Source organism: Asterias rubens, chromosome 3, assembly GCF_902459465.1.
Source record: "Asterias rubens chromosome 3, eAstRub1.3, whole genome shotgun sequence".
In the NCBI taxonomy this organism is placed as follows: domain Eukaryota; kingdom Metazoa; phylum Echinodermata; class Asteroidea; order Forcipulatida; family Asteriidae; genus Asterias; species Asterias rubens.
In genome coordinates this window covers 13,464,030-13,533,072 of record NC_047064.1, presented here as the reverse complement: position 1 = coordinate 13,533,072, position 69,043 = coordinate 13,464,030, and the positions used below count along the sequence as shown (strand labels likewise).

General features: G+C 39.3%; 3 protein-coding genes across 7 annotated transcripts; all 3 read left to right on the top strand.

Moving 5' to 3' along the window:
* Positions 1 to 47: 47 nt before the first annotated feature.
* Positions 48 to 10,112, top strand: LOC117288261 (high mobility group protein 20A-like; the record flags this gene model as incomplete). 2 transcript variants are annotated; one of them, XM_033769047.1, is given in 9 exon segments in its annotated part: positions 48 to 176; positions 677 to 762; positions 1,739 to 1,794; positions 2,861 to 3,073; positions 4,823 to 4,990; positions 5,793 to 5,877; positions 6,888 to 7,103; positions 8,399 to 8,540; positions 9,702 to 10,112. In XM_033769047.1, coding segments are annotated over 9 exon segments (1,110 nt in total). In that variant the 3' UTR covers positions 9,718 to 10,112.
* Positions 10,113 to 14,258: 4,146 nt separating this feature from the next.
* Positions 14,259 to 52,170, top strand: LOC117287951 (inactive tyrosine-protein kinase PEAK1-like). 4 transcript variants are annotated; one of them, XM_033768608.1, is made up of 5 exons: positions 14,259 to 14,461; positions 33,812 to 33,886; positions 44,866 to 48,241; positions 48,634 to 49,358; positions 50,687 to 52,170. In XM_033768608.1, exons 3-5 carry the CDS (start codon positions 44,950 to 44,952, stop codon positions 51,683 to 51,685), a joined length of 5,016 nt encoding a protein of 1,671 aa, XP_033624499.1. In that variant the 5' UTR covers positions 14,259 to 14,461; positions 33,812 to 33,886; positions 44,866 to 44,949; the 3' UTR covers positions 51,686 to 52,170. The 4 variants fall into 4 exon arrangements, with proteins under 4 accessions (XP_033624499.1, XP_033624500.1, XP_033624501.1 ...); XM_033768609.1 differs by lacking the exon at positions 14,259 to 14,461 and adding an exon at positions 23,282 to 23,778; XM_033768610.1 differs by lacking the exon at positions 14,259 to 14,461 and adding an exon at positions 29,760 to 29,827.
* Positions 52,171 to 63,016: 10,846 nt separating this feature from the next.
* Positions 63,017 to 68,380, top strand: LOC117288447 (talin rod domain-containing protein 1-like). Its single transcript, XM_033769314.1, has 2 exons — positions 63,017 to 63,425; positions 65,344 to 68,380. Exon 2 carries the CDS (start codon positions 65,634 to 65,636, stop codon positions 66,708 to 66,710), a length of 1,077 nt encoding a protein of 358 aa, XP_033625205.1. The 5' UTR covers positions 63,017 to 63,425; positions 65,344 to 65,633; the 3' UTR covers positions 66,711 to 68,380.
* The last annotated feature ends 663 nt before the right edge of the window (positions 68,381 to 69,043 follow it).

Below are 69,043 nucleotides of genomic sequence, written 5' to 3'. Positions count from 1 at the left end.
TTTAAATTCCCTTTTGATGCTAGTTTGTGATTCTTTTTGTAAAGCAGCATGGATCTTGGTGATAGTAGCTCAAACCACTCTTTAATGCCCCCTTCGACGGGCTCCTCTGGTCTCTTCAACTACTCTGGATTTGAAGATGACGTCAAAGAGACATCACATCTGTCTGTGGATGCAAGGTAGATATTACACTACAGCTGGCCTCAAAATAACCCATGGCACCCACAGCAGTTGCGTACTAAAAAATAATCATAAACAATTTCAGGAGAAACCATATGTAATGCTCCAACCTGCACAGTTATGACTTGATTAACACCTCGTAGAAATAATTTCAAAGACCTTGGATTAATTGGCTTGGTTTAAAAATAAACATTTTTAGGAATCCTGCTGCTGATTTCACAAAACTTTACACAGCTGCGTTAGTCCACTAATGCCATACTGATGCGCAAGTGGACTTACGTAGTTGCGTAAAATTTTGTCTCCAGAATGCCCCCATAGGTTTGAAAAATCTTAAGGCAAACCCTGCGTTGAGAAGCACATCGATGATAAAGTAAGATGGTCAACTTTAACATGGTAGCCAAACAACGCTTATGCGCCTCTGTTTTTCATAAAAGAATGCTTTGTACACATAAAACCAACATAATCATTGTTTTTCATAAAAATTTGTTGTTTTTTCTAGTTTTCCATCGAACAATGGACCCAGCATGAGCGGCAGTCTGACTCAACCAATGACCAACCCAGAGATTATTGCTAATATCTCACAAGGTAAGTAGTGTTATCCAGGCATCTGATTTCTCAGTGTTTTTCCTGCTTCCAGGATTTTCTCAAAATTTTCTCACAGAGCGTAAACAGCTACTTGAGTAATATGTTTTGAACGGATATGCTATTTTAACTTGTTTATGAAGCGTTTGTTTACCATTTAAATGTAAGTTTGATATGCGTACACTTCTGAATTTATCAGAATTATCGATTAAAAAATCAGGCCTCATCCTCAGGGTTTTGAAAAACTAAAAACACTTCTGCCATTGACGGCGCGCGTTAAAATGAAAGTGCTTTGACGTCATGTCTAGGAGTTTGCTTTGTTATGCCTTAACGCTGCAACAAAGCTGCTACACAAATTGGAGATCCCAACTATGACGTAACATGAGTGATTACGTAACAAAGATTTTCGTGAATCTTTCAGAAAAGGGCTGGATAAGGGTATTCGTAATGATTGATTCTTTTAAACAATTAAAATGTATTTATAGTCATATGACTCGATTTCCTTATTGATTGAAAACATTTTAAATGTACCCAAACCTATTGGATGCACCAACTAGGCCATTGAATCAGTACATAACTAAAATTGTAAAGCTGTGGACGGAAGCTTTGAAACTTTATGAAATTGTAGGCTTTGACAAATATTGTATTGCCATGTAAAAATGAAAAGAAATGGGAAAAAAACTTAAAGGGGCTTTGCACACAAGGTGTCAGTTGAGCATGTTGGTGATGAATCATTCTATAAAAAAAATGCTTCCCTAAATCAAGATTCATTTGTACAATTTTACTGATTTGTCTGAATACTCTTTTTTATCATTTTGTTGTCATTATACAGTTGAAGAGAGAATTGTACAGTTGTACTGATTTCTCTGCATTCTCTCATTTGTATTTTTGTTGTCATTATACAGTTGAACAGACAATTGTACTGATTTGTCTGAATTCTCTGAATTCTCTCATTTGTAATTTTGTTGTCATTATACAGTTGAGATTATGATGCAGGATAACTCACAGGATATTCCTGATGCCAGTAAAGAGGAGGTAAGTCTAACAACAGGACGCACATTTTATATCCACCAACAAATTTATATGGTGATGAAAACACTATTTGCCAAGGTTTCAACAGCAGGGTCAATTCAAAAAGTGTTTGCTCGCAGCAATTTTTAACTCATCGGCTTTTGGCATGTCGTAGCTGAGCAGTCTAGTTTGCTAGACCCAAGCTCTGGTGATGTCAGCAGCAGAAGGTGGGTTTAGATCCCGGTCATGACACCTGTCCTATTTAGCAAGACACTGAACCATAAGTGCCATGTAATAAAGTTGGGGAGGTAGTGCATCCTGCTCTACCAGCCATGCTCGTAGTGGGTGATACCCATACCTACATCATGACGGGCTATGAAGGGGGTAATCCTGTTGCAGCCCAAGAAGTAGGTGGCAACATGCCCCTGGTGGCAGTTGATTTGGGTGGACAGCCCAAATCAGTCAAGTGTGGCCCTCAACTTGAAGTGGCCGTATGTGCAATCTCTCATAACGAAAACAATTTTAAAAGGAGAATGCTCGTTCAGATAAGTGGTCATGTCCTCGGAAAAAGGACATAACAAAAGCTACCATAGAGAAGGTGTACGTAAGAAATTAATTTGCCAAATTGTGCTTCAACAACACTGGGTGCAATAGTTTGATCTTTGGTGTGCCATTCGTACATGAATGTCATTTTCGGAATGGTAAATTCTGCATGGGAATGGGAACACAAATCTTTTGGGGGTAATTTTGGCTTTAAGTCCCATCTGAAGGGCAAAGCAACGGCTAAGTGTCTTGCTTATGGAAACAGGTGTCAAGACTGAGTGTTGAACCCACACTCTGCTAATCAGAAACACCAGAGGTTTAGTCTAGTGCACTTGACTGCTCTGATCTCACTTAAGTATTGGTATCAATAATATTTCAAAAATAAACTTTCTGACAATAAGATCTGTTCATATAAATGAAATCTGCTGATTTTTTTTTGTGGTAAAGTTGCTCGTTGATTATTCTGTTTGTCTTCAGATTTTACATGTAGGTTTTGATTATTAGAACTGTTTTGAGTCGATGTTTCTTTCCTCTGTCTGTTTTGTAGCCTGCAAAAAGCTCTAAGATTGGTTGGCCTAAGGGGAAGAAGCGTCGTAGACTGAAGGACGTCAACGCCCCGAGAGCTCCACTCACTGGTTACGTACGATTCCTGAACGACAGACGGGACAAAGCAAGGGCTGACAATCCGAACATGTCGTTTGCGGAGATTACCCGTATGCTTGGCAAGGAATGGACCACACTCTCACAGAATGAAAAACAGGTAGAGTAGTATTTTAGTCCCCGGGCTCATTCCATCACTACATGGCCCAATTTTATAGATCTGCTCGAGCAGAAAATATTGCTTAAAACTTTTCAAGCAGGATGCCAGTTATAAATTGTACATGTGTCAAGGCAGTTTGACTGGTAACCTTATTCTGGTAAGCAACACTTTATTGTGCTTAGCTACTTTTTGTGTTTGCAGCTCTATGAAATTGGGCCCAGAGCTCTTGACTTGCCATTCTGGGTGGCATTGGTGGCTTGTGCGTAAAGCTCTTGCCTCTCACCCCTGTGGCCCTGGTTCGATTCCCAGCTAGAGTAATATGTGAGTAGAGTTGTGCATTGGTTCTCTCCTGTACCACATGGGTTTTTTTTGCCGGACCTCCAGTTTTTTTCCACACTTTAGATCTAAGGCTGTGCTCCAAGGTCATATATTAATAAGATTGATAATAAATAAACTGTTCTTTTAAAGCGCATTACACACAAAGTCCCAATGCGCTGTACAAAGTCAAAAGAGATAAAAACAAACAAAACTAGTTAGAGATTAACAAGTGAGTTTTGAGAAGGCGTTTGAAATTGAATTGATCCAGAGTTTGTGCCTCTTTGATGTTGCGGGGGAGTTTGTTCCAAAGAGTAGGAGAAGAGGTAGAAAATGCATGTTGGCACTGTAGTTCAAGCTAAATGGGCCCTTGCATGGCTGTGGCGCCGCCATGTTGCAGCTGCATCCTTTAGTTCAAGCTAAATGGGCCCTTGCATGGCTGTGGCGCCACCATGTTGCAGCTGCATCCTGTAGTTCAAGCTAAATGGGCCCTTGCATGGCTGTGGCGCCGCCATGTTGCAGCTGCATCCTTTAGGTCAAGCTAAATGGGCCCTTGCATGGCTGTGGCGCCACCATGTTGCAGCTGCATCCTTTAGTTCAAGCTTAATGGGCCCTTGCATGGCTGTGGCGCCGCCATGTTGCAGCTGCATCCTTTAGTTCATGCTAAATGGGCCCTTGCATGGCTGTGGCGCCACCATGTTGCAGCTGCATCCTTTAGTTCAAGCTTAATGGGCCCTTGCATGGCTGTGGCGTCGCCATGTTGCAGCTGCATCCTTTAGTTCAAGCTAAATGGGCCCTTGCATGACTGTGGCGCCGCCATGTTGCAGCTGCATCCTTTAGTTCAAGCTAAATGGGCCCTTGCATGGCTGTGGCACCGCCATGTTGCAGTTGCATCCTTTAGTTCAAGCTAAATGGGCCCTTGCATGGCTGTGGCGCCACCATGTTGCAGCTGCATCCTTTAGTTCAAGCTAAATGGGCCCTTGCATGGCTGTGGCGCCACCATGTTGCAGCTGCATCCTTTAGTTCAAGCTAAATGGGCCCTTGCATGGCTGTGGCGCCACCATGTTGCAGCTGCATCCTTTGTAATTCAGTTTGTCAATTGCAGGTAAGTATGATATGCCTCCCAAATTATTGTTATTATTATTCTTTATTAGACTCTTTGAGATCTTGAGATAACTAATTTTGAATGATTCCTAAAAGACAGCTTCCCGATATAAAGTTTGTTTGAAGGGAGTGACTACATCCCAATATAATTTACATGGGGAAGCCGCCATCTTACTCTCATGGTAATCTTTTCCTGGGAAGTTAACATTTTTGATGTAGGATGGTTGTCTTAGGACATCCTTAATGTTATTATCTTGCTAGGATCTTGTCAAGTTGGGTGGAAGTCCTAGAGCCAAAGAGATAAACATTCCATTTTTTTTTATGTCTTAGTGCTACCTGGATGAAGCCGATCGCGATAAGGAGCGATACGTCAAGGAGCTGGAGAACTACCAGCAGACGGAGGCCTACAAGGTGTTTGCCAAGAAGCAACAAGAGAGAAAGAAAAAGGTTGAGGCCGGAGAGGAAAACGACACACAAACAAATGGAACCGGACTAGAGGTGAGTGTGTACTCGGCATACTGGTGGAGGTATGGGAATATCTAAATTATGTTGTTTGATGCATTTCATAGTAGAGAGTTCTCTGTTGAGATTTCTTCAGCCCCAGTAGATCCCTGTTCGTCTCCTACGTTGTCGCCTATACATCAATTGTTTGTTTGAAGCCGCTGTGCGGTGAGCCTTTCCAGCTGTCTGTTGTCCTGTTTGTGTCTGTCTTGTGTTCGATGTGTCTTTTCGTAATCATTGTACCATTATAGGAGTGGAGGCATTGCATGGTGAGGTATTAATATATATTTAAGAACTGACTCCGCGGCAGTACAGTTAAATCACGCTCCTACAGGCTAAAGTAGTAGTCCCAGCCTATTTTTTATACCATCCGCCCAGGTAATAGTTTAAAAAGCAGGACAGTTTTTTTCAGAACTGAGAAGTCTCCCGAACCCCCGAACATCTACTCCGCGGCAGTAGAATAAAGCAAGAGAGTTCTCTAAGAACAAACTCTACCTGGCAAGTAGATACACAGATGGTGTTACCGCGAACCAAATATACATTGTACCATTATAGACCTACTATACCTTACTCAGTAATTCCGTAACCCACTTAAAATAATATTGGGGGTCTCCACCAAACAAGCTTGCTTGTAGGAGACTCCCAACACTTACTCGTTACATTATATATAAAGTACCATAATGTTTTCATTTTTTGTAAGCTAACTGATTGAGTGGAAATAAACTGAACTGATTAATTCACATGGATTAATTCACTGATTAATAAATTCTATTGATGGTTTTATCGTCGTTTCCTCCAGTACACCGATGAGATTCGTCTTGATGATGAGTTACCAGGGTTTGACGTTCCTATCTTTACAGAAGAGTTCCTCAATTACAACAAATGTAAGTTAACCCCCTGTTATAACTCAATAACTGATAACTGTGACGGAATTAAACACCTTTCCGTATAGTGCCAATGCTTTTTTAACTCATTTTTACAAAGAGGGATATCTCATTGAGGTAAATTGATACTATATTGTTTCATATCAAATAAAAAAGTAATGGCACCATACAGAAACTTTTCCATGGAATTGTTTTCTGTTAACCTTCTATTTACTTCACAACAACCAAGATGGATGCCATCCACTCCAACAGATGGATTAGACACCATGTTGGTGGTCAATAGGCTTACGTGTAAACGCCGCGCCACCTAAAAATGCTCACTTCACTGAATAACACACGTTGACATTAACCACCAAAATGGCGCATCCAAGATTATTCTGATGATGACGTCAGGTGAAATGGGTCAATAGAGGGCGCAATAATATATTTCACACTGCAATTTATCACACCCCTAGTCTGAATAAGTAATACAGCAAGAAAGACATCATGGTTGAACACAAATTGTCACCCTGGAAATCTGTAGACAAATCCAAGTCACACTACTTTGCCACCTTTTCTGGGTAGGCCACCTTTGATGACTATCAATGACAATGTTCACGCATGTATGTGCTTTGCACGACTCTCATCCAATGATAGCCTTTTACGCATTCTTTATTTTATCAACCACCACTACTCACCACTACTGCACTATGGTGTTACCGCAAACCTTATATGGCCTTTGGGTCACCAGAATACCAAAAGTATGGGTTGGGGAGGTAGTGCTTTCTGCTCTACCAGCCAGGCTTCTGATGGATGATACCCAAGCCTACATCTGTATGGACTGTAAAGGGGGTATCCCTGTTTCAGCTCAAGGAGTAGGTGGCAGCGACCCCTGGAAAAATAGTTGAATGTAGCCCACACCTTGAAGTGGCCTTTAGGCCTTGTCATGTTGCAATATAACATTTTTAAAATAAATTAAAAGAATGACTTATGCCACCACAAAGTAATGGTTTTTTTTCTTTCTCCTCCAGCTCGTGAGAATGAGCTCCGCCAGCTCCGGAAATCCACCACGGAGTACGAAGAGCAGAACGCCATCCTTCAGAAGCACATCGACAACATGAAGACAGCCATCTCAAAGCTAGAGACAGAAGCAGTGCAACAGCGGAACACCAACGTGACGTTACAGCAGCACCTGCAGACACTCAGGGTATCGCTCACGACAAGCTTTGCCGGCGTCACTCTACCTGGTAAGACAAAAACCTAGTCTGTCCAAACAAACGTAATACTTCTAGACAACTGAGCTCCTTCAATTAGTCTTTGGCCACTATAGGAGTGCACTGTGTGGTTTGGATGTTGACAGATCGATTTACCAAAACCTTACAGTGTAACAGTAATGTGTCTACCATATCTCAAAATGGCTTATGGACCAAGTCAGCTTGGTTACTAAAAAAGTGACCTTGAGCCATACCAGGGCATTTCCTGGGAGGCAAGATACTACATTGTAATATATGAAGTTTTTACAGTTGCGACAAAGTTTGCTAGCCCTTGAGTGCTAACCCTTGAGATCCCATTTCCTATTTGAACCCTCTTTCAAATGCTAGACTTGCTCCTACATATGACACCATGTATAGAGGGTCTGCATGTATTTCTGTAGGCTCCCTCCAATAGGCCCCTTTCATTTCAGTAGGCCTCTTTATGTATACCCTTCTCTGTAGGCCTCTAGGCTCCTATCTGTAGGCCCTTTCTGTAGACCCTTCTCTGTAGGCCTCTAAGCCCCTATCTATAGGGTCCCTATTGTTTTTTTTTTCAATTTTGTCTCCTTTTTATCAGAAATGGGGTTGATTTACTCTGGGTCCGCCTGACTCTTATCTTTTTTTGTATTTTATTCCGTGTATTATGATTGTTTGTAATGCAATGTTTTTACTAAATTTTTGCTACTTTTTTAACTGTTGTTTATTTAAAAAAAATCACAATGCTAGTTTTGCTCATGTTTTTTAATTCTGCATTTTAATGTTTTTCTTGACTGCACAGCGCTTTGAAACAGTGTTAAAGCGCTTTATAAATGCATTTAAGTTAAGTTAAGTTAAGTTATCTGTTGGTCCCTTTCTGTAGGCTTATTTTTGTAGACCCATTTCTGTAGGCGTGTAGGCCCCTTACCGAAGGCCCCTATCTGTAGACCCCTTACCGAAGGCCCCTATCTGTAGACCCCTATCTGAAGGCTTCTTTTTGCTGACCCATTCTTGTAGGCCTGCTGGCCCCTATCTGTAGGCATGTAAGGCCCCTATCTCTTGACTCATTTCTGTATACCCATTCCTGTAGGCCTGCTGGCCCCTTTCTGTGGGCCTGCTGGCCCCTTTCTGTGGGCCTGCAGGCCCCTTTCTTTAGACTCAACTCATTTCTGAAGGCCTCTATCTGTAGGCCCCTTTCTAGGATTAATTACATGCATTGATCAAAACGTCACAAAGCAAAAAGACAAGCACAAAGCTGACTCTCAATCTCTTGGTTCTTTTCTTGGGATGTCGCTTCTTCTTCCCCCAAGTAGGTTCTTCAGAGGAGACCCCTACCCTGGCAACCATCGATGCTTACATGACAAAGCTGCATCAACTCATACTAGACTCACCGCAGGAGAATGCAAACCTCATAGCAACAGTCAGAGAAATAGTCGGCAAACTTGACTTACAGAGGTATGTTTAGTGTGACCAGCTGTCCATTTCACAAAACTCTTACTAATTTAAGACTTATCTTAGGACTTAGGACAAGTCCCAACCCTGCACTGTAGCATGCAGACCTTAAGATTAATCCTAAGTTAAGACGAGTTACTCGGTCTCACTCGAGATAAGACGAGTCCTAACTCTTTGTGAAATCGACCCCAGGACCAAATTTCATGGTTCTGCTTACCATGTTATGACAATGCTTAATTCTTATAAAGCGCACATATCCATAGACATGTAGCTAGATCCAGGTACTTTACAGCAATATTACCCCTGTTCATCGGTCACACTTTTAGACCATTCCTCTAACTTTCTCAACTTCCTGGAAGCCATACAACCCCAAATTGCTTAAATTAGTGCATGAGGGGTTAATCGAACTCAATACCATCTCGGCCCTCTCACGTTACTTTTATACACCTAGGTGAAGAGGAGCAATTATGGCTAAATTGATAAAACTAGACAAGTTACAAGACCAAACAAGAATGGGAGGGTACTGGCACGTTTTATTTAAAGACAGTGGACACTGTTGGTAATTGTCAAAGCCTACTCTTCACAGTGTGTGTATCTCATCATATGCATAAAACAACAAAGCTGTGAAAATTTGAGCTCAATTGGTCGTCGAAGTTCCGAGATAATAATGAAAGGAAAAAACTCACTAAAAGACATCTCTGTGTGATCTCAGTCCAAACAGTCCGGTTACGAATCGCCACATGCTCTTGAGGATGTGGAAAGAAATGAAGTTGTTCCCAAATTCCCAAAGGGGCTGTGATTATCTTCTTCTTCCTTTCTAGTGCAGCCTTCATGTTTGAAGATAGTCACACTGTAAGACGCACAGGGGGAACCACTTCTCTTTGCGATAAATGTGTACAGGGGTCTTTCACATGCGTATTTTTATAACAACATAAGGGACCTACATTGTACAGCTTTACGTCCAATCCAAAGGACAAGTCATTGGTTAAGTGTCTTGCTTAAGGACACAAGTGTCACGACCACCACTCAAACCCACACTTTGCTGATCAAATGCAGTAGAGCTTGAGTTGGGTGCTTTTAACCTCTCGGCCACGACCCTTCCGTCTTCCACGTATTATCAGGTTTATCCTAACTTTACTTTTTTATCATTCTTTGTTTTTTTAGCGATCCCAAGTTATGACCAATGGAAGACACTGACTGAGTTGAGTACATGAGTACAACCCAAGAGACTTGCCATCTAGCGTCACCTGTTTACTTAAAGATCATCAAATGGTGTAGAGGTAGCCCTTCGGGGGTATCAGTTCCCAGTCTAAATCTATTAGAAGGCAACTCTTGCTTTGATTTGATGGATTAAGAGCTCTGTGTGTCTCGGCTATGGAATAAAAAATTCATAGGGTGTTTTAATTGGATGCATGTTTCATCAAGTTCAAACACAATCAGTGGCTGTAAAAATGTGTTTGGAGGTGGAGTGAAAAGAACTGTGGAAGGTAACAAGTCCAAGTGTATGGGTAAAAACCAAAGTTAATATTCTGTATCCCGGTTGCAAATTTAACATCTATTATATATTGTTGCGGCACCCGCTGCCAACACATAGGATTTCAACTGCCTCTAGCTACTGTGCAACCCTGGTAGTCTAGTTGGTAAGACACTGCTCTTGAATTGTGGGTTCAAATCCCACCCGAATATGCCTGCGATATTTGTTCACAGGACTCTGGAAAGTATTGAGTATACAGTGCTGACACACATCGGTGTATGGGTAAAAACCAAAGTTAATAAGTCCAAGTGTGTTGAATTTCACCAGATAATGCCAAGTATATGGCATGGTATTTTCTGTTTAGCCACACTATGGATGCTATTCAGGGCTTGAATTTTACACTAGACCCTCCGAAATTCAGTGTCGGGCCAGTAAGCTCAAGACAGGACTTAGTTTCTTTTTAAATTCAACTTATTTGTTTCAAAAGAATGATGTTCGAATGTTGAGTTTGGGTCTCACAATTATCTTTCAATTTGGCTGAGTATCTCCCATAAAACAGAAGAGATCAATCTTCTCTAAGACTTTGTTCAAATGAAAAAAGTTTAGATGATAAACCGTTCTCGTTTTGATTCTAGTCTCTTTTCTTATTTGATTCTGGTCTGGTAAATCAAATCCCCGTCCTTTAAGGATTCTGAGCTACAAGTCCTGCGGTCTGGTGGATTTTTCTCTCAAACCTGAGCCCTGATATTGGACAAAAATAAGCTTACAAAACTATCCTTTGGTACCATGTGTGAAAGAAAGAATCTTAAAGGCACTGGACACCTTTGGTTATTGTCTTCTCATTTGTTGTATCTCAACATATGCATTAAAGGCAGTGGACACTATTGGTAATTACCAAAATAATTATCATCATAAAATCTTTATTGATTACGAGTAATGGGGAGAATTTGATGGTATAAAACATTGTGAGAAACAGCTCCCTCTGAAGTGACGTAGTTTTTGAGAACCAAGTAATTTTTCACGAATTTGATTTTGAGACCTCAAGTTTAGAATTTGAGGTCTCGAAATCAAGCATTAGAAAGCACACAACTTCGTGTGACAAGGGTGTTTTTTCTTTCATTGTTATCTCGCAAACTCGATGACCAATTGAGCTCAAATTTTCACAGGTTTATTATTTTATGCATATGTTGAGATACACCAAGTAAGAAGGCTGATCTTTGACAATTACCAATAGTGTCCACTGTCTTTAAATAGCAATTCTGTGAAAATTTGAACTCAATTGGTCATCGAAGTTGGGAGAGAATAATGGGGGAAAAAACACCCTTCTCGCACAAGTTTTCAGATGCTTGAATTTGAGACCTCACTTGAGGTCTTGAATTCAATTCAAATTTTTAAGTGAGAAATTACTACATTTCTCAAAAACTACTTCACTTTAGAGGGAGCCGTTTCTCACAATGTTATATACTATCAACAGCTATCAATTGCTCGGTACTAAATAAGTTTTTATGCTGACAATTATTTTGAGTAATAACCAATAGTGTACAGTGCCTTTAAACCCCAGCATGTTGTACTGGGAAAACTGGTTATAAACTTGACATGACTTTCAAATAACCAGGAATCTATGGGAATATGAAAGTTGCATGAAAGTAATTCTTTCTTGATTGTAATTCTTTGCTGAATTCAGAAACCCTTTTTTTAAATATGAGTATTTTTTCATATATTTTTATGAGACTGGACTGAAACATGAAGCCCTGCCCACTCTGGCAACTGCCTCTGGCCCTCAATCGTCAATCCAGTTTTTGTCACCACAAAAAATACACAAAAAATAAATATTATTTTCAGCTAAAAAGCAACCCTTTTTAAGCCAATACTTTTATTTTGTCAATGAAACTCAATGTGGACACAAATAAAGGTGGTGTTTACTCAAAGACATTTCGTATTTTTTTCCAAAGACCAAATATCATGCCTGTCGCAGTTTGTTCCTGCATTTTTAATGAGATATCTTTTGGGGGAAAGTCGGCAGTTGTGATTAAATAATCTTTGAAGGAGGCAGAGCTGTAATTGATTGGTCTAGCATTCTGACTCTTCCATGTTGTGAAGAATTGATCGTGCAAAAACATTGTTGTTGTTGTTGTTTTTCTTAGCAAGGTGTTGTACAATACTGTAAATATGTGCCGATGTAATTTAAAATGAAGTTAGATGTTTTCATTAGTGTTCAGTTGTGTTTGTAAAAAGAACTGTTTATGAATATTGTTTTCATACATAATAATATGCCGATTGTCGCATCGTATTTTGAGCAGGTACGTTTTAGCATTAGAACTGTAGTTGATATTCTGCTGTAGTTTTTATCTTTATTTTTTTCCAAAGTGTGTTTTACACCGGGGAAAAAACAGCCAAGCTTCTTGACTTGGAAATTGTGTATAAGTCTGTACTAGTTCATGTGAAAAAGCAATGTACAATTTGTGTTCACTGTACTGACGTAGGTATGTTTCTGTTTTAAAGCATAAAATCTATGCCCATTGGTACGTTAAAGAGGGGCTCTACATTTTTGTACAGTGTGTGTTTTGGTTCATTCCTGACATCTGATGACATTCAATCACAACAGCCTTGACTTTGACCTTCTGACAGACAAACAAACTCATCCTTGGACTGGAAAGACCCTTTAGTTATTGAAATTGATGATGACATGTTTCAAATTTTGCTCTAAAAAGTCAGGATTTGGGAATGAATCAAGACATCCCTGCACAAAAATGTACATAACCACTTTTCTAAGAATTTTCGCACTTGATGGGTATTGAATACATAATGGCAATTTAATTAGTTCTACAAAATCTTGCAGTGTCTCTGCAATGCACCACTTGCATTACAGATATGAATGGCTCATTGTGATGTAGTACATATAGTAGTACATTGTCATTGCAGGTTTTAAATACTTATTGATTGTGTTGAAGTTTGTGGGTTATGCTCAGTTAAGCGCATAATCTGATTAAACAATTGTTTATGTTGTAAGTGCACAACATACAATTACAAGAATTGTTACCATTAAACAGTAAAACTGAAGTAAACATTGACTGATTATTATAACCAGTAAAAGAATTCCAGGAGTGTCTCATGCATTTCCCATGGTTGACCTTATTACGCTGAAATTGCTTGTGTGACTTTCCCATGGCTTACGCAGAAAATATTGCTTAACATTTTCCTGCTAAGCATAAATGAGCAGGATACCATCAGTCACAATTGATACATGTGACATGGTATATTGGCTGGTAACTGCATTCTGGGAAGCTTATAATGCTGTGCTTTTACTTTTTGTGCTTAGGCAGCTTTGGGAAATTGAGCACAGGGCCTAACATAAAGCCTGCAAGCACAAAAACGTGCTAAGCACAGAAAAGTATTGCTTAACATCAACAGGTAACCAGCAAAAAAATATTAAGTTTACATTGTGACTGGTGTCCCACTCAATTTTTGCTTAGAGAAATGTGTGGATTTTTTTTCTTTTTTTTTTCTTTCTTGACAGCTTCATGAAATTTGGCTCGAAAGTCTCCCTTCATAACTGGTCATCGTAGACTTGATTCAAGTCCCATTCTCGTGTGAGAGGTCCCTATTGAGCATACACCCCAACCATGGAGGTAGAAATAGACCCAACTTACTGTAAAACAACACGTCGCATACATAGTGCAGTGCGAGCTCTCCGTCAAAATGCGGAACTGGGCCCAATTTCATAGAGCTGCTAAGCACAAAAATTTGCTTAGCATGAAATTTCTGCCTTGATAAAAACAGGTTTACCAACCAAATTCCCTTTTGTTGCATATTGCTTGTTACTGGTAATCAGCTGTTGTTTGCTTATCATGAAAATCACGTGGAAATTTGGTTGGTAATCCGGTTGGTAATCCTCTTTTTTATCAAGGCAAAAATTTCATGCTTAGCAAATTTTTGTGCTAAGCAGCTCTATGAAATTGGGCCCAGGTAAGAGCATCACACAACAGTATTTTCCTGGGGATAGCACGGGATTGGGACTTGAGTCGAGTCTAGGTAATCGTACCGTGCGTATTCGCCCATGACTAGTCTTGTTGCAAACCGTTGCACCATTCGTTGTTGGACTATCGCAATCTTTACATCCGCAGGACGAAGCACCGAATAATAGAGGGCGCTAGAAAAGCACCGTAAAGTAACGTTTTGTATCAAGACTAGTGGAGTGCATGGCTGGCTGCTGATGAGAGAGGAGAGCAACATCGTTCTGTGTAAATTATTACACACCGAAAACAACAAGCGAAGACCATGACACTGTACTCTCTGAAGAGAAAGTGGACCACCTGACACCGACAGTGCTGTTCGTTACCGTTCGATGCAGGCTGGACCAAAAATAATGATGATGATATTGATGAGATGGACTTGATTGGTGCCGAAAAGAGAACAGAATGTGTTTTTTTAAGTATTGTCTAAAAATTTGGTGAGTTGCAATTGTTCGTTTTATTAAACCTGTGCGTGAGCTAAACCCAGTGACTGTATAGGGGCGCTAGATTCATTTTTTCGAAATTTGGACATTATTATCCTCGCGGTCTCAATCCCAATAAAGTCAAAATTTTGAAAAAAGGAATCTAGCGCCCCAGTCACTGGGTCTATTGACTGTCATGTATGTGTGAGCATACTGTGAGTGTGTAACTAATTTTGTTTTGGTGTTCCATGAATGGAAATTAATTATTTTTTTTCTGGTAAAGGCTAGGGGATAGGCATATAGCTTTTTATATATTATTTTTTATAGGGCCTACTTTACTTTTATTATGATTATATTATGGTTCATTGGGGATAACTTTCTGTATGGCGCCACGCCACCACTTTTTCACTCATTTTTACAAAAAGGGATATCTCATTGAGGTATTAAAGTTAGATACTAATTTTATTAGTATAAAGTTGATTTCACGTGTACCAACACACACACACGTACACACACAGAGCCCCGATAAAAAAGAACGAAATATATTAAATCATAACTCACGAATCATAAAAGGAATCTAGCGCCCCAGTCACTGGGTCTATTGACTGTCATGTATGTGTGAGCATACTGTGAGTGTGTAACTAATTTTGTTTTGCTGTTCCATGAATGGAAATGAATTATTTTTTTTCTGGTAAAGGCTATATTATGGTTCATTGGGGATAACTTTCCGTATGGCGCCACGCCACCACTTTTTCACTCATTTTTACAAAAAGGGATCTCATTGAGGTATTAAAGTTAGATACTAATTTTATTAGTATCAAGTTGATTTCACGTGTACCAACACACACACACACAGAGCCCTGAAAAAAAAAGAACGAAATTTATTAAATCATAACTCACATTTTGTACAACTCACAACTATGAGACTTGAAAGCAGGCAGTCGCATTCTCTCCTCGTGCTTACATTTCAAAAATATTTGATATCGGATGAATAGTTTCAGAGATATTGTAAAAAATAGAGAGCAACGACAGAAACCGGAGGCTTGGCCTCAAGCGCCCATTCGTTTGTGCACGAATGTACATGTACTTTATACATCTTCGTGTTTCCGTGATGTGCCACCTAAAGAGGGCGTGTGTTGCAATAAGTTTGATAGACCGGAGCTCTAATTATGTTTCGATCTTGTTTTTGGTTATTTCCACGTTCTGAATTGATAATAACAGACTGCTCATCTTGAGTCAAAAGAAACTAGTATTTATTATCTATTTTTTAAGGCCTATACTAATTGAAACGAAAGTAGAACAAAAAATTGATTTAAAAATATTGTAACCACTAGTTTTTAGAATTTGTCTTTGTAAATAAATATAACAACAATAATTGATGCGTACCAATGCCTTCATCCTCAAGTTTTTTAAAGATTGTTCTAAATTTTTACTGTATTAATGCTACAATTTTAAATCAAAGGATCAACTGATCTTAAATTAAAGAAAACATTCCAGTCATAAACTCTTCAATTTTATTCCATTCTGGTTAATTTAATAATGCTATTTGTTGACATAATTAATAAAGAATATTCACACAAACACCTGCAAAACTTAACACATATTTAATTTGTATAGTTAACAATTTCCCCCACGATGCTGCTCCTCAGTTTTGATTCACAAAATATCACTTTGTGCCATTCATAAAAATCGTACTAGCGCCGCGCAGCGCAGTTTGTAAACATCCCGTCGGTAGAGGGTGCTCGTCATATAGGCCTAGTGCTCCCTCTATTGCCATAGGCTGTGCATTAAACTTGGCCATAGCCGTTATGAAGAAAAACATAACAAATTGAACTTGAACACAGGTACGTTTTCTGCACGATCCATGATCATAAACAACGGTATATCTCTGGAACCAAACGTCCGATTTCAAAATTTTAAATTGATTTTTACTCCTTAGAATACACCTTAACAGACCACATCTTGTCAGAGAAAAAATCACCTGCATTAAATTTCACTGAAACTGCCTAATTTTATTATTTTATATCGAATGAATAAACTGTGGCGCCCTACAGAAACTTTTCCTTAATTGGATTGGGACTCTAGGTATAAATAAGGGAATAAAAGTGTAGCAACAAGTTCTTTCACGCCTGATAAAACGGGCAGGGTCGTTGCCGCGTGATAAAGGCCCGAGCCGAAGAGCCTTTATTACCTGGCATTGCCAACGACCCCGCAGTTAAAGAACGAGTCACTCTTTTTTATTCCCATTCGTAAATGCCTTTTTGGTTAAAGTAAGAAACTCTGTTAAACTTATAAATCCATTTCCGACAGGCTTGAGTGAGCTCTGTACGTATACATGCATGAGCAACGTCCGTGTGTTGCATTGTTTTTATGACTGAGACTCCTATTTACATTCGTGCGCATATAGTCTTGGTGCAACATGTTCTCGTTTTCCTTTCACACACAGCGCGGCCAACTTACCGACAGGGCACACATCGCCCGTAACAAGAAACGTCTTGCACCAAGACTAGCGCGGAGCTGCTCACAACCGGTTATAAACTATCATTATCAAAGGTTTAAACACCCCCATGTGACGCGCTCTCCACCAATAGGAATATCAAAACTGTCTGAGATATTTAATTATGAATTTGAATATGTAAAATACGTAGTATCCACAGGCATATTAACATTAAACAAATAAATAGTAAATGATTTCTCTGTCTCTCATCATCATATCCAAGGTTGTCTCTCACACGCATCATAAGATTAAGAAGTAGCGGTCCCAAGTAAACCCCACATCTATGGCCAAGTTAATGAATTTTACCAAAGGATAATACTGGTTGGTTTTTATTTTAACCAAGTAACTAGTAAACTAGGGCGCTGTACTCCTTGTTTTTTAAATGTTGTCATATCTATACGACTGAAAAGAATTCCGATGAAACAAAATTGAAAAGGGATACAGTACAAAATACAACCGAAGATGACAACATTTCAGGTGGTGAAGGTGTACAGCGCCCTAGTTACCAGGGATCTAGTGAGTGCTGAAGTGGTGCGCTCTCTTCCCATACCTGCCGCTTTGCTTTGTGATAAATCACTCCACGACCTTACCATGTCATGGTCACATACCTTGGGAGGATGAATAGGGTTGCAACTACATCATGACTATAGCATTAGCAGTGTTAAATGCTGTTTAATCATGTTGTTGGGGGTGGGGGTCGGGTGCCATAAATAAAATGTATCTCACTGACAAAAGCATCATGAGGCCACTGTTCCCTTCTCAAGTCAATCAGTCCCAACAACTCTTTTGAAGTCTGAGAGTGTACAAAATCACCCCAACTGCACAAGCTACATGTACCCGTCCATGCCTCTCTAACCTGCATGCCCCATAGCCTTCCTAGACCTGCGATGTACTTTCTCGATGTACTTTCTCGGCTGTCAACAGTGTTAATGGTATGCAATAAAATTCTGCCTGATATGAGTCACTTGTGGCTGTCCTTGGTTTCTAGCAACTCAATTCAATGCTCCAATTAATACAGAATAAATGTAAACTGCTGGATTTGAGTGGATTTGAGTTTGTTTGGTATTGAGGTACCTGTAGATCTCTGCAGAGTCTAATAGATTTATGTTTCTGTTTTCATCAAGGATAATTGTGTTTTTTACTCTAACACTATAAATGTGTATCAAGCACTGCACAGTAGTTTTCCGACCAAAGTTCTGTGAAGAAAAAAATCCACAGGTTTTTGCTCCATGATTTTCTGTGTGGGTCCGCGAGTGTAACACGCGTGGTGGATGAGCAACCAGTAAAAATTATGCTGGACTAATTTGGAGTCTGCCATATTTATTATAAACTAATTCAATTTTATTTTTTGGGGCATACTTTTTATGAGTCATTTTTTATCATTGAAAAAGAAATTTGGGCCTAAAGGAGTTGTAGATTTACTTTTATAAGACTCAAAGTAGTCATTTTTTGTAAAATATTCAATTGGTCTTCGACAGTGGTTCTGGCCAGATCTCTGATGCCTAGATTCTTCAACATTGCTTCAGCCTAAAAACTTAGTCTACAGTATGTAATGTAGTCCTTGTTGTATTTTAGCAATCTATTCAATAAATCTTTTCACTATTCATGACAGAAATCTCTACCTGGGCATTTTAGGGGCTCTGAATTTTGTCTATGAGATGTCAGTTCCATTTTCGTTTTGTGCACTTTGCCTGTGGGAACATTTGGAATGATGAAAGGTTACTGCAGGACATTGGCTTTGTGAAGGTCTTTGCGAAATCCTACTGCTCTCAAAGTTTGTTTATTAATGTGATAGTCTTTTTATGCAATTTTGGCTGAATTATTTTAAAAGTAAATGTTTCAAAAAAGTGACAACTATATTAGGCCCCCCCTACTCATTTTGTATTTTTTACGAGATCTTACATGTACCTCAAAGTTGATTTGGGAGGGAAATACAGTGAACCTCTTGATTTAAAAATAAGCCTGTGCTAATTGATTTTGATTCTCTATTCAATGTGCATACGTAAGAGACTAGCGTGTTTTATTTCAGAAACAGAAAACTGACAATTATTAGCTAAAATTCCCCCATCCTTTTCACCTCACTTGAAAAGTATGGTGATTTATTGGAAGGTAAATTGTCAGCTTCGCGTCTTTGCTTTGTGGGACTGGATAATTACACTATAATTTCTTGCAGGAACATGTACACTGTCTTCACTCTATTTTTTGATGATCTGTTGGCGCAATGTTTTGACCAGTTTGCTTGATCGATGTCAGGTCGTCTCTTGCAAGCAAACTGGTCTCACATCATCCAAAAGAGTTTTATAATGGTGTTCCTGCAACAATTGTCTTAAATTAGAATGTTTTTTGAACCACCATAACTGAAAACTAAAAATCCCCCCATTCTTTTCATCTTGCATAAAACATACAAGTATGGTGACTGATTTTTTAGAAGGTAAATTGTCAGCTTCAGGTCTTTGCTTTGTGGGACTGAATATTAAACACTATGATAATTCTTGCAGGTACACGTACACAATCACTCTTTTTTTTAAAGATTTGTTGGCGCAATGTTTTGGCCTGTTTGCTCGATCGGTGTCAGGTCATCTCCTGCAAGCAAACTGGTCACTTATCTTTCAAAAGAGATTTATTATGGTGTTCCTGCAACAATTGTCATAAATTACAATGTTTTGAGCTACAAGCCAGGCAGTCTGGCAGGGTTTGCCAGTTTAGCAACTTTTTTCAGCAACTACCCAGCAGTGCTGGACCATTAAGCTTGTCATTTCTCTGGTCAAACAACACCTTTTTCTTTAGTTCGTATTCTAAAAAATAGGGGTGCTTTTCAACATTGGACTAGCCAATCAGACCACTTGGTGAGAGTTGGCCTATTTAACTGCCATTTGGCCAGCAGACCATGGTTTGAAAGGCAGTGGACAATAATTGCTCAAAATAATTATTAGCATAAAACCTTACTTGGTAATGAGTTTTGAGGAGAGGGTGATAGTATACAAATATTGACTGCTTCGAGTGCTATGGTTAAAACTATGACTCCCTCGGTGATCCCCGTAGCATTCTATTTTCCCTCGGCAGATCCCCGGAGCGTTCTATTTTCCCGAGGCGAAGCCGAGGGAAAATAGAACGCTACGGGGATCACCGAGTTACAGACCTGAATGCTACAATCCACGGACGACGCGAATACAGACTGAAAAAACTTTTACTGTGCTGCATGTAGTGTCATGCAATCCGAAATGGTTACAGACTATTAATTTATCATCCTCATACACTCAACGGACGTCTGGGTAATGCACGCCGTGTGCTAGTCTTCAGACTAGCGCACGGCAAACCGACGCACTATCACGCGGCCGTCGTCTAGCAAAACTAAGACATGTCATGTGACGCGCTCTAAACCAATGAGCGGGGAGAATACTTGTAAGGGGTGTTATAATATAAAACATTTAGAGAAACAGCTCCTCTGAAGAAACATAGTTTCAAGAAAAGTAATTATTTTGAAGAACTTGATTTTGAGATCTCAGAATTAGATTTTGAGTTCTGGAAATCAAGCATCTGAAAGCACACAACTTAGTGTGACAAGGGTGGTTTTTATTTCATCATTATCTCGCAACTTGGACGACCAATTGAGCTAAAAATGTTAGTATGCATATGTTGCGATACACCAACTGAGAATTAAGACTGGTCTTTGACAATTACCAAACAGTCCAGTGTCTTGAAGGTGATTTTTTTGTGTGGATTTGTCCACGCAAATTTGAGCTCTGATGTCGATGAACTGGGACCTGTTTCTATAGGCCTAGATGTTTACATGTTTATCTGCTTGTTGAGGGTAGAGACCACTTCACTGTGCTTTGTGTATTTCCTGGTAAACCAGTGCACCTTTTGTTGTGTAATTTCTAGTTGTGTAATTTGACAATAGCACAGACGGAGATAGAAGATTTAAGTCCTTGTTGACAACTTCATAGGATTCCACTCAGGAAATAAGTATTTAACAACCAATAAATATTAAGAATTTAAAGTGTTTTAAAACCTTACTAAGAAAGTGCATCAAATTACCAACAAATTATCAAGTGTCATGTTATAAAAACTAAAATGGTCTGATAGAAATAAAGTGCAATGTGACTTTTCAGTGACTACTTTAGTTAATAGCAGGAGTAGCTTTCCATTTCACTGGTCCATCACTGGTCAATAACTCAGTCATATTTTTAGGGACTGCATTTTAACACTGAACTAGCCAGCCGTACCACTTGGAGTTTATTTTAAAGAGGTAATTTCTCACTAAAATAATAAAAGACTTCTAGCTAGAAGTCATTTTTTTTTATCTGCAAAGCACACAAATTCGTCCAACAAGGGTATTTTTTCTTTCATCATTTTCTCGCAACTTCGATGACCGATTGAGCCAAAATTTTCACAGGCTTGTCATTTTATGCTTATGTTGGGATACACCAAGTGAGAAGACTGGTCTTTGACAATTACCAAACGTGTACCTTCCCTTTAAGGGAGAATACTGTTTACGTATCACAGAAAGAACCTTCTTTTTTGAACAGTTAGGAAGAAAGTGAAAATTTACAAAAGTTTGATTGCAATGAATGTGTCTGGCTACATATTATGTTAAAAAACATTTTGAATACAGTGTATTGTGTAAAATTGTGGACTTCGTATGTATGAGGTACAGATAGTTTTGAGAAATGTCACTCAGTGTTCACATATGAACATTGTACATGTACATTGCAGTTTATCAGGCCTTAAAATAACTTCACAGCGCCCGCAACGCAGCAATTGCAGTGGTGCCCTGTGCTTTTGCTGTGGAGGCCCTTTGCAAAGTTCTCATTTTCCTCAAACTGAGTAGAAGAGGAAAATAGCTGTGGTGTGCCCCTTCGAGACTGAAATTCAGGTCCTGGTTTATATGAAGCTCTGTACCTTGTACTTACTTAGTAGAAATAAAACCATTGGAAAGATCAGGAGGGAAACAGATTTTTGTGTCCTTTCCCCAGCTGTAACAAAATATAAAAAAATATGCACTTACTTTCCTGTTAGCAAAAATTTCACTTTTGGAAGTTGGGTCAAAGTTTAGGGTTTTGCCAGAACCAGTAAACTTTTGAAGTATGGAGTGAATTATAACTCTAAACTCCATCACCTCAGGGTTGTGAACTAACATGAATTTTATTTAGCATGGGATTGGTTCTCTATTTCTTAAAAGTGGGATTTTTGTCACGATTTCATGATCACGGTGGTTGAACTCTCACCCGGTTACTATGCCCGCACGCCCATTTGGCGGCGTTAGTATTATGCTGTGACGTGATGCCAGCAAGCACGCCTGCAGTAACTTGGTTAGAGCTAATAATTCCATGACAGCCACAATTCTTCTATTACCATGGCGACAGGTTCCCCCTTTCTGCATAATATTTAACTGAGGCAGAAAACATGCTGCAAAGTAGTCAGAATTAGCTGCATCCAGGGATTAGCTCTCTGTTTAGATGTTTCCTGGAGGTCTTTGATGAGTATTGATCGATCTGGATCATAATTATTGCATCAACATTTGGAAGGCTGTATTTGTCCTGAATGCCTCAAATGCCAAAGTAATCAATATTTGTTTTGGGTCTTTACTTTAGCCTTTCTGTAAATACATGCAGTTGGCTGTTGTATTAAAGTCAGTGTTACAATGTATAATGGTAATACATTGCATTTAGTCAGGAAGTATAAAACGCACCACGGCCTTCAGTTTCACGATGCAAAATTAATTTTCTTGAAAATGTAGCCGCATTGGCCCCACAATCTGAAAGTCGATAAAGTTTCTATATTGTTTTGTAGGTTGATGCACTTGTGTGGCAAATGTCTTGTTTTACAAAAACAAGGTTTCTGCATCGTCATGTTGAATGAATTGACAAAATCACAGTTGAAAATGTTTGTTTTTAAGGACACAGAAAATCCTTTATTTATAAACGAAGGTTTAGCTTCATACAATTATTAAACTGTTTGTGTGTGGAAGACTTTTGCAAATCTCTGTGAGTTTTCTGGGTTAAACAAACTACACCCTGCTTCCCACTCAATTTCACTTATTATTCATTTAAAGCCTATTTATGACTAATAATTTCTCTACGTGCATTTTTCATTGAACAACAAACAGTTGTGTTAGCACCCAGCCCGCTAGGTTTGTACTATACAACAAAATATCCTGCTGTTCCTGTATTGCTATGAAAAAAAAGCCACGGTCCGTTGATCACCAATTGGTCGCTGTCAAGAAAAAAGAAACAATTCATTGGTTATCGTGCTGACTGTGAGTCAGGTAAACTGATAATGTGTTAAAAAAAAGTGTACTTGTTGGTTAACTGTGCACAACCCATGGAGCAGTGAAATTGAGTGAATGCACTCTTGGGCACGGAGTGGTCTCTAAGTTGTATCTATATGGATGATATAGCTTCTGAACATCTGCAGTGGAATCTCTTTAACTCTGACAAGTACCAAAGTCTTCCTTAAAGTCACATTCACTGGTTCTTGTTGGCGGTTCACTGTGCATACTCCATGGTAGGAGCAGTCAAAACTGAGTCATGCACTCTTGGGCATGGAGTGGTCTATCGTATATCTCTCAATGATTTAGGTTCCAGGTTGTAGCCTGAACATCTCTGCAGTGGAATCTCATTCAAACTCTGACTTCTCAAAGTCTTCTGTACCCATCCAATGGTTGGAACTTTCTGGTGTCTAAACATTTTGTTGTGTTACCATTTGCGAACGGACTAGATCGAATTAAGACAGCTGACTGGCCTGAACACCGAGAGAGTTCAATACAGTTTTTGTTTTCTGAACAACTTTGTACAAATTTTCATGAGAAACATCAAGTGTGTCGTGGTTTTAGGTGAGTTGTAATACTGACAATTTATTTCTGAAACTCTCAACGTTTTAAACTTTTTTTAAAGCCATGTTCGCATTGGACTAACTTTTTACCGAGACAGTGGTTAACATTCCAAAAGGGGCAACTTACCAGCATCCGCACTTGGATTATTTACGTGGGTAAACTAACCGACAAGATCGGTAAAGCACATATCATCTGCAGCAAATTGCGCCACAGCACCTTGTAAAACATTACATGGTGCTATCAGAATTAGGTCTCATAATTCAAAAAACGTAGTCCCACATCTTGCAGGAAATACTGTATGTTACAGCGCCAGGAGCGTCACTGAGTGACGGACATGTGCGCTTTATAAGAAACCACAATTATTATTATTATTATATCAACTAACTTAAGAAAAACGCAAGAGAGCGCTATCGCACTGACCTTTGACCGGGTCGCATGACAGCGAGATTGCATTGAGTGCAACCGAGCTTCCGTCCGTATACACAATGCACGTGTACGAAGTGTCATCGCACAATCACGTGGCGCTGCAGGTAGATCGGGGGACCGGATGTGGCTTTTTACCGGGACGGCTTTTACCCATATTGCGTTGGCATTGGACTTTTCAGCTTGGTTTAACAACCTGGTAAATTAAACCGGGCACCTTTGGCTCAGTTAAACTACCCATTCGGGTGGGGTAAGTTACCTGGAAGGAAAAGTTCCTGGGCTGTTCGCATTGGACTTAAAATGGGTAAGTTACCCATTGGCTCGGTTAGTTTACCCAAATTAAGTCCAATGCGAACAGGGCTTTAGTCTGTTTTCCGATATGTTTTAATATTTGGGGAAAAAACAGAGTATTTGTTGTTAGTATGTAAAAACTAAAAAGTATGTTAGTGCAGTACAGCCTGCATAATGTGTTTAGGTCAGCGCTGGTTCTTGATCAAAGTTGCCTACATTTAAAAAAAAAAAAAAAAAAAGAATATTCCTGTTAAGGGGGTAAAGGCCCTAATTAATGTAGTTTATTGGTTTTCTTTGTACCAGATGTTGGTTTATTAGAACAAAAATTGTAATGAGTGTTCAAGTTGCTTTTTAGTTTTTGTGGGGGGTTTTGTTTTCCCTTTATCTGTTTTTGCTGGTGGGGGACAACACAATCCCAAATAGTATGCTCAAACAACAACATGTGTGGTTCGTAGCAGTACTATTGAAAATACAAACAAATAACTGAAAAGCCTCAAACATGATGTTCACAATATTAAAACATTGCAACATTGAGCCAACAATCAATACCAAACTGTACATTGTAGTTCGAACACATCCTCCAATTTTTCAATAAAAACACTACGTGCATAACGTTTTGCTCCTAAGAAGCTTCAATAACCAGCAATCCAAATTCATTGTTGTAATGTTGTGAAAGTTATGTTCAGTATCGTATAAACAGAAATTCTCTTTGTGTGGACCTCGCGTAATACACGCACGTTATAAATTCTATGATTGGGCAACACAAAAGGCTCAGTGGAAAAGCATGCAATTAAAATGCACCCAGCTGGTCTTATTGGTTGTTCCCACGCCATTGGTGGTTCTTGGCACAGTGTTGCTCATCCTAACAGGACTTTAAAACCTACATACACCAACCCATTAAAGAGGGGGTCTAAGATTAAGAATGATCCAGTCAACTTCTCCAGGTACTCTTTTATCATCCTTAAAGCTCGCTGAAGGCTAAATTGTGTTTATCATTGTGTAGGGCCTTTAGGCTGTACTCTTTAAATGTTAAATTCCAAAAGAATTGATTGGCAAAAAAATGTGTTTCTTTTAAACTTAACACTTTTTTTTTTTGGGGGGGGGGGTTTGGAGGGAAAGATTGAGAGTTATACACAGAATGCAGATGATTTAGTTATGATGTCCTGGCAATTTTGTGGTGTGCGTCAGTTTGTTGCGTTGGTGGTGAAGTGAATAGCCCCTTGATATTTTTTTTTTATTTTTTGGGGGAGGGTTGGGGGGTAGGTTCTTTACAATTCTCTCGATGTTTACAAGCTATTCTCGAAGGATTTGTGACAAGCCCCTTGCTGGGAATGGCAGAAGTTACAAAAACAAAATTTGTGTAGGCCTACTTTTTTTTTTTTTTACAGCCTTTTTTTTTTGTACCATTTTGTATCAACATGTGTTGTGGCAGTTTGGATTTGGGATAAGTTTTTGTGGTTCACCCAAAGTGTGTTACTGATGCAATTGATGCCTCTTTTATCAATTTGTGTATTTACCGGGTCAGTTTTTCCCTAATTGGTTTATTTTTACTGATTTTTAAGTAAAACAGTTGCCTCCCCCTTAAGTTAAGGTAATCCCTCTCCTGGCACTTCCTAGGTTGTATCTTTAGCAGGTGTTATCATAGGTCGGTTACATTGTAGCCTAAAGGTTGCCTAAAGGTTGTATGGCTTCCGACTGCCTGGCAACCCTGAACAAAGATAGTGACGAAATAGGGAGAATGCAACATAGGGCCGCATGTAGACAGTTTAGTATGACTAGCGGGATGGCGCGAAGCGCGGCATCCCGCTAGAAAGCTCTACGTATAACATGCTGCTAGTGTAGCGTTGTGTACAGGCCGGGGAGGGTTAAAGTGGCTTGGCAGGGTCACAATACAAATCACTAAGGCAAACCACCCATCCTAAGTTAGGACGCAACATAGGGCCGCGTGTAGACAGTTTAGTATGATGTTAAATCTGTAGGTCTTTCGTACAAATCCCGCTCTAGATTTAACCTCACAGTGCTCTACAAACTTAACTTTCTACACGCAGCCCTATTGTTGCATTTTCGCACAAATCCCACTCTCGTCAATTTTTCTTGGTTCAACCCCAAACTATTCAAATTTACCTAGTCAGTTTTCTTTTTGGTTTATTACTTGATATTTGAAGAAGAAAGTTGCATCCGATTTCCTTATAAGGTGACCCCTTGTCTGCCGCTCATTGCATTTAGCCTACTGAGATGATCAGAGTAAATTGAGGGGTTACCTAAGTTTGCTAGCCCATTCAGTTTGTTTCTTTTCCTTCTCTTTTGTAAAGATCAATTCCCATTGTATGAATTGTAGTGGACTTGTGAATAACAAAATGCAAATTTTTGTTATGAGTCATCGTGCATGCTTGCATTCTCTGTTCCTAAACTGGTATTTCCTTCTATTACTGTACCAATGCTTTACTTTTCACACAAATACCTGTTTATTTAGCCTGGAGTAGTGAGTTTCTGTATTGGTGTTGTACACATACTGTGTGTCTCTTTTTTTTGGAATGGGGGTGTTGAAAAATGACTGATGAGAGAGTGGTCTTGGTGTGTTTTGGGGGTGGGAGGAGGGATTGTAGTGAGGGAATTACAGACGGGCTGTTAACTTCACAGGAGAAATGGATCACGCATTAAAAACCTCTTTTAACCTGAGCAGGAAATTAACATTGGGCAGCATGCCCAAGGGCATTGATTTTAGCCCTGGGCAAGTACACTTAGCAATGGACAAGTCCTGTAGTCTTGTGATGTTGTACCGCGTTCCCACTGGATCCACAATTGCGAGAACGGAATCTCACAACAAGATTAGTTGCTGGCATGAAATCGCGGTGGCATTCCCACTTGAGTATGATCGCACATTGATCCCCCTCTTGGGGGGGACGGAAGTGGGTTCAAAAGAACACTGTTTTGCTAGCAAATTGCAGGGTCTGATCGCCCTTTGCGTTTCCACTAGACTTTGATCGCCCATTAATCCAAAAGGGCGATCAAATCCCGCTTTAATCTTACTCCCGAGGAGGATCAAAATTGCACGGTCAGATCCTGATCGCCCTCGTGTTCCCACTGGAGCTTACAATGTACATGTATTTCTCTTTGAGCGCCCTTTGATCACCCTTGCGAGCTCTTGATAGCCCTTTTTTTGAATTGGGAGATCAATGCGGGGTCCAGTGGGAACGGGGTCTCAGTCTGATAAACTTTCTATTTTCTTTACAGTATGTAGTATTGAAGAATACCTCTAAAAACCATACCTACAATGTATCTTTAACAGTAATAATAATAATTGTGGCTTTAATATAGCGCACATGTCCGTCACTCAGTGACGCTCCTGGCGCTGTAACGTACAGTATTTCCTTCAAGATGTGGGACTACGTTTTAATTATGAGACCTAATTCTGATAGCACCATGTAATGTTTTACAAGGTGCTGTGGCGCAATTTGCTGCCGATCAGGCCAGGAACACCAGGGCGAACCCCTTCTCTTTTCGATATGTGCACTGGGTACAACCATGTGAAAAGAGCCGGTGTGGCGACCACACCCTTTTCAGGGCCAACACTCCCACAAAAGATACACATGGTTGTAAATGCAAGTTTACTATTTATTTATAGTTTCTTCTTATTTCTCCACACCATGCAAAGCTTCAAACAGTACTTAATAATGAGATTCACTGTGCAAGTATTTGTAATGTAAGCATTATAAGTAATAGGTACTGTCAAAACTGTGAATTGAGTGTTCAGCATTTGACATGAATGATTGAGTGTGGGATCATTTTCAAACTGTGCCCAAGGGGACGCATGACTAAGTAATGCATGCCTTCTGCTTGTACACATTACAAGTATAATTCACACTCTGACTAGTACATGTGTCACTTTATTTTATTACATTGATAATACATCATGTACTTTTGCTGAGTGCACGTTTTATCACTTCATTATAATCAGAGTTTTAAATATGAAAAGACCTAAACCGAAGAGTAAAGTTTGTACGCAATGTTATTCTCGATGACTGCTGCATACATTTAGACCAACATGATTTAGGTACCCACATGTAGGCTACATGTAGCCATAGGACATTTTACCTGTGTGTATACATGTTACCCTTAAAATGGTCTGTTATTGTACAAATACAATACAATACAATACAACACAATGGGTTTTTATATAGCGCCATTTCATTTAGACCACAGCGCTTTAAACGAACAATAGCAATGCAGAAATACAACAAATGAACAATAAAGCAATACAGACACTAAGGAAAAAGATGTTTTTTAAGTGCTTTCTTGAAAATAGGCAGTGAAATTGAGGTGCGTATTGTGATGGGAAGATGGTTCCACAGTCCTGGAGCGGCTAAGGAAAATGATTTAGATGCAGCGGATTGAAGAGATTTGCTGCTCGGTTTATTTTCAGCAAGACGGGTTTTGCCTGATGCTGAGCGAAGCCCAGCCCTAGTTTGAATGTGAAAAGAAAAAAAGAAGAAGAAAAAAGATAATTTCTTTTTTTTTTTTAAATGGTAATGACTCTAAAAAACGAATGGCAATAAAAACGTACTTCAGTGGTAAGAAGTTCAGCAGCTTTGAGTATGCATTTTGAGGAACTTTTCATCGATATCACTGTTTAGGTCTATCCCCCAAAATTTGAATCTGAGAACCGGTACATCATTAGTATTATTACATGTACATGAAGTGTATTTCAATTGTAGATTAAAATATTCCTGCGGGGACATAACTGTTCCAGACTTTTGACCATATCTCATTAATGCTACCTCGTTTTGATATTTTCACAGTTTAGTTTTATGGTATGCTAATCTAAAACTCTGTCATTGAAAGAAACCCAGTGGGTTACAATTAGGGCCTATACCAAACGTGAGTTCATTCAATCCCTCTATCTTAAGCAATAATTTCTTGGCGTTTTTTTTTTCTTCAGAGAATTGTCTGATTTCAGAGGTTTTGAATCTCGTGAAAAGTGTCTGACCCCTGTTTAGTGTAACTGAAAACAGAGCACAGCGGAAACAAGACAAAGATGGTGGCCACACGCTAAAGGTCAATTTGAGCATTTTAAGAGAATTTCACACTCAGTCTGCAGAGCAGATGTCTAGACCAAGTCTGTAACAAACACCCAAGAATCACAAACACCCAAGAATCGTGATTAATGATCTTTATTACCATAGCTAGAGGAAGGAATTTAGTAGACCAACCCAGTCTACCCAATGAACATAAAATTCCACAAATAGCCCAAGAATTCTAGCCCCCAAATAAGCTAAATTTGGCTCTACAGCTCAGCACAAGGAAGAACCTTGGTTTATAACCCACGCATTGTGAGGTCATAATCTCTTCTTTTTGTATTCTATTTAATCAGTCAGGGAAGACTTCTTTATTCATAATGGGAATCCCGTCACTGTTAAACCCTTCATTCTATTTAGATCAATAATTTGTTCAAAGTTAATCAATAGGTAAACAGATGATGGTCTGAATTTGCATACAGTAAGACCCTCATTGACATTAAGTGTGGACTGACTTTCTGCTTCATTAATGTACTGAGAGACACTAAACGGAACGTGTAAAAGATCTTCAAGATGTTGGGCAAATGGTGGTTTCTTGCAGTTGATTTTAGTTTCAGGACTTGTGGTCTGTCACTCAAAAGTACCGTGCTCTTGAGGTAAGAAACATAGTAACTTCACTTGTATCCAATACATCATTTTTAGTACCATGTGGTTGTATCCACACAGCTAGGGTAGAAACCATGGAGGAAGGAAAATACAACACGTCTTCCACCGTAGTATACATGTACATGTAGGTCTACACTCTTTGCTGAAGTTGTGGAACTTACATGAATTGGCTTCTTCTTGCGTCACATTCCACAAAATCAGGCAATTTTTCACTTCAAAATAATTGGCGTTTACAATTATGGTTTTGTTGCCATTGTTCAATTTTAAAAACTTAATTTGTTTTGGAAGAAGTATGAGCTGGTCTTTAATGTGAGACAATTTTTTTTGCAAAATTTACAATGTGCTTAGTGTCAACAGCCACATCTGACGCGATTTGTGCAGTAAAAATATCAAGATCAATGAAATTGGCTCAAAGTACACAGGTGAAGATCTGTGTGTTTGTTTTCGTACCATTTGATGGCGCCGAGGCTGATAGTTTGCATTTTGACAAGGTGTTGAAGTAGTTTTCAGTAATTTTTAATTGGATCCTCATAGTTTGTGCACATTTATCCAGGCCCCTACGGAGTCAAGGAAGGCGATTGCCTCTATGAAATGCACAGTATATATTTACAATTCCCTCATAGGGTCCCCTTTACCAAAGAGAAAATGCCTTGGTGCCCTTGCCCTTTCAAAAAATAAGCATTATAGGCATGTCCATCCTCCACGGATTGATAGTTTTTTGCTGAAACCTGTTTATCACTGTAATGACCTCCATGCCTCAATCAAGTGGAGGTTTTGTGTAACAAGTACATGTAGGTTCCAATCAATTAATTCTGAACAACACAAGTACATATCAACACAAGTACATGTACATATCCTTCAATCAAGGCTGTGCTTGCAGATGCTTACAGTGGATACCCTCATTATGCAATCAGACTCCCAGAGCTAGAATAGTTTGTGTTGACATGTTGACCCTGTGAGGTAAAGTGACAGACCCCTACCCCTGGGAGAGTAGTGTTGTGGGTGTCTACATACCTTTAAAGGACTTTGTTGTAACAACAGCTGATGCTACAACAACCATGTGTTGATGGATCCAATGGTGGGGTCCTAGGGTCCAGACAACTTTAAAGGCAGTGGACACTATTAGTAATTACTCAAAATAATTATTAGCATAAAACCTCACTTCACTTGGTAACAAGTAATGGGGAGAGGTTGGTAGTAAAAAACATTGTGAGAAACGGCTCCCTCTGAAGTGGTGTAGTTTTCAAGAAAGAAGTTATTTTCCACGAATTTGATTTCAAAACCTCAGATTTAGAATTTGAGGTCATGAAATCAAGCATCTGACACCATGCAACTTCTTGTGACTAGGGTGTTTTTTCTTTCATTATTATCTCGCAACTTGACGACCAATTGAGCTCAAGTTTTCACAGGTTTGTTATTTTATGCATACACAATGTATGTTGAGATACACTGTGAGAAGACTGGTCTTTGACAATTACCAATAGTGTCCAGTGTCTTTAAAGGTACTGGTACAGGATTTGTTTAAGGAGGGATAAAATACATTTATTGCTTTAAAACTGCAAGCTTACTCATTTGTCTTATGGATTTTCCCCTAAATTCAAGCAATGTTTACCACTACACTGTACGTTGGCTGCACAGTTATACACATGTACATTGTAGGCTACATGTATATGTTTTTTTTTTTATTGAAGTGAAGACAACATGAAGACATGTGAGCTGGACTTCTTTATTCCAGCAATGGCTACATGTACATGGTGTACAGTTAATGTAGGCACACAGTGGGTTTTTTTCTCCAAGTAAAACAAATTTAAAACATGGACTTCCAAATGTTTCTCTCAATAGCAACATGAATCATGGATGTATTTAAGGTAGCGTCTTTAAGTGTTGGAAAGTGCCATCCTCATCCGGTGTGTCAGTGTTATTAAAAGACACTATGACATTGGGCATAAGTCCAAAAAGCATTTTGTCAATCTTTTTTAGATCTCCAGATTGGCGAATCTCCAGGAAGTAACATCCACATCCCTTGGAGGTTTCCAGAATGTTTGTTTATAATACATTTTTTGTTTAAAGGCACTGGACACTATTGGTAACAAAAAAATTGTTGACATCAAAACTTGCTTGGTAATGAGCAATGGAGAGGCAGCGCTGTTGATGAAACATTGTGAGAAACGGCTCCCTCTGAAGTAACGTAGTTTCTTAGAAAGAGGTTATTTCTTACTGAAATGTTAAAACACGTCAGGCCTGAAGCCTTTTTTATCTGAAATCCACAAAGTTTGTGCAACAAGGGTGTTTTTTTTTATTCATTGATTTGTTGCACTGCTTTGATGACCAGTTTTAGCCCAAGTTTTGACATGTTTGTTAATTGTTATTTAATTTATGTTCAAATACACCAAGTGAGAATACTGATCTTTTACAATAGGAGACTTTCCAACGCTAGGAGGCAGCAGACATACCGGGTAAATTTCCATTGTTTACGTAGTTCTGAACATGCGCATAATTCTGAGAACAATGGATTTACCCGGTAAGTCTGCTGCCCTCTATCGTCCCAGAAAGTCTCCCATTGGTGCCTTTAAACCTAAAGTACAGTGCTTATATCAAGGAAATTGGCTCAAAGTGCACAGGCTGAAGATCTGTGTGTTTTATTTCCTACCATTGATGGCGCCGAGGTTGTCGTTTGCATTTTGACATATTGTTCAATCTTGAAGTAGTTTTCAGTAATTGTGAATTGGATTCTTATAGTTTGTACACATTTATCTAAATAGAAGGCTCTACACACACCTAGTTATTTCTCTTTTGTTTGTGAATGTTTCAGTGTCTTGAGCTCCACTAAGTGTCGGATTTGATCGCTGTAAGGCACCAATATTACTATGTTGTTGTACTTCTAACAGGCTTTTCTCCAGAAGAGTAGACGATCAGAGCATACTGATCGAAACTTTCAAGTTGAAACCAACAGTTCCTTTCCGTACCACCCCAACTCATTTAGAGATTATCGTTATACTGGTGTTACCGCGAACCTTACAAGGCCTCTATCATAATTTCCACCTTGCCAAGTTTCAAATCCTACTTTAACAGGACACAAAAAGTCTTAAAGGACCCAACCCTATTTTAACACATTGTGAGGATGTTGCATTTGCTAAATGCACGTGTCACCCATCCATAATGCCACTTGTTTAAACATTGTAGGCAGCCTGTGGGAAGAGAGTTTTAGAATCATTTGTTTGTGTTTGCCTCATTTTGTGTTTTTACGGAGGCTGTTCGTTTCCGAAGGAAAACATTGACTCTTTGCTTTCGCGTTAATCTGAGTAATGTTTTAGAGCGCATCTTTTTAGCCTTGTCTGTTTTTTGTTTGTTTTTTTATTAAAATTTTCCGTAGGTACTGTGTGAACAGAGATCCAACATTGTCAAAATGGCATGTTGTAGTTTCCACTCATCCCCAAATCCAGGTTTGGCCAGCCGGATTTTTGTTGAAAATTACTCCCAATTTTTTCCAATTTAATTTGTTTCACATAATAGTGCTGCAAGTTAACAAATTTAAATCTAAGTTCAGGTCAGATCTGCCAAGAAAACAGATGTACTTGTTTCATTAGCGATTTGTTAAAAAAACTTATTGATTTTTCTTTTTTTCTTATTCTTTTTAGACATGAAGCAGAGTTTTACTAAAAGGTATCAAAAGCAGAGACTTCCAGTGATGATGCAGCAGAATGTCGTAAAAGGTAACAGTAATCTCCAAAATTGATGATCTCATTTTACTCAGAGCTCTGCTAATTGATTTTCTGGCGTTGGCCATGCCAAGATCTGATGACTAATTTTTTCGTCCATACTTTTATGGGGCAATTAAGGTCCGGATAAAAAATTAAGTTTAACCAAAGATCCAGGCTGCAAATTTGTTCAGCAAATTATGTGATTTATTTTTTGAAGTGTAAGATATGCCATCTCTGAGAGCAAACATTATGCTGATGTGGTGTCTAGTCATTTTTCTTGTAATACAAACAATGACCAGGGCCAAACTTTAGAGAGCGGTTTAACGACCAATTTTGTTCTTACTGCACAAGTTTCCATTTCATACAAGTAGCTCTGCTAACCATAAGCACATGAAAAGCATGCTAACAATCCGGTGCTCAATACTGTATGCAAATGAATGACGCTACAAAGGCAAATTCATGGTGAATGCGCAAGCTGGCCACCTAATTTTCTTGCTGACAGTGACATGTATGGGTGTGAAATTGCAACTTTTCCCGCTATTGTTAGCCTGAAAGTTTGCTTATTGTAAAGTAAAAGCAGTGCTATGAAATGAGAGCTGAAGAAAATAGTCATTAAAAGTGTTCTGCTAAACAAAATTAAGCAGGAAAACAGTCACATCTATGTGACTTGCTATTTTGGCTGGTAAACACACCCTGGTACAAATCATTTGTTTGTACTTGGCTACTTTTTTGATTTGCGTCACTGTTGGAATATTTTTCTGACAACATTTTTTAGTAAAAGTGATGTCAATGGGTCTGCATGCAATTGACCAGCTAAGATGATGAATTTGTTGAACCCCAAATGGTGGTAATGATACTTTTATTTTATTGTACCATTGTAACCACTCTAATTGTTCATCAACCACTATTTTTACCATGTTCATACTGGACTATATGGGATTCAACCACTATTTTTACCATGTTCATACTGGACTATATGGGATTCAACCACTATTTTTACCATGTTCATACTGGACTATATGGGATTCAACCACTATTTTTACCATGTTCATACTGGACTATATGGGATTCAACCACTATTTTTACCATGTTCATACTGGACTATATGGGATTCAACCACTATTTTTACCATGTTCATACTGGACGTTATGGGATTGGAGGCATTTCATGTGAGGTATCACACAATATTTGGTTTGCTGTAACACCATGTAAATGAATCTACTTGCTAGGTAGATAAATGTCATTTTGAGAACTTGTCTTGCTTTAAACTCTACTACTGCGGAGTAGATTTACGGAATTCAGGAGACTTTTTTTTGTACTTTTCAGTTCTGAAATTGAAAAGAACTGTCATGATTTTGAACTACTGCCATAATTGGCTGGACTTCTACTTTTAAGCTTAGTGGATCGAGGTGACTTCTCGTTATAAACTTCACTTGGAATGAGTTCTTAATTGGTTCCAACGTTTCGACAAGCTTACTCTAATCATCGTTAGGCGATACTGAAAATCAAAATAAAATTTATTTGGTCCCTACAGAACTTGTAAACAACCACCACACTGTTGCTTTAATTCCTCTGTCAACGTCACTTAGATGTATTCTATAGCTGTGAGCCATGCTTATTTAGAAAAATAACCATTTTGAAAAAAATAATCTTGGTTGGCAGCACATTCCCACTGTGTCCATATCAAGGGTTATAGGCCTTGTCAATACCTTGTTGTTGTCAAATAACTCTTTGACGCCATACCAACTCAATCTTTTGTAACAACAACTCCCCAAATTCCAGTAATTCCAAAGACTCATTGGTCCAGTAATTATTTCCTCTCCCATTGCAATATAATATCCATACATGTGCTGTCTATTAGAGAGAAAAATAACACTGCAGTGCCCCATCAAGGCCAGTCAATGTGTGATATTATATCAACACTACAGGATTCAATTGCTTTCAACGCGCTGTCAATCTTTTTTAAAGGCAATTTTTAAACGTATTTTTCTGTGCTTTTTTTACAATCTGTTTGGAAAAGGAAAATTTTGGGAACAAATTTTTTCAAAAAATCATCAATACAAATCTTTCTCCTCGTTTGATGTACTTTATCAATCTTCTCTCTTTAATCCCAAATATAAACAAACGTAATTGAGGCTAGGGGAAAAATAGTATGGATTCTTTTAGCTGTCGGGAAATTGTGAAAGTATGATTGCTGTACACACAGGGTCTAGACAGAGTTTGTAGCAGCTTGGTTAAAGGGCAAGGTACGCATTTGGAAATTACTCAAAACAAATATTAACTTAAAAACTGACTTGCTAATGAGCACTGGAGAGCTGTTGATGGTATAAACAAGTGTGAGAAACGGCTCCCTCGGATTTTGAGAAAGAAGTAATTTCTCACTAAAATAATAACAGACTTGTTATCACACAAATTCGTCCAACAAGGGTGCTGTTTTTCTCATAATTTTCTCGCAACTTCGATGACCAATTTTGCTCAAATTTTCACTGGCTTGTTATTTTACGCTTATGTAGGGATACACCAAGTGAGAAGACTGGTCTTTGACAACTACCAAACATGTACCTATCCTTTAAGCAAAACAAAATTATGCTAACCAGAATAAGGTTACCAGTCAAAATACCATATCCCGTGTAAATTTGCGCCTGGTATACTGCTTATTTCTGCTAAGCACAAACGTTCTAAGCGGATGAAATTGGGCCCAGGGCGTTAAAGGCCCTCGCCGCCTCCGTGTAAGTTCAAGTCAAACTTTGTAAAAGTAATGTCAAGAAAGGCTTGTAAACCAGTAAGCTGATCCTCTTTGGCTTAAATAGGGTGCAACGTTAAGTAAGACCTGTGTAAGGATCTACATGTGTAGACTTAACCATAAGCTCTGAACTTTCCAGACTTTCCTCTTTAACTGTCCTCCTGCTTTATCTGAAAGGAACAATTTCTTGATAGTTAAAGGCACTGAGCACTATTGGAAATTGTCAATTACTAGCCTTCACTGTTGGTGTTTCTCAACATATGCATAAAATAACAAACCTGTGAAAATTTGAGCTCAATCGGTCATCGAACTTGCAAGATAATAATGAAAGAAAAAAACACCCTTGTCACACAAAGTTGTGTGCGTGTAGGTGGTTGATTTCGTGACCTCAAGTTCTAAATCTCAAAATCAAATTTGTGGAAAGTTACCTCTTTCTTAAAAACTATGTCACTTCAGAGGGAGCCGTTTCTCACAATGTTTTATATTATATAACTGACGTACAGATCCTTGTCATTTGATTGATGGAACTTACTTCACGTGACATTCACTATCACTCCCATCCGCACCGGCGAACAAAAAAACCTATTCGCCCATGGGAATAGCATTTCCCATTCAACACTTAGGATCATCCTTGTTCCCAATGTTTTTGAGCAGTACAGCGTCGCCGCGCCGCTGCTAAAACAAAGGAGTACCTGTGCAAAAGGTTGTGATCCGTGTCAGTTATTTAAAACAAATATTAAGTGGCTTTAATTCGTGGAATGGAAGGAATATTATCGCTCGGTAAAACTTGGACCTTTCCATTTCATTCGGCTTCGCCACGTGAAATGGAACAGTCTAAATTTACCTTGCGATAATATTCCTCCCATTCCACTCTGAGCCACTCAATGTTTGTATACTATCAACCTCTCCCCATTACTTGTCACGAAGAGAGGTTTTATGCTAATGATTATTTTGAGTAATTACCAATAGTGTTCACTGCCTTTAAAGACACTGGACACTATTGGTAATTGTCACAGACCAGTCTTCTCACTTGGTGTATCTCAACATATACATAAAATAACAAACCTGGGAAAATTTGAGCTCAATCGGTCGTCGAAGTTGCGAGATAATAATGAAAGAAAAAACACCCTTGTCACACAAAGTTGTGTGCTTTTAAGTTCTAAACTTGAGGTCTCGAAATCAAATTCGTGAAAAAATACTTCTTTCTCAAAAACTATGTCACTTCAGAGGGAGCCGTTTCTCACAATGTTTTATACCATCAACCTCTCCCCATTACTCATTACCAAGTAAAGTTTTATGCTAATAATTATTTTGAGTAATTACCAATAGTGTTCACTGTCTTTAAAGGCACAGGGGTGGATTTCACAAAGGTAGTCCTAACTTAGGACTAGTCCTAGGCAATGCTAAGAGATAGGACCAGTCCTAAGTTAGGACCAGTAACTCATCCTAACTTAGGACTGGTCCTATCTCTTAGCATTGCCTAGGACTAGTCCTACATAAGTTAGGACTACCTTTGTGAAATCCACCCCTGGCCTGGCTGGACACCTTTGGTACATAATAAGTCAAAGCCAGTATTCTCACTTGGTTAATCCCAAATGCATTTAAGATAACATATCTGTGAACCTTTTGACTCAATTGGTCCTCAAAGTTGCAAGAAAATTGAAGGGAGAAAAACCCTTGTTGCACAAATTTGTGTGCTTTCAGATGTAATAAAAGGCTTCAGGTCTGAATTGGAGACCTCAGCTGTGGTCCCGATTTCAGATATTTTAGTGAGAAATTACCTCTTTCTCAAAAACTATGTTACAGAGGGAGCCGTTTCTCACAATATTGTATACTATCAACAGCTCTCTGTTGCTTGTACCAAGTAAGTTTTTATGCTAAAAATTATTTTGATTAGTAACCAATAGTGTCCAATGCCTTTAGGAAGCTGACCAGATAGGGGTATTGATTGGGGTTTAGGGGTGTAGGATGGACACAATGTCAAGGGTAGAGGGGAGGCGGGAGGAGGGCGGGTCTTTGGGTGCATTCTTTCACAAATGAAGCGACCCCCAAACTAATCTCTTTCGGGGACGTAGTTCCCCTCCTTAAGGATTTCCACACTGGGCCCAATTTCCACCTTTAATCCTGGGCGGTAAAAGTTGAGTGTTTTAAAGTGCTTGTAATGGGATGAGATTGCATGGAAGAAGACTGGCTTGAGGAGGTGTTGTCATGAAACTCTCCAATAGGCCTACTGTACTCACTGATATTTCTCTTCAAACTGTACTCTGTGTTAAGGCTGGATTTCAATCATGAACGATTTGATGTGTAAGTACAATATCTAACTTCGTGAGCATCTTTATTACCGTCTTTGAATAATGAACAGACTTTCGGATAAAAAGTACACCTCTTTTTTTCAAGGTTGTTACCAAAGTATGACGACTACCTTAAATGGCAGTGGACACTATTGGTAACTATTCACAATTTTTATTAGCATAAAACCTTACTTGGTAACGAGTAATGAGGCAAGGTTGATAGTATAAAACATTGTGAGAAATGGCTCCCTCTGAAGTGACATAGTTCTGAGAAAGAAGTTATTTTTCCATAAATTTGATTTTGAGACCTCAGAATTAAAATTTGAGGTCTCGAAATTAAGCATCTGAAAGCACACAACTTCCTGTGACAATGGTGTTATTTTCTTTCATAGTCAACTCGCAACTTGACGACAAATTGAGCTCAAATTTTCACAGGTTAGTTATTTAACATGGGTTAAGTTGTTATGGAAGGTATAGTGTTCTTTTATTACTTGTTACCAGATAAAATTCATTAAGTTTTACCATGGTTTGACTTAAATAACAACATTATACATGTATGTGCATGTTGTGTGTGGGTTGTACACTGTATTGACACATGTGTTGTTAGATTTGTATAATGTATTTTGAACATCACATTACAAGTGCGCATTTTGTCAGTCATCCGTGCTCTGTGATCAGAGAGTACCATTTTTTGTATGCATAAAGTATGCATTGCATACATGTAGACTTGGCATTTGCAAATTTGTCAGTACTATTGTGGAACAAGGTCCACATACAGGCAGGTGTACATACTAATGCTAGTTTCCCTTGCTTTGGGAAATTAAAATGCAGTCCATGTACTTGTAGTACATTTAGATTATCCCTTCTCGTATGTGTTCATTGTACAAGGCATAAATTATCTTTTGTGTCCTCGAAAGTTACGATTCAATGCACTTCTTAAATAATCCTATTTTGAACAGTTGCTCTGCAAATTAAATATTTTGCATAAAGGCCTAATACTACAATGTACATCACATCACAAATGTGATAATGTACACAGTCCATCATTTGGAACATTGACATTACAGTGTGGTGTCGAGCTAAATGCCAATTGAGACTGCTGGGTGGCGGTGCTAGACAATAGACATATCTTCAAAGTGTAGTTAACTTTTTATTAGTAATATTAATAAAAGTAATATTAGAGATGTTAAATTTGCTTCGGGGATAAAGTAATATTAACAACATATTATTATTATGTTTATTTTATTTACTCATACACGATTGAGTCCTGAAAAAAAAAATCACAGGCATATTACTCGGGTGGGATTCGAACCCACGACCCTTGCAATTCTAGAGCAGTGTCTTACCAACTAGACTACCGAGGTTGCCCGGTAGCTAGAGGCAGTTCAAATCCAAAAGTGATATTAACAAAAAAAATAGGCATTTGTAATTAACCAAATCAATCTTAACAGATGTTCAAGGCGCAGCAGAGCGACGTAAATAAAACAATACATACATATCCAGTGCAAGTTGATCTAGTGAATGTTAACACCATTTTAAAACAAGATCAATGGGAAATAAATCAGAAACCAAGAGGGTAACCTCGACCAGGCCCGTAGCATTGAAATGCAAAAGAAAGTTCAGCAAAACCGATCTCTTTATGACTAAAGAATTTTCAATAAAATCAAAATGGTCGTAATCCATCTATCCTGTTTCCTTTTAAATTTGGCCCATTTCCAATTGTGGTAGGACTGTCAGTGAATTTGTTTTCATAGGCCTACTTGTACTTCAAGATCGTCATGGTCTTGTTTTAAAAACAAGGAAGTTCTTTATCAGCCCTTGTGCGTATTTAGTGACATCAAAGATTGAACAATTGAAATCATGTTGCTTATAATAATAAAGTGTGTGTTTCATATCATGCGTGGGACATCCTAAATCTTTTGGTGGGCTCTTCCATTAATTGGTTTTTCCTGCCAATTTCTATGAATAAAAAACAGAGTGCTGTACGAGAATAGAGTTCTATCTCTGAATTTGATCAAACCTTAACTTGTGGGAGAAGTTTTTTTATTTTGTGGGTTTTTAAATTCTTCTGGTGTGTGAGTTTTCACAATGACAACTCTCTCCAGCGGAATATATTTGTTTTGACTTTTTTGTTGTGATGGGGGGGTTGGGCAGTTCATCTGTGAGTCCATGCAGACAATGAACAATTGAGTTTGTTTAGATTAGTTAGTAGTGAACAATGTGTGTTTATTGACATTGTTTACAAAGTTCAAGGGTAGTGGAGTATTGTCCGTTCAGCTGATGGGTCTTTGTGTGTAGCAATGTAATTGGAAAAGCTGTCACAACAAACAGCAGGGGGGTATAGTGAACTAAGTTTTAGCCCTTATTGTATGAACGTACATGAAGTTAGTTTACTATCAATGATGTTGTGAGGGTACACTGTTCACTGTATGCCTCTGATGCCTTCACATTGTAAGCTACACGTACAAGATACACTATAGGGCAAAAGAGATATTTCTTGTATATTTGTACAATTGAAAAGTTGGGGACACAATCATCATTGACACCAAATGTAAGTTCTGTTTGTTTATTAGTTATGATCATAGAGAACAGTTCTGCAATTATTTGGAAGTATATGTTATTTTTCCATGTATCTATTGTATAAAATAAACAACAACAAACTTTAGATGATGTTTTGCTTTTAAATTCATGGGTTTTTTTTTTTGGGGGGGGGAGGTTTATTGAATTTTTCCCCCATGTTTTGGTCGTCAGTTTAGAAAAGTAATTTTCGTTTCCATAAAAATGTGAAGGCGTTTCATTAAGGGAATAAAAGGTTAGCGACGAGTTCTTACACGGCTGTTTTAAGCCGCCAGGGTCGATTGCTGTGTGATAAAGGCCCAAGCCGAAGGCGAGGGTCTTTAACGCACGGCAACGACCCTGCAATGTTTTATATGGACGTTTAAGAACGAGTCACTACTCTGTTATTCCCATTCATGAAATGCCCTTTTGTTAAAAAAAAACATTAAAAAATACAATTTGACAGTTAAAAATTTGAGGTTTGAAATATTTCTTTCAAAAACTTTGTGAAGAGTCTGTTGCGCGAGGGTTGTGTGTGCGCGCGCGCTTAGAAATAGATTACGCGCTGTTACTTATAGCTATGAATTGCATTCCACGTGATAATCTTGCGCGCCTGACACACCGAAGCCAGCCGGTTATAAACACTGATCATTATCAACCGTTTAAACACCCCCATGTGACGCGCTCTCCACCAATATGAGTAGAGACACTGTCTGGGCTATTTATGAATGCATGTTCAGTTGATAAGCTTTTAATTTTAAAAGCAAACATTCTGTCACTCAATCACTTGCATCTTTATGAGGAATCCTTTGAAGCAACTTCTTAAAGTAAACCCCCTGACCCCAACTACAACCACCACAACCCTTTGATTTAATTAAAGCACAACTTTAATCTAAGATTTGTTATCTTTGACTTCACACTAAGCTCCCATTTATCTTAGACTATACTACACTGTGCAAACAAGTGGCATACATGGGTGAAGCCCCAACCTGTATGAAAGAACACACAGATGGCAGACAGCATATCATAAAATGGGTGTTTACAATAATTATATATAATGTACAGTTGTCACAGATGTTGTGTCTGAAGGCAAGTTGTTGCTAGCATTCCCATACAACCCCCCCCCCCCCAACCCAATAATCCTGCATTGCTGTAACAAATTAATGTGTCATTTAAGTCAACAACATTATCATTGCAGGGGAACTAAACATAACATACTTTATAGTCTTATTACCTCAGTGGTATTTTCCCCCCAGTCTACCATTCTTGACCTTTGCCTTTTATGCTGAGGTATCAACTTCAATATTGACAAGCGCTGTTATGGCTACATGTGTTTTGTTTACTCTGAAGTTTTCCATCAGCTTATCAGGGTTACAAGTAAACATGTCAATTGGATTTAGGTTTAACTGTCACTGTACAGATAATGGAAAAGAGATGGTTTTATTATTTTTTTATTTTTATGGAGATCATCAGGATGTTGATTGTTTAGTTATGACGTATTATCAACAATTATATCCAAGGGTAAATGGGTTAGACACTTATCTATCATAAGACATCCTGGATGAGTACGACTTATTATCAACATTTAGTCAGATTCAATGAATCGGCATTTCAGCAGAAATTTTCCAACTGAGCAGATGTTTGTGCTTTGACTTCAGTTCTGACAGTTTGGTGGAAACATTCGGTTGTACTGCAGTTGTTCATATCTGGTAGGATTGGGCTTTCTGGTTGAAAGGAACTGGACACAATTGGTAACTACTCAAAATAATTATTATAAAAACTTACTTGGTAATGAGCCAAGGAAAGCTGTTGATAACTAGTGTAAAATATTGTTAGAAACAGCTCCCTCTGAAATAACGTAGTTTTTAAGAAAGAGGTAATTTCTCATATATTAAACAACTTCAAGACAAGCCTTAATTATAAGTCATCTGAAAGCACACAAATTTGTGCAACGAGGTGTTATTTCCTTTTATTATTCTCTTGCAACTGCGATGACCAACTGGGTCAAAATGGTCACAGATTTTTGTATTTTATGCGTATGTAGAGATACACCAAGTGAAAATACTGGTCTTTGACAATTACCAAATGTGTCCAGTGCCTTTAGACACCAGTGGATCCCCATTAAACTGTCAACTACACAAGTGGAGTATGAGGCTGTGTTTGTTTTACCTGTACATATGTAGGTCTTCCCTAAGTGTAGGCACTGTATGTACACGCCTACACATATCTATAGTTGGGCAGTTTAGCTTTGGAATATTATTTCGAGGAATTATGCCTTTGATGATGTGGAGTTTAGTACACAGTGAGACTGTGTCATGACAACAAATAGCTGGCTACACAACAGGGCCGCTCACAGATTTATCCTTTGAATTAAGTACTATAGGTAGAACAACAAGTAATTTTGTTGAAATTTTCAAAACATGCCTCTACCTTTATTTCATGTAAGTTTAACCCTTTATCTTCCAGTACGCGCTAATCCACCAATCAGGTGCTCGAAATGGAGGGTGGTATAAAAATCTATATACTACTTCCAGTGTTTTTATTGCACAGTGCGTATTGTGAGTGTCAATGCGTCACCCTCCGCATACGGACAGTGCAAAAATTTACCTTCTATACTTTGTGCGCGTGCATGCTGTTCGTCACAAAATAACGTTTTGAAACTTTGCACGTTGCACGTAAGACTGGAAAATAAATTTGTTATAACATGCGCGCTCGTAGAATTTGATAAAATATAGCGCGTCTGTGTCCCATATTCAACTCTGCCTTGGCCTCGTTGGATATGGGAGGCAGAAGCGCTACATGTATATTTTTCTTGTGTGATAACTTACATGTATAATATCTTCCTCATGACGTATTATACTGTGTGCTAAATAACAAAGGCACCACACAATCCCATCACCTGCATATAGCTGCCATATTATTATTGTTTCCACATTTTGTGCGCTTGGATCGTGTTGCTATAACCTCATTTTATGATATTGTTATTTTTGTGTTGGTTTAGCCTCATTTGGTTTCCACTCAGGAAGTCAGGAAATGTTAATTCTCAGCGCAAATAATGTGGAAGTTATTATTTTGAATATATACAGCCAGCACCTTCTATTTTGCATGTATTCTGCATACAGTGGTTTGTATTTTGGTTTGCAGTAACACCATGTGTATATGTATCTACTTCGCTGGGTAGATAATGTTCTCATGTGCCTTTATCTTGCTATATATTTATTCCCAAAAGAACATAATCGATCCAGCCAGTAGATTACACGTGGTGTTACATGTACCGCAAATTACAAATGTACATTGATACCTCGACATGCAAGCGGCCTTAAATTATATATTTAGTGGTTTCTTTTAATTGTGTTTTGAAAAGTAGTAAAGATTCCCTTTTTCTCTTTTTGTTTTTATAGTGACTTCTGTGCATTCCTGAGAGGGGCAGAGAGAGTATTTCTTTTTGGAAGGATCAGTTACTCGGCGCTTGCCCTTTCCCCACCATGAAAGAGGACACCAAGCCCAGCAACATTGCCTGCTCCTCCTTTGTGCCACACAGGTTCAAAGCAACACAGTGCGGCCGCTGCTTCAAATCGCACGCCCAGCACAGGCAGTTCATGAAGGGGAACAAAAACAACTACGTCAAAATTATGGAACTTCATTCGAACCAAAACGCAGAATCAACATCGGACGAGGACGCAGCATCACAGAAAACTGTTCTGGTGAACGGAAGGAATATTGAAGACAGCGGTGGTGGAATTACAACGGATTACTACACTGCGAAAAATATGATAAAAACAGAACAGACGAGGCAGCAAGTTGATGAAACTGACGCAAAACCACGACGCCATATCACTAAAAAATCCGTCACCCGTAGAAACAGGGAGGCCGTGGCGAGACGATCCGCACGTGAGAATGTTGTGAAGCTAAACATTCCTATTGAACAACCTGAAATAAATGATTTAAGTGTCACAATGGACGTGAACAAAAACAAGGAAAGTAATGGTTATAACTCTGCGTCCGATAACGGAATGTTGGATGATGATAGTGGCGCGATGGACGTGTTTAGAAACAACCAGAACGGGAATCACATTGTGGAAGAAACTCATCAAGATTCCAGTGGCAGCGCCGGTCTGCAGTATCTTAAGGCATTCAGGGCTTCTCGTAAGTCATCTATTCCAGTCCCGAAACATTTGGGAAACAAGGACCCAAGGTATGATGCTGCAAGACTTCAAGAATTTCAAGAAGTTGCAAAGAACCTTCGTCATGTGTCTGATGCGACGGTTGGTTTGTCTGAAATGAATGGAAACCATGAGGCTGTAAGTAGACATGTGTCAGCACCCTGCAGCGATTCTTTAAGTCCAAGACTTAATCAGCAGGATTTGGAGGAACGGCAGAGAATGATGGAAGCCAAGTCTTCAGAGACACTCGCCAATACGGCATTCCAAACCTTTTCCTCTCACGGTAAACATGGTACGTTGCCAAGAAATCTAGGCATGGCCGTTTCTAGACCATCACTGCTGCAGGGAGGCAGCAAACACCAACGGCAAACGTCGGATCCTGATATCTACCAGTCAACCGAACGAGAGGAGATTCAGGTGGTTACAATGCCTTCGACAGAATCGCCCAACAGTCGGCAGGTGTCGTCCAAGAAACAGGTTGTCACCAGCAAGATCAGCTCGGAGATATTCTTTGGTGCCAGCGGAGACTCAAAGCTGAAAAGCCCAAAGGTCACTGCTAATTCAGAATCCTCCTTTCAGTCCTTCTTGGATCTGACTGACAAACCTGTGGTGATTGTTGCTGCCGATGGGAGTGTATCTCACTACAGAGGCTCTGCAGAGACTTCTTCTGAGAGCCTTGAAGACCGACGAGGGAAAAGGCCCTCTAATTTGAAGAATCTTGCCAAACCCTACAAGGTTGTGGATGTATCGCAAAAACCTCCAGTACTCTCGCCAGAAGAGTCCTCTGTCTCCCCACAGCTGCCCATGAGCCCATCACCAAGGTATAGGTCACACGAAGAGGACTTGAACATCCAATTGGGGCAGTCGCCAGTTTCCGATGTCAAAATGAGATCTAAAGACCCCCTCGGAAAGTTCCCCAAAAGAAACGTTGTTCTTGTGGATGGAATTTATTCCGTGAAAGACGGTGTGCAGTTTAGTTCGGAAGACGCATCTGTAACACAAACAGAACACAAGGACATCTTATCTCCTCTGAGCAACGATGGTGATTCGACGCTGTCTTTCCCGATTCTCCTGTCCGAAAGTGAATCATCCGATCTCGGCGATAAGAGGCGAAACTCAAATTCGTCAAACTACAAAGTCCCTATTTTCATCGGCCATAAGAACTACGATAATGTTGGGACAGTGCTGTCAGACAGGGTTCTTTCCTCGAGTGATCTATCGAAGGATAAATCAAAACCAAACGGAGGTGAATACTTGACTCCGATGCCTCAAAAGAAAGAAAACGATAAAGAGACGCCACCTGTGCCGCCAGTCAGAACAAGCTCTGAAATCCAAGAACACGCAACCGATAAAACATCAGCCTCAAGTACACCAAAGAAATATCCTAAAAAACCAAGAAGAATTCCCGGTAACAAAGAACCAAATTCGAACAACTCACAGTCAAGCTCAGATTCCCGCTGGCGGTCGAAGACACATCCACTGCCGGTCGATCCCATTTACGCAAAGATTAATTTGGAAACTAAGAAGTCCAACTCCTCTGTCACCAGGTCAAACACTGACGTTGGTAGATCTAAGCAGAAGCGTTTGGCCCCATTGCCTCCTAACGGTGAAAGTCAAGATAACGTTAACTCTGTACCAGATAGCCTCCCCCGTGGTACTCCACCACCACCCCCAGGTCGAGGCTCTCCTGATGTATCTCCAAGTAAACCGGGGAAGCCTCTAGCTCCTTCACCACCAACAGAAGGCTACCTCGGTATCATTTATGAGTCACTGAGCGGAGACCCTATTCGTACAGGTACAATAACCACTCCAGCCGTCTCAATGAGTCCATCTAAGCCACATCCAGTACCTGCTAATAGAGTCCAAACCCCTACCAAACAAGAATCTGGTGCTACACACGGTAGAGCCCTGTCGCCACACAGACGAACATCCACCAAGCCAAAAGGACAAACCCCTACAAAAGAGCCAAAATCCATGACTGAATCCAAGGTGCTTACCTCGCCTCCTAGAGAAGTTACCTCTCCACTCAGAGCAATGTCTCCTCCAATTCCCTGTAGTCCAAATGGAGTTGCCCTCTTACCCGACAGCTCTCCATTCCAAGGCAGTCCAAACGGTAAAGAGTCAAAATCAAAACGCTCAAAGCTACCTTGGAAACGGAAAAAGAGACGAGACGATCGCGGAAGTCCAGAGAGGGAGTTTGACTCAACGCAGGTCGAGAAGTGGCTGGAGAAGGTCCATCAACAGAACATGGAAGAAGACGCGCAGCGGCACTCCATGGACCGTCTGGATGTTATCAATGCCTACCGTGGTGAATCGACTGCCTTCATCAACCAGTTTGATCTTCAGACTCCAAGCTTAAGCACCTCACCAGAGCAAACTGGTGAAGACTCGGACGGCTCGGGTATCAAGTCTCATCACAACTTGTCCAGTAAACGAAGAGCTCCCAAGCCGCCCTCTGGGGGAAGGCCAGCAAGTTGGATGGAAGGGACTCAAGATTCTTCCCTTGTAGGTTCAACAGAAAATGTTCATGTCCTGAAGAAGTCTTACTCCTTGTCACCCCAAAGTAGGAGGAGAGTTAATGACAGCAACAATTTGGTACAATATGAAAATATTGGTAAGTACACAGTGATTCTGGTTTCCACCTTTTCTTCACCTTTTATTTCTTTTGCACTTTGCCTGGACGTAACTTTTGCATCAAATTCAAATGAATGAGGCACACTTAAAAGGGAGGATTTCTATGGGGAAAAAGAGAAGGCAAAGACAAAAAAGTATTAGTCATTTCCTTTTTGGACTTTCAGACCATGGGGTTGAATGGTCTGGAGAATCCTTATCCACAGATGAACAGTCTCTCTGTGGTGCTGTAGTTTGTGACAGTCTTGAAGTAAAACGTATTTTTAAAATATTCTATGTATGTATTTAACTTTTTGTTTTCCTTTTTTATCAAGACATTTGTGCATCAGAAAGGAGTTTACAGATGAATAACATTTGTATTGAATTTTTTTCCAGGTGTTCTGAGAAAGAAAAAGAGCGCACCACCAAAGCCCGAGCGTCGGCGCCGCAACATGACCACAGGCTTTGAGGATCTACACTCACAAAGACAATCACTTTCCATGGAACTGCCAACCCTGACGCGACAAGCGTCCTCAGACCCTGACCTAACGTCTACCATATACGAGACTCTTATCCGTGATCAGCCGAGTACCTCATCAGGTGTTCCGCTCAAGTCAGCTCTGAAGAGTCCTGGATCCTTCGAAACAAAGACAGACGCCGACGCCAACGCTCATCCAAAGCGACCCGTTCGGATCATTGCTCCTGAAAAGCATGAGCCTGGTCCACAGGAACCTGATTCCGTCAATGTCTACAGCAACATTGAGATAGTGCAAAGAGGACTCGGAGCGTCAAACGCAAAGTCGTCCATTTCGTCAGTGATCTTCACGACTGATGCTGAAACCCAGTGTGCGATTGTTGCACCGGTGGAGACGGCTGTGGTACCGGGAAGTAAGGCGGAGGATCTTGATGCGTTTGAGAGCATCTTCACGATGAACAGAGCAGCACTGACGAGGTTAGCTACTGCAGCACCGCGTTGGGGCAGAGTGAAGTGGGATGACTCAAGCAGAAGACCTTGGGACAACGTGGGCGGGAGTGTGAATCAAGCTTGCTGTACAGTGTCTGGTGGAGCTTTCTTTAGATTCGTCACATTGGAGAAAGAGTCTGAAGCAACTGCTGTCATGGTGAGTGTCATGAATGTAAATTGCACCTTAATAGGGTTTGGGTATTTTTTGTGTGACACAAAACACAAAAGTACACAGATTTACATTAAACTTACACAATTTAAAGGGAAGGTACACGTTTGGTAGTTACTCAAAACAAACATGAACTTAAAAACTGACTTGGTAACGAGCATTGGAGAGCTGTAGATAGTATAAAACATTGTGGGAAACAACTCCCTCTAAAGTAACGTAGTTTTTGAGAAAGGGGTAATTTCTCACTAACATAATAAAAGACTTCTAGCTAGAAGTCTTTTATTCCTATCCGAAAGCACACAAATTCGTCCAACAAGGGTGTTTTTTCTTTCATCATTTTCTCGCAACTTTGATGAACGATTGAGCCCAAATTTTCACAGGCTTGTTATTTTATGCTTATGATGGGATACACCAAGGGAGAAGACTGGTCTTTGACAGTTCCCAAACGTGTACCTTCCCTTTAAAGATAATGCTAGTAGAAGAAAGCTTTCCTGAAAATATTACTTGCTGCAAAGGTGCTGAAGTTTTTGTAAAATGAGTAAAAAAATTCACAAAATTATTTTTGTCTCAGTGAAAAAAAAATTATTTTATCATGTACTGATTCGCGCAACTCTCCTAAAAACGATGATCTGTGATTTTCACTATTTGTTTAACTCAAAAAATGTGAGATTTAATTAAGCTGAGACTTCTACAGGTAAATTACATTCTGTACATCTCTATTCACAGTGAGTAGAGATTTATGTCATGGCCAAAAACTTGATCACAGATGTATCAAACCCTTTAAATGCAAAGTATACATTTGTTTTTGTTTACCATTCAATTGTTTTCATCTAAAATGTGATCTATGTATTGAAATCAAACTAACGTGTGAAAATTTCATTCCAAAATGCTTGTCGCTTATTTGAGATATCCATATTGATATGTCCACGCAGGAAGAATAATCCTTCATAGTAATACACAATCTGCGAAAGGTAATTGACAGTAACACTTCTCAGATTTAATAGATGATAAATTTGCATCGGGGATAAAGAATAAATTTGCATCGGGGATAAAGAATATTAATTTTTGTTTTTTTTACCCGTATACACAGATGTGTGTATCACAAATTTTGACATAAAAACTGATAACTTTCGTACACATCCAGGCTTACGTAAAGCTGAAATAGGCTTCTATTCAAAAGTTTGTATTGCCATTAATTTTAAGAGTCTGAGTGATAACCTCACCTTTAAACGATAAACTTCGCCATTTTCTTTTATTAATTAAACCCCAACCATTTTATCTCAACCCTTGATTATTTTCTTATCTCAATCTTTTAGATTGGTACGGACACCAACAGAGCATTAGACCTTCTTCATATAGCCCAGTGCAGTCAGGCCATCTCACCACATCCCAACATCTTCAACATATCCCATGCATCTCTCGAGTCCATCCCCTCTCAAATGCTCCAAACCACAAACGGCCAATCAAAAGACTCATCCCTAAATAGCAGCCACACAGAGGACAGGATAGAGAGTGCCGTCGTCATGACTGACAGGGTCCCCGTCACCAACGTCATGAGTTACGTGAACCACAACAAAGAGCTTCATGAGTACCTACCGGAGAAGTACGAGCACAGTGTAGCATTGCTCCTTCTGCAGTTACTAAACGGACTCCACCATTTACAGTTACACCGAGTGTGCTTAGCGAGTTTGAAGTTGGAGCATTTACTGCTTGTAGACTCTAGCTTACCCGGAGGCGGGTCTGTATTGGTGATCAATCACGTCATATCTCATCTCCAGTGTGACATTGCCGACGGAAGCTCACCGCCGTCCCATGATATGTACTCCACCCCGTTGAAACTCTCGGAGAAGATCGCCGAGTTCAACCTCGGTATTCTCGTGTATGAGTTCCTCCACCAGCCGAACCCGTTCGCCATCAAGACGAGTTTGATAACGCAGTCGTACGAGCCACAACACTTGCCAGCCATTCCGACGAGATCTAAATACTCCCAGGGACTGACCAAACTCGCCAGAGGGCTTCTGAGAAAGAATCCCTCGGAGCGGCTCACCACGAACCAGGCCATAGGTATGCTGCAGTGCTTACTGTGGGGCCCTCCAGCAGACTTAATGGATGATGTTGACTCACAGGACCAGAACTTACGGAGGTGGTTGGTGACGGAGCAAGCTCGTCAAGTCACGAACGTCTCTTCTTACTGCATTCCTGGCTCAGGTGATAGCGAAGGAGGGTTTGGTCTCACAGACCAACTCCATTGTCAGTTTCTTAGTGACACCTCTGTTCAGGGTCTTCTGGAGAACATGCTAATCCTAAGTCAATGAGCAAGTTGGGGTGTTAACCATAGACCCTTTTAGAATCCACGGCTTGGCTTTTTGCTCCATTCTCTTGTCTGAAGCTCTGAGCACGTACGCAAAGCATGCGCAACTGTCAAAACAACTGCAGGGCTAAGCTTGCCTGAGGTGAATCTGGAGCCGAAGCCATGGTTTTGATAGGGTCCTCCGTAAATGTTCTGTATAAATCACAGATGCGTGGTCTGTGTTTCACTCTTACGCATTTAGTTGATTTATTCTACAAATATGGCAACCTACGTTTTAACGAGGATTCACAGAGAAAAAAGGGTACTGGTCCATAACAAAAAATACTTGCATAGTACCTATAGTGCAATAGTAATCAATCTTAATCTAACTATTTCATTGGCAAAAACTTACCATTTGCCGTTAAACCAACTTTTTTTGTCATTGCACAAAACCCAAACTTAGGAATTAGGTGGGGGGTTGAAGACATCTAATCGAAGGTCAAACATGGTGGTATTTTTTTCCGCAAGATTCTTTGAATAGTGAACATTATTTAGTGGTTCTAAAATGATAAGCTTAAAAAATTAAAAACGGTTATTTATTTATGGACCTTGGAGATATTTCACAAGAATGAACACTTTTCGTCTCGGATGAGTCAATTGCAAATTTATGATATCTAGATTTTCTGGGCATTTGACTTTGTATGAGGTAATTAAACTGCAAGAGTTCTGTCATAAATTTCAGCTGCACCATAATTATCAGATCCTTTACGGTTTGTTTGCCATCACTCAAATGACACATTTCTGTTTCACTCTGCACTACTCAAAGTGGCAGTATGTAAGCATGATCTATTTATAAGTTCATGTAGTTTGGCACTACATGCACGGATTATTTAACACTCTGTACTGGGATGCTTTTAAATAATGCTTTGTGTATTATGGTTCAAACTAGGTCTCCCGAAGTGATCCTTGGCGCGTTCTATTTTCCCGATCAAGGCGAAGCCGAGGAAAAATAGACCTGTCGTCAATTGGAGCATACTGACCAAAATGCTGACCATTAAAATGTATCTGATGGTAACAGTGGAGATGAAGTCCTTTTAATGCTGTGGCCATTTTGGTTGGTTTCCTTGTACATGTAGACTAGGGCCCAATTTCATAGAGTTGCTTCAGCAGCAAATATTGCTAAAAAATTTACGCTAAGCAGAAATGAGCAGGATACCAATTACAAATTAAGCATGTGACATGGTATTTCAGTAGTCACTGTTCTGGTAAGCATACAATGTAAATGTGTTGTGCGTAGCTACTTTCTGTGCTTAAAGACTCTGGACACAATTTGTAATCATCAAAGACCAATCTTTCTCACTTGGTGTATCTCAACATGCATAACATAACAAACCTTGAGCTCAAATTTGAGCTCAGTCAGTCATTGAAGTTGCGAGATAATAATGAAAGAAAAATTACCCTTGTTACACAAAGTTGTGTTCTTTCAGATGCTTGATTTCGAGACCTAAAATTGTAACTCTGAGGTTTCGAAATCAAATTTGTGGCAAATACTTCTTTCTCGAAAACTCCCTCTTTTCAGAGGGAGCCATTTCTCACAATGTTTTATACTATCAACAGCTCCCCATTACTCGTTACCAAGTAAAGGTTTTAGGCTAGTAGTTATTTTGAGTAATTACCAATAGTGTCCACTACGTTTAAGCAGCTCTATGAAATTTGGCCTTTTACTCCATTTGTACTGGTAATAATATAGCCTCATTTTCCCCTAAAGGTTTACACTATCTGACCGTCGGCTCAGGACTGTAAGGTCGATTGATTAGTAGAAGTATGAAATTGCAATTAACGACATTATAGTGGTGAGACGACAAGAATATATCTGACTATTCCAGATAGATCAGACAATCTGATTAGTGGAGGCTTGAGATATTGGAGGAACAGAACCAATCATTGCCGTTGTGACTGTAGTAGTGGAACCAAATCCATTTTTATTTTTTTTGCAAACAAAATAGATCAAACCAACCCCCTTGTGGACCGCATGCCTGGTAACCCATTAAAGGCTACCCTGACCAACAGGAAACTGTGTGTCAAAAAGCAAAAAGCTGACCTCTGATTATGAATCATTTTGTCATGAAATACTCCAGTGACCTTGTAGTTGGGTAAACGTGATTGCTGGGAATCATCATATAGTTTTGTATGTCAATCTTTAGTGAGACTGTGACCTACTTTATGTGCTCCACCCCCCCCCCCCCCTCCCCTTTCGCAAAGCCAGTACGAGGCCGTAGCCGCTAATCTGGGCCCCATTTCAAAGAGCTGCTAAACCATAAGCACACAATAAGGCGTGCTATTCTTTCGGTGCTTACTGTATGAAAATTAATAACGTAACAATGTAAATCCATGATGAATGCTCAAGGTCACCGCCTCTTTTTCTTGATAACATATGAAATCTGCTTACGCTTAAGCAATTTTTTCTGCTACAGTAAGCACAAATAATTGCTTATCGGAGAGCTATGAAACTGTGCCCTATTAGGCAGAAAATGCTGCTGGCAAGAAATGAGTGGGGCACTGATGGCATAGTTAAAACCTCATGAAATGTTGGCTGGTAGCCTGTTTTTGCTAACAGCAGTATTTTTCTATGCTTAGCAAGATTTTTGTGCTTACAGGCTTTATGTGGCCCTGTATGCTCTGATGTAAGACACTTATGTTAAAGTGTATAAGTTACTTTATTAGTTACAGGAAGCCATTGTGGGATTTGTTTAACGTCTTTTTTTGGCTTTCATCTTTTGTCATAAAATTTGTAAAAAAAATTCTTGAAAAATTGTGTTGTTTTTAAAATAAAAAACATATTATTTTCCCTGTCTGTCGTTTGAGGAAATTTGCACCAGAAATTGTACAACCATTTTATTTTTATCTAAAAAGCAGTAACTAAAAGCAGTAGAATTTGTTTTAAGTTTTGGTTCTTGGAGTTTTTGTTTTGAAGTTTTTTTGTTTGTTTATTGTGTAGATTTTTTAGCATTTGCCAACATCAGCAGTTAATGTTTTATATAATTTGTTTTTTAAAGGTTTTGTCTCAAAGACGTTTTTTTATAGTGTGCAGGGTATACTAAGTTAAAAGGTTAAAGGGGCTTGTTTGATCATTTTAAGTGATGTTTTAAAAGCATCCAAATTTGTGTGGTAGTTTTTGAAATACTGTTTGAAATCGTTAAGAGAATAGAACTGCTATGTCTATTTTGACTGTGCCATTGTCAATATGATGTAGAATATATGTGAAATAGTTTTATTATGTATGCTTTAAAAGTTTAGCCATGTATATTTGCAATGTTTTACTCTAGCTGTGTTCTGTGCGTATATGAAATGCTAAATTATTAATTTGTACAATTGCATATTATATATATATATATATTTATGTTTTATTGCAAGATTTGTTCTGTATTGTTTGCGCCATAAAGCATTTTGTAATGTCAGTCTTGTGTATTTTCATGCAGAGTAAAACCGTCTTAAAAGTTTGATCAAAAGAATTTGAATTGTTTGTTTGAACTTTTGTTGTATGATTGGTTTTAGTTTTAACACGTTGCCTTGGATCGGACGAGTTAGTCTATACAAAGCCTTTGTAACCGTTTGTTAAGAAATGCATATGGTTAGAAAGATTTTGCCTCTAAATTGCTTGGTTTTCCTTTCACCTCGTCGACAAACACGGTCAGCCATTTATGGGAGTCGAATTGTGGACTCCCATAAATGGCCGACCGTGTTAGTTCGCAGAGTAAAAGGAAAACCACGCAATTTAGAGGCAAAATTGTGTAGATCATTGTGTTCTACTTTTACAACATCTTTCTAACTATATGCATTTTATAACAAACGGTTACAAACGCTTCTCAGAGACTAACTCGACCGAATCTAAGGCAGCGTGTGGTCCTTTAATAATAGTAATATTAATTGCGGCTTCTTATAAAGCGTACATGTCCGTCACCCAGTGGCGCTTATGGCGCTGTAACATACAGTATTTCCTGCAAGATGTGGGAGTGCGTTTGAATTAGGAGACCTAATTCAGATAGAATCGTGTAATGTTTTACAAGGTGCTGTGGCGCATTTTGCTGCCGATCAGTCTCTTTTCGATATAAAGTGCACAGTTTCTTTTTACATGCGTTACATAACCGCAGGCCTTTTTATGTTATTTATTTTATTACTTTAATTTTCTGAGGGGGGGGGGACACCCACTCTTTCTTAGGAAGTAAGAATTTTTTAACAAAAGTTCAAACCATTGGCTGAAAGCACCTAAAACTTATGGGGCTGGAGTTGGTAGGGGGTGTAACTCTTCAACTTGTTTAATATTACATTAGGGATGGCCACATCTTAACATCCCCCCCCCCCCACCCCCACACACAAACCCAAGAAAAAAGAACTAACAAATATTTGAAACCAAAATAATTACAAGGACAGTGATAATAAATGTTTAAATCATAAATTATCATTATATAAAAAAACATAAATAATTCAATTTGAGCAGACAAACATTAAACAATCAAAATTACTTATGTAAATTTACAACAAAAATACTACTAGGCTAAGAATTGTTTTCCCTTTTATTAAAACACCAGCTTGAGATTGACAATGGTTACATTCAAGAGTTGTTGCTTTTTAACGAAAATTTAACAACTTCCAAAAATCACAACGCCCACAAACGTGGACCCACCAACTAATCAAAATCCAACAGCCTGTTTAGTTTTAATTTGTTTGGACTGCACTAGTAAACTGATTCAGGCATTATAACCTCTGACCTCAATCCAACATTTTGGAAATTGGGTTTGTGTTTGATCTTGTTACAAATTAAATGGGCCAAAAGGGGGGTTTTATACATCTTTAGTTTCCCCTTACTGAAGTTCAGCATTACCTTTTGCCAGTCTTTTTGTTTGGGTGTTTCATGACTGAAAGCACAGGCATGCTTAAAGTAATAAAGGAAAACACCATTGTTTCTCTTTTTTCCCTTTTTTCCTCTTTTTTTCCTTCTTTTAACTGTGTTACTTCAAAGGATGCCGTTTTCTAAGAGTGTTTTTACTAAGATAAGCTGTTATTGTTATTAACTTGACAGAAAAAGAAAAAAAGTTCACAGATTTACAAATAACTTACAGGGTTTACAGAAGGTAGTGGTGAAAGACTTCTCTTGAAATATTATTCCATGAAATACTTTACTTTTTGAGAAAACATTAAAACAATATCAATTCTCGGTATCGAGAATTACGGATTTATTTTAAACACACGTCATGACAAGGCGAAACGTGCAGGAACAAGGGTTGGTTTTCCCGTGATTTTCTCCCGACTCCGATGACCGATTGAGCCTAAATTTTCACAGGTTTGTTATTTTATGTAGAAGTTGTGATACACGAAGTGTGGGCCTTGGACATAACTGTTTACCGAAAGTGTCCAATTGCTTTAAAGGCACTGGACACCTTTGGTAATTGTCAAGACCAGTCTTCTCTGAAAATGTCACGAACTCAATTGGTCGTCGAAGTTGCGAGAGAATAAATTGAATTAAAAAAAACACCCACGTCGCACAAGTTGTATGCTTTCAGATGCTTCAATTTCAGACCTAGCTCATCTGATATGTCTCGAATTCAATTCAAATAAAAAATTATTATTTTGAGTGAGAAATTGCTTCTTTCTCTGTTCACAATGTTGTATATCTAACAGCTCTCCATTGATCGTTACCAAGTAAGTTTTTATGCTAATACTTATTTTTATTTTTTTACCAATAGTGTCCACTGTCTTTAAACCATGGAGAACTTTATCCGACCTTTCCCAGTTTGAGTGAAATGTCAGAAGCCAATTTAATCTTATGATAGGCCTGCATACTCCCCCAAATTCTCTGCAAGGATCCAGAGATAAATCCATGTCCTTCTAGTGTTAATTTCTTTGGCATCATGCCCTCCCGGCAAGCTGCCGCAGCTGCGACGGGGGTTGATCGGATGGCAGTGGATTTTAGCCCGTAATTGGGTTGGGAACATGGGAGGGGCTACGCCTGGAAACTTTTATTTCTACAAGAAACACCCGTTTGTTTATTCACCGATTGACATCCCGTCGCACTGTTGTAATTGAGCCTACCATTATTATTTTTAGCTATTCTTTGCACTCATATTATTTAAATCGCTTACAGAAAGCCATCCCTCCTCAAACAAGATTGTTTCCACGGTAAATATTAGTAGTTTTTTGCTTCCAGAGGCGCCTCTAATAGTCGGTAAAATTATCCGAGTGACGGTGGATTGACGAACTCATTGCTTCTACCCCTTCTGCAGTGATTCCTTATATCGGTCAGATGGCATTTTGTTGTGAATAACTTCCATAAGTTGCAAGAATGCAGTTTGTGTCAAACTATTTCCACATTCCATTAAATATTATGGGAGTCGTGAGGGTGAAAAGCCGCGACACAGGCTTAATGTGGCGCCCTCTACAAGCTCATTGCTCCGCCGCCGAGGATCGTTTTGGACTACAAAAAACTATGCTACAGATTTTTTTTTTTCCAAGATTATTTATTACTCGGTATATCTTAGAACTTGATCTTAACGCGATTGTTTGACACTTTGCTTGCGGTGATTTAATTGATGTTGCTGTTGTGTTGATGTGTTGATGTTGGTTTCCGTATACCCAATGACTATGGCATTTATCGGTCCTTTTTTCTCTCGAAATTTTGACATTATCGGTCATAAGTAAATAAATAAATAAATAAAAAAATATAAAAAAAAGGAATCTAGCGCCCCAGTCACTGGGTCTAGCGAAAGGGGAGTTGTTTGCAATAATTCAGTGTTAATGTCTTTCGATTGCGTGTCTGTAATGATTATGGCGATTAACAATAATTTGAATTCGAAGTTAGGGCTTACGAAATTCAATTCAAAGTCACAATATTATCTTAGATAAAGGGGATTTGAATCGCCCTCAGTTGGAGCATTGAGGTAGAAATAGCTACATACCTAGTGTACTCCTAGAACTATTTCGGTTTCGTCCGCTATCGTCTTTTGTAACGGGAGACGATAGCGGACGAAACCGAAATAGTTCATAGAAGTACCTCAAAGTGGAGGTAGAATGGATGCAATAGGCTTGGGGCTCTATAAACATGTCTACAACAAAGTAAGAATCATGATTTAAGGGGCCTTTCCTCAGTCTATAAACATATTTTATTTCATGTTTTAAATATTAATGTGTAGATAAAAAAATAAACCGAATGCGCTTGTCGAATGGGAGTTTATGAAAAAATGGCGCCTGTGTGCAGTGGATTTTTTCACCTCTCCATCGTCATCTGCCTAACTGCAGTTCGTTTAGTACCTGCTACACAATTGAAGGTGAGGTTTGAAAGCCTTGACTTTATAGATCCCGTAGGACATTTGATGGTGCATTCTAAGGGATTTTTCAGCTTTAATGGACTGGATTCTGTGTACTCTTGCAGTGTTTTCAGTGGTCAAGATTTTAACGTATCGGGCAGCCATGCATGTAAACGCCAGTCGTTTGCATGCACAAGGTAACAATACATTTCACGCAACCCTGTTCTGTGTTCTTTTGACGTGCGGTGATGTGGAACTGAACCCGGGCCCAGTGTATAAGTATCCATGTGGTACATGCGAAAAACCTGTAAAGTCGAACCAAATGGGCTTACTGTGTAGCGGTTGTTTTAACTGGTTTCACATAAAATGTCAGGATGTTCGGATAACTTTCCGTATGGCGCCACCACTTTTTCACTCATTTTTATAAAAAGGGATATATCAATCGGGTAAATAAGTTCCTATATTATTTTATATCGAATGAAAAAGTGGTGGCGCCATACGGAAACTTTTCCACCCCAGTTATCGGACTCATATTTTGACTCTACATTGAGTGATGGTTGTGTCGTCGATCCTGATTCTACTTCGTCGCCATTAACAGGTATATTTGACAACACTGCAACTAAAGCGATATTCGGTGCCAATATTAATGCTAGGAGTGTGAAAAATAAAATCCCTGAACTTCAAGCAGTTGTGCATTCTATGAACTTGTCACTTGTGGCTATTACTGAAACATGGCTGGATTCATCTATACCGGACTCAATGCTTTTCGACAGCCATTATTGTCTTTAGAAAAGACAGAAGTCGGCGTGGTGGAGGTGTTTTGGTCGCTATAATCTGACTCTCTAAAACCAACATCTGTTGATGTGAAAGATTTGCCTCCTAACATTGAAATCGTTTTTGCAGAATTCATCCTTAATTCTGAAAGATGGTTATGTGGTGCGTACTACAGGCCTCCATCGGACGACACCAGTATCGGCTTACTGGAGGATGTTTTGAACAAGCTCAACTTAGACCGTTATTCTGGTTTCATCCTGATGGGTGATTTCAATATTAACTGGTCATCAGACAATTCCAGCCTGCTGGCAACTACTCTTCACGATCCAGCCAACGCTTATTGCTTTGAACATTAGTTAATGAAACTACTAGATCTTCCAGCTTCCAATACAACGATTGATTTTACATCACGTCCAGATCGTGTATGTGATGTTAAAGTGGAGCCCGGGCTCTCTACATCCGACCATAACTTGGTTTCTTTCAGAATTCGCGGGTCGCCTGGAAAATTACCACGTTGTGTAAGGGAAATCTTCCAGTACCACAAAACGGACCTTGTTCATTTCCAGACTTTGCTAGCTGCAGTTCCTTGGGGAGTGATTGACTACAACGACATTAACGATGCTTGGGATACGTTCAGTGATTTCTTCCTCAATTGCGTCAAGGAGTGTGTTCCTGTCCGAAAAGGTAGCAAAAGAGCTACTAGCCCTGGATCACCGAGGAACTTCATCGGCTCATCCTTGAGAAGCGAAGGTTGTTTAAACGAGCTCGTGTAAGTGGAACTGAGACAGCTTGGAAACAATTTAAACTTGCCAGGAACAAAGATCACAATCTCTCCAAAAGGGCGTACAGTGACTTCGTAACTGATTTGTTTAAGAAAAGAGATAATCGGAAAACTTTCTGGTCTTTTGTGAAGTCCAAACGCAAATCTTCTCAATCTACCGATTCTTACTTCATCAATGGTGAAAATATAAGTGACCCATCTCGGATTGCAAATGAGTTTAACTCTCTTTTCGCCAGTTTTTTCTCCGGATCCACCGACCAGGACCGTGTCACTTCTCCCACGTTGGAATTTCCCCCGTTGGAACGTTTTTCCGTCACTTCAACTCAAGTTTCGTCTGAGATTCGGAATCTTTCCGCACACAAAGCATATGGACCTGATGGTATTAGCGCCCAAATGTTGAAACTTGCTGCTCCAGCCATTGTTCCTGTTCTCACAACTTTTTACAACCACACTCTTGCTTCAGGTTGTCTTCCAAGTGCGTGGAAACGTGCTAATGTAGTGCCCGTCTTAAAAAGAGGAGAACAGAGCAACTTGATCAATTACAGACCCGTTTCTTTAACTCCAATAATCTGCAAGCTTTTAGAAAAAATCTTGTGTCGTCAAATTCTCGACCACTGTCAAAACAACGGACTTGTAGCTGACCAGCAACATGGGTTCATTCCTGGGAGGTCTTGTTCTACAGCATTGGTGTCAGCTAGTTCTCAATGGCTTCAATCTTTGGACGCACGGGTACCTGCAGTGGATGTAATCTCCTTAAATTTCAGTCGTGCGTTTGACACTATAAGCCACAATATTCTTGTTAAGAAACTCCCACTTTGCTACAACATAAAGGGTGCTGCTATTGACTGGATTGAGTCGTTTGTAACAAACCGCCTGCAACGAGTTGTCTGTAAAGCTTTACTTCAGACTGGCTACCGGTCGGTTCAGGAGTGCCACAGGGCTCTGTACTTGGCCCTCTGCTCTTGGTTTTTACGCGAACGATCTTCAACTTCAACTTTCTTCAAACCTTGTACAGTACGCAGATGACACATTTTTGTTCAAAAAATAATGTTACAACTGACGCGCCGGATTCTCTACATCAGAAGGACCTAAACACTATAGTTAACTGGGCTAAATTGAACTGTTTGCGCTTAAATGCTGACAAGTGCAAATCGATACGGTTGACATGGCGACGTATGAGCAAACCAGAATACAATCTTGGAAACTCCCCCCTGGAATGTGTGGACTCCATCATGCTTCTAGGCTGTATATTCCAGAGTAACTTATCCTGGGATCTACAAGTGCAGGCTGTTACTTCAAAATGTAATAGACTGATTGGTTTGATTCGCCTCATCTCTAGCAACTGTCCTTCGTGCGTATCGCTCCATTTGTTCAAGACTCTTGTCCAGCCAATCTTGGACTACTGCTCACCCGTCTGGTGGATTCACCGTAAAAAAACACATCAATTCAATCGAATCGGTACAGCGCAGAGCCAGCAGGATGACACTTCGGAAAAAATATATGGAACAGCCTTATCAAGAAAGACTGAAGACTCTGGGTCTTATGTTGCTGTCATCTGACAGAAGAATTTTTTTAAACATTTGCTTTATTGTAAAACTGTTGATGTCCACTCGGTATAGTTTTATGAATGACTTAACTAATCTGTCTAAAGTTAACTCCCGTCACACAGAATTTCTCACTTTTCATCACCTAAAACCTAGGACGGATGCTTATTTTCTACCATTTTGTTCGCTTTCCTAAAATGTTCTCAGAGCTCACATTGGATACCAGGAATGTTTTGATTTTGGAGGGGTACAAGTCATTTCGTATGAAGCTGAGGGGGGAATTTTTTTGTATGTTAATAGTGCTAGTGGTTTTAATTGTTGTTTTCTTTAATAATTGTCTAAGGGGGTCGTTGTCCTTTTTTGGGTGGTGTTTGGGGAGGCTCTCTGCTATCATTGTCCTCGGGCCCAGTGGGTTGGCATGAATCTGTGAGGGTGCACTCTGTGCCAATTTTATTTTTTATTTTATTTTTCTGAGGGTTTTTAGTCCATTCTATGTTTTTTTATTTTCAATTGTTGTCCCTTCCTCTTATCGCTGCGGTGTTTTGTTGTGGGTGTAGTTTTTTGTTTTCAATAGTCTGGTTTTGCTTGTGTTTTAATAATTTCTATTGTGTGATTCTAAAATGTTTCAGTGTAATCTCCTTTTTATATTGTATAATTATATTTTATCGTTGGCAGGGGTCTGGTTTTACACATCTTTTGATGACAGTTTTATACTTTTGTTTTAACCTTGACAGCCCCTGTACAACTTGTAACTATTGTGTATGTCTAAAGATTTAAAATTAAAAATTAAATTTGGCACTCAAAAAAGTTTCCGCTCCTCTTCGCGAAAAAAAAACCTCCCTAAAAACTAACAAACTTTTTTTTCGCAAGATGGCGCTATTTCCAACTCCAAATAGTCTGTACGTAAAAAGGAAGGTACCTGCACTTATATCTCGAAACCAAAGCTAATTGAGATGGTTGCAATAATTACACACGAACCAATGTAAATTTATTAATTTGTTTCACTTTGCTTGGACGGATTTTACAACAAAACCATCAAATTGCTGACACAATGTGAACTAACACTTTATGGGTAGCCACCAAAATGACGGGTTTGAGTGATACAGAACACTTTGTAGGAAGGTGAATGCAGATGATTTGGCCGCGGCATCGGCAGGACTCCATGATCCAGGCACACGACACAGCAGAGCGAGAGAGAGAGAGACAAAAACCTAAGCCTTGGTTAACTAAACTAAACACTGGGCGTGCAGCACATGCATGGTGCAGATCGGAATAGATCACCGGTCCTAAATCTACTGCACCGGCAACCCGTCGTGTGGTGGTAGTAAGTGCAGTCAACACTTCACTTGCAGTTGGATATTTAATGTGAGTATAACTATTTCTAGATGTGTTTGAATTAGCCCACCTTGTTGAACTGTTAAATGGCTCCGCTTTTAACATCGGTCTCATCACTGTTACCATTACAGTGATGAGACCGATGTTAAAAGCAGAGCCATTAACAGCTCAACAAGGTGGGCTATGTTTGAATTAACTTCTTGAATCGAAGATCAACTTGAACTTTGTAATTTGCAGCTCAAACAAACTAAACTTGGGTCGTCGTCATCAGCAGAGTCGATGGTTAACTTGATTGATTGAATGGTGAATCATTGATTAATTTCACTGAATTGATTGAAAAGGAGAATAATGCATAGCTATCTCTCTGGTAAATAATTACAATAACAATGTAAAAAGTAAAACAACCGATTGTATAAAAAAAATGTATACGATCACGTTTTCCTTGGACCTTGTTGTGTTTGGATGATTGAAAATGTTTCCGTATGGGGCCACCATCTAATTTACCTCAATGAGATATCCCTTTTTGTAAAAATCAGTGAAAAGGTGGTGGCGCCATATGGAAAGTTATCGATTAAATACACACCTTTGACATTGTTAACTGATTAGCATTAATTTAATTAGCACTAACAAATTAGGATGGAAAAATAAACAAACATTAATATCTGCCCGAGGTGTAAAAGAAATAAAAAAGAAAGGCACTTCCCAATTTAAACAGGTACAATTTTTACAATAGATTTTTGGGGGTAGATTCTTAATGATGCTTGACCCTAATTGTTTTTATTTGTAAAGGTTAATTATGAAAATTTACATAAAAGTAGTTAACGACTAAAATAAAATAGCGTTGTGATGGTTGGGACTGGATCTACACTCATACAGTTTCTGTTAACTCTAGGCACTGACCTTATAGCCTACCAATTTACAATTTGATATCTATGATGTAAAATTCAAAACAGAATGAAAGGATACGTCAGAGGCCCCAATCCCAAGAAACAAAAATTGTTGTTGAAAACAAAGCCAACGAAGAACCACTTAAAGAGAAACAAAACACTCTGTCTTACTGTACAACAATACATGCACAGACATGTTCGTATAAGGACCAACAATCTAGTACTTCCCTTTAATCTTCCCTTGTTTGGATTAGACCTGGATTTTGTTTTAAGTGACCTCCCTTTTGGTTTTGAACACAAAAGCAAAGCAAGGACTGTCCTCCCTAGATGTCATTTTACCGGATGTGTTTTGTTTCAAGTTATCAACTTAAATGTGTAGACACGCTCAACTGTACATTCCTTAATTTATTTTAAACGAAAATAAATTTAGAGAAAATTAAGGTAAAAGGAACTGAGATTGACAATACAACACAAGTGTGGATTGAAATCGTGTTTTGACATCTCTTCACATGTAACACTTTCATTTTTTATTTTTAAATGTGAAAATGAAAACTTCTTCTATATTGGAAATCAGTCTGATTACATTAAATAGAAACAAATTAGTTTGTTATTGTGGCTATTGTATTAAAACAATCACTGTTTGGGAAAAGTTATGTCAAGTCTATTCCTACACTGAGCTAATTGTTATTGTCTCTAAAAAATAATTAAATAGTGTGCATGGTAAAATACAAAAACTGTACATTCCAGACTACAAAACAACAAAAACAACCCCAATTATACAATCCTTTACAAATTTAGAAAAGAATTAAGCAATTAAACAAAATCACTAGCAGTATAAAACAGAATTTAATTTTCACTTTTACAGTGCATATTTTAATTTTTTTTTTTGAGTGCTACGTATACATACGTAGAAAGGACAGTTGGTTTTCTGGTGTAGCAGATTTGATTATGAATATTTGAGTCTAATTAGTAAATTAACTGATCATACATTTGTACAACTGTATATATATTGAATTTTAAATGGCCATATGTGTTGCATTTCCTGATTTATGTTCCCGTAGTCTCGTCAACTCCAGCCTGTCCTTACCAATCACCGTCATCGCCTGATGCCTCATCATGCTCCACCCATCGGACGCTGATCTCCTTTGATTCAGGCACAGGAAGGAGGGGCTTTGCCTTATTGTGTTGCCCACAAAGTGATTGGAAGTGGGATGATAATGCAGTTGGTTGGGAGTCACAGCAATGTGCGGACGGATAAACTCGACCCTGGCAGGAGATACCAGTCGCCGTTCAGCCGCGGAGGTGTGCCGTCCATCTCGTCCGTCGTCATCGTAGATGGAGCCCTCACGGTATGGCAGCCCAAACAAATGATAATGACTTCCTTAGTCCGCTGTCGCTGAGCGTCGTGTGTAATCTGTGCACCAGCAAGATGCAGACTGTGGCCGATCTGTTACTGTTGACCAGTGACACGCGACCGGTCAACACCGACAATGTGACCGGGACGGTGGGAGAGTCCTTCTCCAAGTGTCGTGATACGCTCATCGCTAAAACCAAAGGACTAGGGATACTAAGCCGAGAAGTGCGGATACAGTTCCTGTCAGGGAAGTTCAAAGACACGGCTGAGATGCTGTATGAATTGACCGATCTTGTTGTAAATATTATAGAATGCTCTGGGCATGCTGCCTACCTTGCTGCAATCAGTGAACCCGGCTCTAAGCAAGCCGTTCCCGGGATTATCGATCGATATAAGATATCCCGAGCCAGATTTGACATTGAGCACTGCTGTATGAGACTGCAATACACACCACTTATGGAGCTATCGCCGCAAGTTGTAGTTGATATCTCAACGGAGATCGCTAAGAATCTAACTACACTTACAAATGCTAGCAAGCTTGCCAGCGATGCTAGCGACGACCCTTTCCACAAAGAGCAATTCAAACTGGCTATCAAGAGCGTCACATCCTGCACTAGTACCCTCCTACTGAGCATACGACGCTACAAGGTTACCCTGGATGAATCCAACCGAGGACGTTGTGTCACCTTCGCCAAACCACTCGTGCAATCTTGCCAGGCCCTCGTGGAGTACGCAACCGAACAGGAACACATCGGCACTCCAGCTAAGCTCTGCGAGAACGGCCACAAGATCCAAACGGCCATCTTAGGAGGCTGTATGAGCATTGCCAGCTCCTGTATCCAACTGGTCAGCTGTCTACGAGCGGCGTCATTGGACCTCCACAATGCTGAACTCATGCAGCGGTTATCGCTATGTTGTGCTGCAGTCGCGGATGGAGCGAAGCTCCTTTCCCAGGCGTTACGGGATAAGAGCTCACCCAGAACGTTACCGTCCAATTCCACAAACTCGCTCAGTTCCAACGGCTCAACAAACTCATTTCCCAATGAAGGTGACACCCATAGTACGTGCAGCTGAGGCCGGTTTCCTTCTCTGCATTTGTAATTTTAGTGACATGAAAATTTAATGAATTGCTTCCTAAAAGACGAGGTCCTGTGTCTGCACCTGACCTCGTAGGCTTAAAATATTATCCAATGTACTCTTTAACCGGGGTCAAGAGTTTTTTAAGCAACTTATTCACACCAACTAAGCAAATTTATTTCACTAAGCAGGGTCTGCCTTTATAGAGCTGCTCAGCAAAAATGAGGTATTTAAATTTTAATTTAAATACCTCATGTTTTGCTGAGCAATGTTTGCAGCCTGTCACAATCAGCAAACATCAAATGACATTTTTAACCGACTTGTGTTAAAAGTGAAGTGTTTGAATGCTTAACAAATGTGTCTTTGTGCTTAGGGGACTTGTTAACTTGACCCCATGTGTAGTTTGGCTAATCACGTGTATTTATTACATTATAAGTCATTTGGCCTGCGAGCGGTCCAGTGTGAATTACGAGCCCCACAATTGGAAAATTGGGAAGTGTATGGTAAACTTTTGAAGGGGCACTATACATTGGAGACTCGGAAAACAGAGGCCCAATGTCCTCTATGGCCTCTGTATTATTCCATGCCTGCAACATGGTTCTATTATACATTGTAGGTAACACTATTAACATTCTTATCTTTTGATAATAATTCCTGCCATAAGATACATGCATTGTATACTGTGCACTGTAGGCCTACCATTCTTATTGGCGGGAAGCACTCTACAATGATTGTCTTAAATCATGGGTAAACCTTACGCAGACATAAAACAAAAAAAGCCTACATATATGTACAACTTGTGTTTAAACTTGCTTTGTTCTTTTCAATAAATGAGGCAATAAAAGGGTAGCAACGAGTTCCTAAATGGCCGTTTAAAACCGGCAGGGTTGTTGCCATGTGAGGTTTTAAATGGCTGGTTAAGAATGAGTCACTTCTCTTTTATTCCCATTCATAGATGCCTTTCTGGTTAAAGGGCATAATGAAGTAGAAACTCTTTAAAACTTTTCCGTTTCGGACTACTTGAGCTCTGTACGTCCGTGTGTTGCATTGTTATGACTGAGACGACAGTTTCCGGATCCGTTAGTGCGCATATAGTCTTGGTGCAAGACATTCTTATTTTCCTTTCACACACAGTGCTGCACAACTCACCGACAGCGCCCGCATCGCCTGTAACAAGACTGGTGTGTAGTATCCGAAAACAACCGGTTATAAACAGAGCTCCAGCTGGTCGTTATCAACCGTTTAAACACCCCCATGTGACGCGCTCTCCCCCAATAGGACTGGCGAAACTGTCTGAGGTATTTATGAATGTCCAATTGTGCTTTAATGTAATATGATTGATAAACAATGTGTCACGACAGTACACTCATCGGAAAAGCATGATGTGAAACACACATTTTCAAGACAACAATCGAGCTAGCTCGTCTTAATTAAAAGTTGTAGGGCATACATGACCATATTTTCATTAACATGTAGAATACACATTACTACACATGTAACATACTATTATGTTTTGTACACTGTTCATTTCCTTCCTCCATGTTTGTACCCTACTAAAGATATATTCATGTAGGACTGTGTGCAATGCCTGTAAAAGCATTTCACTTTCACAATATTGTTAGGCCAAACCCCAAAGTATTTGGGCTAAAGAAGTAAATTCTTTTGAAGACATAAAGTAGATTAAAAAGTATATAAAATACTTGGGTAGAATAATCCTATGTGTATACATGCATAGTGTATTATCACTTCATCAGAATATCAGTATTAATTAATGTCGGTGAATTGTATGAAACTTTTGAAAACGTTAGGTATCAATAACTGAAACAAGATAAAAAAAATTCATTATAGTTTTTACAAAAGGTAATGGTTCAATTTACATGGTAAGTCGTGATGTACAATGTCATGAGCACTACGGTGTGAGAAGACTCGTTAAGACTTTGTTATTAGAAAAATCTGCGGTTTTGACATCTTGTAATCTCGTTACAAGTTTAAAGCCCGGTTCATACTTCCTGCGAATGCGTACAATTTTGAGGTCCCAAATTCGCAAAAGTTGAAATGTGTTCTGAAACGAGCTTGGGAAATAATACAGGACTGTGCTGCCTGTCATCAAAATTCGCCTTGCATTCGCACTCACAGGAAGTACGTATGAACCGGGCTTTAGACTCATTTAGATAACTGGTAGCCTTGCTCAAGGCAGTCGCATTATTCGCTCCGAAAAGATGCCGCTGTAAACCCACCCGTATACCCTGTGCGTGGTGCGTGCGATCACACCGCATGACCCACCCGTATACACATTGTCACATCGTACGACTACTGTGCACACAAGTCAT

What these genes read in the sequence shown, in the direction of transcription:
- LOC117288447 (XM_033769314.1), top strand. Translation starts at nt 65,634, where the DNA reads ATGGCAGCCCAAACAAATGATAATGACTTCCTTAGTCCGCTGTCGCTG.
- LOC117287951 (XM_033768608.1), top strand. Translation starts at nt 44,950, where the DNA reads ATGAAAGAGGACACCAAGCCCAGCAACATTGCCTGCTCCTCCTTTGTG. An exon ending in GGTACAATATGAAAATATTG is followed by an intron (nt 48,242 to 48,633) that starts GTAAGTACACAG and finishes ATTTTTTTCCAG; the next exon opens with GTGTTCTGAGAAAGAAAAAG. An exon ending in CTGAAGCAACTGCTGTCATG is followed by an intron (nt 49,359 to 50,686) that starts GTGAGTGTCATG and finishes TCAATCTTTTAG; the next exon opens with ATTGGTACGGACACCAACAG.